At 43.3% G+C, this 72,089-nt stretch overlaps 1 protein-coding gene across 1 annotated transcript; it reads left to right on the forward strand.

Moving 5' to 3' along the window:
- The first annotated feature begins 15,622 nt into the window (after window positions 1-15,622).
- Window positions 15,623-59,075, forward strand: SPRY3 (sprouty RTK signaling antagonist 3). The gene is made up of 2 exons (XM_073543423.1): window positions 15,623-16,569; window positions 51,754-59,075. The coding sequence occupies exon 2, from the start codon at window positions 51,852-51,854 to the stop codon at window positions 52,731-52,733; it is 882 nt and encodes a 293-aa protein (XP_073399524.1). The 5' UTR covers window positions 15,623-16,569; window positions 51,754-51,851; the 3' UTR covers window positions 52,734-59,075.
- Window positions 59,076-72,089: the final 13,014 nt, after the last annotated feature.

Consider the following 72,089-nt stretch of genomic DNA (forward strand, 5'->3'; position numbering starts at 1 on the left):
CAGCGATTGTTGTAATTCTATTTATATACAGTGATTTAAAGTAACTCTAAAAAATTAGTGTTAGTAATTAGGTAGATCAACATTCAAGAGAAGATAACAATAAACTTGGACAAAAACAAAGAAAGTCTTTTTCTATATCTAAAGCTAATGTTTTTTGCACAAAGCTGGTGCACCACGTACCTTCTGTCTCTGCAAATCTGGTCCTAGCAGGAATCACTGGGTTTCCCCACCAGGCAGCAAGTCTCTGCCCGACGTAGTCTATCAGAGCCCAAGGAGCCTACCACACACCAACCAGCTCTCAACCAGTCTGTAACACTAATCCCAGCCGACCCCAGTACCATGGAGGATAGCTGAAAGTGACGACCCGGCTCACATGCACTGTCTCTCCGCATTTCGCAGGTGTGCTGCAGTCTTTTCACGGATCTTCTTAACTTGACCATCAATGGAAGTATCTTGGGATTTGAATGGAGTGGAATAAGCCTTGGCTCTTGATGGGCGACGTCTGATCTCTTGAGCTTTACTGGCTTAGAGCATGAATCCTGGTTTTGACTAGTGCAGGTGGAACTCTGAGTACTACTTAGTGGAATCTGGGCCTTGTCAGGTGATAACTGACACCTTGATGGCTGTCATGATCTAGTCTGCCCTTTTCCCTGGCTGATCATGTCAAGGGTTAGCTTTGCCTGGCCTCATTTTGGGTTCATGCTTGCTATTTCTTCCTGCTGCATCCTGCAGGCCATGTCAGTTATATTTTCTCATAATATTAGTGTGCGCTTGGAACACTCATAAAGAAGAGGGAAATCTAAATTAGGTGGTAATAGAAAAAAAAAAACCCTCTTATAAGTGCTCTTTATGTAGCTGGATAGTAGCGAGAAAATAGCAATTAGAAATAGACAATTGTAAGAGCTCAGAAGAAGTGCTTAAGGGAAAAAATATGTATATATAGATGCTGGTGGCAATCTTAGTTCCAACATGAACAATCATTAAATACTAAAAGGCATGAGTGAGGGTAAAAACTTGAAATCACTGAACAGGTTATATACTGCAGGGTACTTCTCCCTGATAGCAGCTTAAAAAAAAAAAGTCAATGTCAAATTGCAGCCTGTGAACGGCTGTGCAGAGTAGCTGCAATAGTAAATGCACAAGTCAGAGAGCGGTACCTGTAAAGATAATGCGATGCAAAGTCCTCACTCCAGTAAGCGGTGCAGGTTAAAATAGCGCTTTTTGCTGCAGCGCTTGGAAAAAGAGGGGGGGGGGTTGTACACAGGGGTATAGATGAGTTACAGGGGCTGCCCCGGCCGGTGGCAGCCTCCTGTCAGTGTACCTCCAGCTGTGGAGCAGACGCGAGCGGCCTCTCGTGCTCCCGGTGTCTGTGAGCTGCTCCAGGTATACAGGACCTTCGTGATGTGAGTCAGCACATGACCACGTCGGTTTCACTTGCTGGTGGTTGCGGCGGGGACCAATGGACTTTCCAACATGTTTCAAAGACTGTCTTCTTCCTCAGGGATTTGTATTACCAGTTATATTTTCTGCCTACGGCGTGAGTATCTGACTCTGATAGTACCCTGATTTGTCCTGCTGCGCTTTCTGACCTTGCCCGTGTCTGTTCCTCCCTCTCTTTCCGTCCCATCTTAGTGTTTCCTGATTGCTTTTGGATTTCCCAGTGTTTGACTCGGCTTTGACTCTGACTTGATGTTGCCTCTGGTCCCTGGTACTTCTGCCTTTTGTCTGGTATTGACCCTTTGGCTCTCCACTGACTCTGTGCTTGCTTTTACTCTTGGTACAGCGTGATGGTCTAAGTTTTGACTCGGCTTGTTTGACTATTCTGGTGCCACCTGGTGGTGGTTTCATTGCAGCACTGCAGGTCTGTTCTTGCAGACTTGTTACTATCCTTCCACTTTATTGCCATCTAGTGGAGTTTGCAGTTACCTCCATAGCTGCAGCGTGACAATGTCAGATTTTCCACACAGGCCTGTCATGTTTGCCTCAGTGATATCCCTGGAGCATGTCTGCTCCGCTCTCTTCTCTGGTGCCAAATCTGCCTGCGGTTTGGTGTACAGGGATTTTATATCAAGGAAGCCCTTCCTGTGGGTCACTTGATTAGGTCCAGCACACAATGTTACTCCCCCTGCAAAGGTTTCAGGACAATTTGGGTCCGCTGGATTTCACCTGGCCCGGCCGTTTCTCCTCATTAATGGCACATCCTGCAAGGGCTCTTCAGGGATATCACTGTTTCTTATTACAATATCACTGCTTCCTATTACAGAAAATGAACATATTTCCTCTCTGGAGCCACTACCTTTAAGTCATAAGGGTGTGCAGGGAGTGTCTACCATCAGCGTTCACAGCACGGCTCACTAAACTGTGAGTGGTGACTGTAAGCATGCCCTGGCACATTGATTGAATGCCAGCTCTGCATCGCATAGTTGTAGAACAAGCTGTCAATGAAAGTGGAAGGTGTGCTTACCGTCACAGCTCACAGTATAGTAAGCGGTGCCTTGAGTGGTGACTGTAACCGCTCCGTGCACCCCTATGACTGAAGGCCAGCAGTTTGTGGGGGAAATACATTCATTTTCTCCCAATAGCCACACTTTCAGTAAGACGGCTGGGCTGCATTGTAATTTTATTTCTCTGCATATTAACCCTATATCTTCAGGTAAATAGCATTTTCCAATGTGACAGGTTCCCACTTAATTCATCTCTAGCAGCAGACATGTTGCCTTTGATTACAGGAAGCGAGCAAAGATCTTTGTAATGTAATTTGTTTTGTGCTTAAACTGTTGTATTTTGCTAACACAAAAAACCTCTTTTGCTGAAAAGTTTGAAAATTGCTTTTTTTGTACATGTTTGGGTTCAGTAGCGAAAACAAAATCCATAACTTCATTGCTTCATACGTGGTTGATATTTTGACCGATTTAGATGTACCGGATAGTATCCATGGCAGCAGACCTCAGAAATTATTTCTGACCACTGCTACTATTCAAGTTGTGTCTTATCGTACAATTCATCCAAACTGGTGACCCATTGACACTTGCTGACCATGGCCGTTAGAGGACCACTGATTGAGTACACAAGATTTCATGTATAGGCAAGTTGATCATTGGCACATAAATTTTCTAACTACGGTATCCCTAATTCCAAATGATTTACTCATATAAATGGGTCTTATGCTTGCTCCTGCTGTTAGCCTGGGTCCACATAGTCCAGCCTATGATACTCTTCTTTTCTCAAATATAAGTGAGACTTTGGTCTTGGGTCTAGAAACGATGGAAGCATTACAGATACATATAGAAACATCAGCACAGAGACACTGGTGGAAGACTATAAGAGAAGCTTTACAGGGGAATGGATATATTGGCGTGTCACAAGAAATAAACATGATAATGGAAATTAGACCTGCCAATGGTGTCCCAACTATTTATAAAAATAAACCAGAAGGGAAGCTGTCACTGAACTTAGGAAATCCCAAAAGAAAGAGGTGGTGAAGAGTCAGCAAAACCAAGACAAGACACAATTGGAGTATGTCCATAACAAATGAATACAGTCAGTAGTTCATAAGCAAATGGAAGGTTAGTAACAGGGTGATAGCAGGGTAAAATAAGCACAAATTGGATGTTTCAATAATTGATGGCAGATGCATGATAAAAGGAAAAGGGAAAATGAAAATTTGTAGTCAATACGGAATGACAGCTGATAATACTGCAAATTATATATGTGAAAAAGAGATCAAGAGGACAGGTGGTTAGAGGACAGAGGAATGAGACTTCATCCTGTGTTACACTTCAAACATAGAGAAAATGCAAGCGAGAACATGTATTGAGTGTGGGATGCCTAACGACTGTTCCGAGAATGTGATAGAATCTCATGATGGAATAGCAGACATGGTTGTGCATACAGAATTTAGTGGCAGGTGTCTGTACTCTTAGACCATGAACAGATTTGGGATTGTATGAGGGAGAGAAATAAAGTTTACAAATGTGAACAAGGACAAGTTTGTAATATCTCAACATGAACTCGTAGTAAAGAAGAACGAGACTGTACAGGACCTCCTTTCGCATGTAATGTGTCTTTATAGGGTTAAGTTTGTACATGGTTGAGACCTTTTCCTATGGTCAAAGCAATTGGTTACATCAGGGCAATTCAGGGAGATCATGGTAGATAGAGCAGGTATTAAGGTGTTGTTAGTTATTCCAAGTCACGACTATGAATATACCGAAACGAAGTCAAGGGAGATGGGTGAAGTGCAGACCTAGTAAGTTTCTAAGATGGTAGTCAAGGCTTCCACCTTAAAGAAAAAGTTGTAGACCACATTGGCCAAGACATTTTTAACATAAGGTGACACTATTGTTTGAACATTCTAGAACATAACTTGAACAGTGTTTAACATATGACAGTCAAAACTCTGGCTGGTCCATCATACAGTTGTGACCAAAGTATTGACACCCCTGCAATTCTGTCAGATAATACTCAGTTTCTTCCTGAAAATGATTGCAAACACAAATTCTTTGGTATTATTATCTTCATTTAATTTGTCTTAAATGAAAAAACACAAAAGAGAATGAAGCAAAAAGCAAAACATTGATCATTTCACACAAAACTCCAAAAATGGGCCAGACAAAAGTATTGGCACCCTCAGTCTAATACTTGGTTGCACAACCTTTAGCCAAAATAGCTGCGACCAACCGCTTCCGGTAACCATCAATGAGTTTCTTACAATGCTCTGCTGGAATTTTAGACCATTCTTCTCTGGCAAACTGCTCCAGGTCCCTGATACTTGAAGGGTGCCTTCTCCAAACTGCCATTTTTAGATCTCTCCACAGGTGTTCTATGGGATTCAGGTCTGGACTCATTGCTGGCCACCTTAGAAGTCTCCAGTGCTTTCTCTCAAACCATTTTCTAGTGCTTTTTGAAGTGTGTTTTGGGTCATTGTCCTGCTGGAAGACCCATGACCTCTGAGGGAGACCCAGCTTTCTCACACTGGGCCCTACATTATGCTGCAAAATTTGTTGGTAGTCTTCTGACTTCATAATGCCATGCACACGGTCAAGCAGTCCAGTGCCAGAGGCAGCAAAGCAACCCCAAAACATCAGGGAACCTCCGCCATTTTTGACTGTAGGGACCGTGCCAATACTTTTGTCCACCCTCTTTTTTATGTTTGGTGTGGAATTATATCCAATTTGGCTTTAGGACAATTCTTTTTGTGATTTTTCATTTAAGACAAATTAAATGAAGATAATAATAACAAAGAATTTGTGTTTGCAATCATTTTCAGGAAGAAACTGAGTATTATCTGACAGAATTGCAGGGGTGTCAATACTTTTGGCCACAACTGTAGCTCCACAATTACCGAAGCTGAATGTTACCTTCATACAGACCTCTATTAATGACGCTACCAAGCCACACTAACAGGTCTTTAAGAAGCCAAGCCCCTCCAGGGCTGACATCTTAAACAGCTAATTCTGGACCTAACTTTAGTTTCATCTTGGTTTGAGTTTAGCACCAACAAAATGGCCTTGGCTCTGTCTCTAGCCTGACCACGTATATGGAGCCCTGCACGCTTTCATTTCCTGCAGCTAAAACTAGTCCAACTCACTACACTAAGTAAACTCATGGTCAAAATTGTTGGTACCCCTCAGTTAATGACAGAAAAACCCATAATGGTGACAGAAATAACTTGAATCTGACAAAAGTAATAATAAATCAAAAATCTATGAAAATAAACAAATGAAAGTCAGACATTGCTTTTCAACCATACTTCCAGAGAATTTAAAAAATAAATTAAAATTCATGAAATAGGTCTGGACAGAAATGATGGTACCCTTAACTTAATATTTTGTTGCACAAAATTTTCAGACAATCACTGCAACCAAACGATTCCTTTAGCTGTCAATGAGATTTCTGCACCTCTTGACAGGTACTTTGACCCACTCCTCAAGAGCAAACGGCTCCAGTTGTCTTGTGTTTGAAGGTTGCCTTTTCCAGACGGCATGTTTCAGCTCTATCCAATGATGCTCTATAGGATTTACAGTTGTGCTCTAAAGTTTACATACCCCGGCGGAATTTTTGCATTCTTGGCCTTTTTTCAGATAATATGAATGATAACACCAAAACTTTTTCTCCACTCATGGTTAGTGGTTGGGTGAAGCCATTTATTGTCAAACTACTGCGTTTTCTCTTTTTAAATCATAATGACAACCCAAAACATCCAAATGACCCAGGCCAAAAGTTTACAAACCCCATTTCTTAATACCGTGTATTGCCCCCTTTAACATCAATGACAGCTTGAAGTCTTTTGTGGTAGTTGTGGATGAGGTTCTTTATTTTTTCAGATGGTAAAGCTAACCACTCTTCTTGGCAAAAAGCCTCCAGTTCCTGTAAATTCCTGGGCTGTCTAGCATGAACTGCGCACTTGTGATCTCCCCAGAGTGGCTCAATGATATTGAGGTCAGGAAACTTAGATGGCCACTCCAGAACCTTCACTTTTCTCTGCTGTAGCCAATGACAGGTTGACTTGGCTTTGTGTTTTGGATCATTGTCATGTTGGAATGTCCAAGTACATTTCATGTGCAGATTCAGGGCTGATAATTGCAAATTTGCCTCCAGTATTTGCTATTAATGTGCTGCATTCATCTTTCCTTCAACTTTGACCAAGTTTCCTGTGCATTGTAACTCACACATCCCCAAAACATCAGCGATCCACCTCTGTGCTTTACAGTAGGAATGGTGTTTCTTTTATCATAGGCCTTGCTGACCTCTCTCCAAATGTAACGTTTATGGTTGTGGCAAAAAAAGTTCAATTTTGGTCTCATCACTCCAAATTACCTTGCTCCAGAAGTTTTGAGGCTTGTCTCTGTGCTGTTTTGCGCATTGTAAGTGCAATACTTTGTGGCATTTGTGCAGTAATGGCTTTCTTCTGATGACTCGATCATGCAACCCATTTTTATTCAAGTGTCTCTTTATTGTGCATCTTAAAACAGCCACATTGCTAGTTTTCAGAGAGTCCAGTATTTCAGCCGATGTTATTTGTGGGTTTTTCTTTGCATCTCAAACAATTTTCCTGGCTGTTGTGGATGAAATTTTCCTGCATAGCACACACCAGTCTTAGTGAACGGCTTGCTGAGATACAATGTGCCAAATTCATTAAGAGACACATGCATCTTATGAATTTTACACATCTCCTCTGTAGCATTCACCTCCATGTGCCTCCAAAGAAATGTTACTCCAGTCTAAAGGCCCCGTTACACATAACGATGTCCCAGCGATCCCACCAACGAGCCGACATGATGGGATCGCTGTGACATCGTTAGGCTGATCGCTGGTGAGCTGTCACAAGACAGCCCCTCAAGCGATCAGGACCAGCGACGCTGGACGCTGGTTTCTAATGTAAACATCGGGTATCTAGTAGCCGGGGCTCCTGGATACCCGCTGTTTACCTTGGAAACCGGCGTACACGCTAGTTTCCAACGGGTATCCATCGGGTATCTAAGAGCTGCGCGACTCCTGGATACCCCCTGTTTACCTTGGAAACCAGCGTGTACGCCGGTTTTCTAAGGTAAACAGAGGGTGTCCAGGGGCCGCGGCTCCTGGATACCCAATGTTTACATTAGAAACCAGCATCCAGCATCGCTGATCGCTGGTCTCTCGCTGCCACACGCAGCAATGCATGCTGGCCAGCGGGAGACCAGCGATCGAAAAATGGCCCAGGCCGATGGAGCACGATCAGCGATACCCGGCAGGGGGGGGGCGGTCGCTGTTCCCCGTCACACACAGCGATCTCGCTAGCGAGATCACTGTGTGATGGAGCCTTAACATTTCCGGTGTAAAAATTGCCATCACTTTTGCAAAATTTGATGGGCGTGCAAAGCTAAATCCTGTCTTGTAACTGCTCAACCCATTTTTGGCAGAGGCGCTTTACACTGGAGTGAAAATACCAAAAATCGCACAAGTTTGCACAACTCCAAGTTCTCCAGTATTTTGGGATAAAAACTTTACTGAATGCACAGTCATGGTCATGTTGGCACCCTTGAAATTGTTCCAGAAAATGAAGTATTTTTCCCATAAAATTATTGGCACTTCAAATTGATATTTGGTTGCACATCCTTTGGATCTTTGCAATAAATAACTGCAATCATCACTTCCTATAACCATCAACAAGCTTCTAACATCTTTCAACTGGAGGCCTAGTGCCAAAGGCTGCAAAACGACCACAAAACATCTTTGAACCTCCACCATATTTGATTGTAGGTGCATTTTTTTGTAAGCCTTATTCCATTTTCGGTTAACAGTAGAATGATGTGCATTACCAAAAAGAACTTGGTCTCAGCTGTCCACAAGATGCTTTCCCAGAAGCATTTTGGCTCACTAATGTACAGTTTGGCAAACTGCAGTCTAGCTTTTTATGTCTGTATGTCAGCAGTTGAGTCCTCCTGGGTCTCCTGTCATAGTGTTTCATTTCATTCAAATGTCGATGGATAGTTCGCGCTGACACTAATGCACCCTGAGCCTGCAGCACAGCTTGAATTTCTTTGAAGCTTGATTAGGGCTACTTATTCACCATCCGGACTATCCTGTATTGCAATCTTACATCAATTTTTCTCTGCTATCCACATCCAGGAAGATTAACTATAGTTCCAAGGGTTGAAAACTTCTTGACTGTGTTGTGCACCGTGGACAAAGCAACATCAAGATCTGTGGAGATGGACTTGGAACCTGGAGATTGTTGATATTTTTCAGCAATTTTAGTTCCCAAGACCTCCGACAGTTTTCTTCTCCTTTTTATGTTCTCCATGCTTAGTGTGCCACACACAGATACACAATGCAAAAATTGAGTCAACTTTTCTTTTTTATCTGGTTTCAGGTATGATTTTCACATTGCCCACAGGTGTTACTTGTCACAGGTGAGTTTGAGCGAGCATCACATACTTGAAAAAAAGTTGCTTACCAACAGTTTTGGAAAAGTGGCAACAATTTTGTTCTGCCCATTTTTTGGAGTTTTGTGTGAAATTATGTCCAATTTACCTTTTTTTTCACAGTTTTAAACATGTGTATAGCAAAAAATATGTAATTGCAATAATTTTCTGGGATAAATACTTTATTTTCTGGAACAATTTCTTGGTTGCCAACACTTTTGGCCATTACTCTGTGTATTTGTATGCTGCCATTGAAATAAAGTAGATACAAATTCCCCTATTCACAGGAAGTAGCACAACTCAAAGAACATATAGCACAAAATATCCCACAATTCAATTAAGAAGAGGAGATCTCCTCTTCTTAATTGAATTGTGGGATATTTTGTGCCATTTAAATAAAGTGTATATGCTTAGACGAACTGTGTAGATACAATGTTATGCCACTGTCTAAACACCTTGCATTCAAAGTTGTCTTTGGCTGGGGAACTTCAGCGGTGTCTCCATACCTTGAATAAAAAATAATGATACTCTCCTGAATTTCTGTTTGCATGAGATGCCAAGTGGTAGTAGGGTTAAGGCCTGTTTCATACTTCCATTTTTGACCATCAGTCAAAAACCGCCGTTTTTGCAAAAAAACGGATCCGCCATTTTTTTTGGCGGATCCGTTTTTCTCCCCATTGATTTGCATTACCGGCGGATCTTGACGGATGGCCATCCGTTGAATCCATTTTTTTGCGGATCCGTCAATTTTTTGTGCGCATGCCCGGAGGAATGAAGTCAGCCGGAAATGTAACCCTGAAATCATTTCTGGCGGACAGAAAAAAATTCTCTCTCTCTCTCTCTCTCTCTCCCTCCTTCCCAGGCAGCAGTTCCTTTAAAATTCCTTTAAAATTCTTCATTCATCGGATCCGTCAAAAAAAACGGTCCGGTGACATCCGTTTCACATCAGTTACCAACGGATCCGCTTTCCGCCATTTTGGCGGATTTTAACTGACACAAAAAAACTGAAGTGTGAAACAGGCCTAAGGTAACATAGTAACATAGTAACATAGTAATTAAGGTTGAAGGGAGACTTTAAGTCCATCTAGTTCAACCCATATCCTATCCTAACTTGCCCTAGCATGTTGATCCAGAGGAAGGCAAAAAAAACCCATGTGGCAAACAGTAAGCTTCACATTGGGGAAAAAAAATTCCATCCCGACTCCACATACGGCAATCAGACTAGCTCCCTGGATCAACGCAACACTAAGGAAACTAGTGTATATACCCTGTAATATTATACTTTTCAAGAAAGGCATCCAGTCCCCTCTTAAATTTTAGTAGGGAATCACTCATTACAACAGGGTCCAAGGACTTGTAATTGAGGATGGCTATAAGGTGCAATGATACACTGCGCTGCTGTAGGTATAATGCAAGGAGCTTTATTGGTGCCTACGCGTTTCCTGAGCTGTCCCAGCTCGCTTCATCAGGTGGTAGGCTATGTGCAGTGTTTGGCATTAGAGGGGGAGGTGTGCAGGTAACTTGCTGTTGAACTTGGAGAGTGTCCCTGTGCTTGTCTGCTAAGAAACCACTGGGGCCATCGATTGAGTGGGAACTGAGTGGATTGATTTGTTCCCTGAGAAGATGTCTGGAGTGACAGGTGAACCTCTCAATGGTGGGACTCAGAGTTCCCAAGTGCAAAAGGAGTATGGTATGGCATAGCAAGATCTGATCATGGCCATAGAGAAGCAGGAGTTGAGAAGGCTGAGAAATGTGTATTTTGTTTTGCTAGACTGTGTGAAACCTTCAGCCCTGATGAATGAGATTCTGGTCTGTGTGCTAGTCTCAGTCTTAAAGGAGTTTCCCAAGTTACTTGTAAAGCTGCCCACAACCACCAATAGCAGCAAAATAAGTTAAAAATGTATACTCACCCATTTAATCCACATTATTCCACAGAACACTGAAGCCAGTGATTGGAGACAGTTGTCAAGTGGGATATATAGGATGTCAACAGTGCATCCTATTAAAACGGTAGAACAGCACTGCGATTCAGAAATACTGAAACTGTTATGACTAAATGTATGAGTGTCCATTTTTTACAAATTTTTTTCTGTGCTGGTGGCTGTGGGCAGCTTTTTTATCTCACTTAAAATACCTGATTAAGATGAATTTAGACAGGGACTCATTGTGGTTTGTGTAAGACCTTCAGCCCAGTGGGAGGCCATTGTGAGGTCTATGTGGAGAGTGTAAAAAATACAGTCCTGAAAGTAAAGGGCCCGTTACACTAAGTGATATCGCTAGCAATATCGCTATAACGTCACTGGTTTTTGAGGATGGCTATAAGGTGCAATGATACACTGCGCTGCTGTAGGTATAATTCAAGGAGCTTTATTGGTGCCTACGCGTTTCCTGAGCTGTCCCAGCTCACTTCATCAGGGCATCTGGTTGCCCTGATGAAGCGAGCTGGGACAGCTCAGGAAACGCGTAGGCACCAATAAAGCTCCTTGCATTATACCTACAGCAGCGCAGTGTATCATTGCACCTTATAGCCATCCTCAATTACAAGTCCTTGGACCCTGTGCAGACTGCAGCAGCTGTTTCATGCGTTTGTAGGTGTTGTGACCAAAGTTTCACAACCCTAACAGGTGAGTCTCTCCTTGCCTCACCATTACAATTGTGGTATAAAGGTTTTACACAGTGGATGCGCCCTGTTTTGTTTTTCTTAGTCACTGGTTTTTGTGACGCAGCAGCGATATTGCAAGCGATATCGCTATGTGTGATACTTACCTCCGACCGGCTCCACCGCTGATTATCGCTGATAGCAGGAGAACATCCTGGGCCGTTTCTCGTCGGCCACTTCCTGCTGTGGCGACGAGCGACGAGTGGACGCGGGCGGGAGGACATCAGGATCGCCTCGTCTGACAGGTAAGTTGCGACCCCCGACCTCTGCTATGTCGCTGGTGAGATCTGCCTGTTTGGCAGCTCACTAGCGACCACTTAGCGATGCACCAGCGATCCTGACCGCGTCATATCGTGGTCGGGATCGCTGGTGCATCGCTAAGTGTAACGGTACCCTAAGTGAACTGTACACTGTGAAAGACTGCTCTGCATCCTGAGAAGTATCCTGAATGTGGTCCAGTCCTGCAGTCAAATGGACTGGCTGAGGATTGTGGAACAAGATCAAGAGGTCCCTATATAAAAAGTGGGATTAGATACGAAACCTTCCACATGTGCACAGCAAAGGTACAGGTATAGAGCTGCATGTTACACGAGGGAACCAATCTGTGACAACATTGACCTATGGGACCTCTTAGGTAATTTATCTGAAGAGTTGTTACAGGTGTGCAACTGTTGTGCTGTGACTGAAAATTAAATGGTTCTTTTAGGAACAGTAGTATGAAAGAACTTGTATTATGACTATGTGGCCACTTCTGTGATGCAGAGACCTAGGAACGTGCATACTTGCAACCTAAGCGTCAAAAGAAGTTTGGAGCAATTCAGTAGTAGGTAGTGACTTTGTTGGTCATGGATATTTCTGGGAAAACCTTGATATTAATGCTTACATTTGGCTGGTTATGACTAGGAAATAGCCTTTCATGAGCCCATAGCAGCTCATAGCAGCTCTGAAGGAAAAAGCTGTCAGCCTCTTTGGATGCCTCATCACTTTTCTGTATACCAGTTGTACTTTTAAAATTAAAATTATCAGTATACTGTATGGGCCCCCCACTGTGAAAAATCTCAGTAAAGATGTACTCTAATGGGAAAAATATCAGTAAAAGTCTATACTAATGTGCAAAATCTTAGAAATGGTATGTAATTACATGTGAAATCAAAGTAAAGATCTATATTAATGTTAAAAATCCCAGATAAAGGTCTATCTAATGTAAAAAATCCCAGTAAAGGTCTCTCCTAATGTGAAACATCTCAATAAAGACCTATCCTAAAGTGGAAAAATCCCAGTAAAGATTTGTAATAATGTGATAAATCTCAGTAAACACCTATCCTATAGTGGAAAAATCCCGTAAAAGGTTAGTAATAATGAAGTATAGATCTGTAATAATGTGAAAAATTCCAGTAAAGGTCTATCCTTATGTAAAAAATCCCAACAAAGGTCTGTAATAATCTGGAAAATCCCAGTAAAAACCTATCCTAATGTAAATCTGTCTTAATAGGAAACATTTCAGTAAAGGTTTATCCTAATATGAAATACCTCAGTAAAGGTCGGTTGTAATGTAAAAAATCCCTGTCAAAGTATATCCTAATGTAAAAAATTGAAATAAATGTCTGTCCTAATGTGAAAAAGCCCAATATAGGTCTGAAATGTAAAAAATCTCAGTAAAGACAAATTCTAAAGTAAGAAACCCCAGTAAAGGTCTGTCCTAATGTTAAATAAATCCAAGTAAAGGTCTTTCCTAATATGAAAAATTCCAGGAAAGGTTTGTAATAATGTAGAAAGTTCCAGGACAGGTCTGTCCTAATGTGAAATATCCCAAGAAAAGGTCCATGATAATGTCTAAAATCCCAGGAAAGGTTTGTAATAATGTGGGAAATCCCAGGAAAGGTCTGTCATAATGTGGAAAATATCAGTAAAGGTCTGACCTAATGTGAAAAATCACAGTAAAAGTCTGTCCTAATGAGAAAAATCCCAGGAAAGATCTGTTCTAATGTGAAAAATCCCTAAAAAAGGTCATTAATAATGTGGAAAATTCCAGGAAAGGTCTATCCTAATGTGGAAAATCTCAGTAAAGGTCTGTCCTAATGTGAAAAATCAAAGTAAAAGTCTCTTCTAATATGAAAAATCCCAGGAAAGGTCTGTAATAATGTGGAAAATCCCAGTAAAGACCTATTCTAATGTAAATTTGCCGTAAAGTGAAACATCTCAGCATGGGTTTATACTAATGTGAAAAACTCCAGTAATTGTCTGCTGCCTCCATTTATAAATATACTGTGTGTATACTACAGCCCTGGCAAAAATTAAGAGACCATGGCACAGTTTTATAAAAATCAGCTTCTCGACATGTCTGACAGCCATTCCATTACAAAATACACCTCATTCTACTTAATGTGCTTCTGATTAGGTGATTACCTGAACCAAATCTTATTTAATGAAGGAAAGTATAAAAAACTCTGCTGTGGTGTTCACAATCCTCTTGCAATAGGACAAGCTGAATGGCAAAACAAGTGCTAGTAATATCCCAAAAGTAATAGGAATGAAAAAATAACTTTTAACCATGCCAAAGGAGTTGAAAAGAAAAGTATTGAGTGAGAAAAAGAAGGGCTCAATTCTGGCTTTATTAGTAGAGGGATACAGTGAGCATCATGTTGCCTCCATCCTTAAAAATTCTAAGATGGCAATCCATTACAACATGGTCAATCAGCAGACATTAGGGACAACAAAGCTACAGACCGGCAGAGGGCAAAAACGACTCTCCACTGACCGGGATGACCGTCATCTTATTCGAATGTCACTCAGCAACCACAGGATGACATGAAGTGACCTACAAAAGGAATGGCAAATGGCAGCTGGGGTGAAGTGCATGGCAAGAACAGTTTGTAACAGGCTCCAAGAGGCAGGGCTTGAGTCATGTAAAGCTAGAAAAAAGCCTTTCATCAATGAGAAGCAAAGGAGAGCCAGGTTGAAGCTTGCCAAAGACCATAAGGATTGGACCATAGAGGACTGGAGTAAGGTAATCTTTTCTGATTACTCTAATTTTCAGCTTTGCCCAACACCTGGTAGTCTAATGGTTAGATGGAGACCTGGAGAGGTGTACAAGCAGCAATGTCTTGCACCCACTGTGAAATTTAGTGGAGGATCGGTGATGATCTGGGGATGCTTCAGCAAGGTTGGAATTGGGCAGATTAATCTTTGCGAAGGACGAATGAATCAAGCCGCATACAGGGTTATCCTGGAAAAACAGTTGATTCCTTCTGCTCAGGCAATGTTCCCCAACTCTGAGGACTGTTTTTTCCTGCAGAAAAATACGCCATGCCACACAGCAAGGTCAATCAATGTGTGGATGAAGGACCATCACATCAAATCCCTGTCATGGCCAGCCCAATCTCCAGACCTGAACCCCATTGAAAACCTCTGGAATGTAATCAAGAGGAAGATAGATAGTCAAAAGCCATCAAACAAAGAAGAACTGCTAATTTTTTGTACCAGGAGAGGCATAAGGTCACCAAAAAGCAATGTGAAAGACTGGTGAAAAGCATGCCAAAACACATGAAAGCTCTGATTAAAAATCATGGTTACTCCACAAAATATTGATTTCTGAACTCTTCCTGAGTTAAACATTAGTATTGTTGTTTCTAAATGATTATTAACTTGCTTTCTTAGCATTATTTGAGGTCTGCAAGCCCTGCATTTTTTTTGTTATTGTGACCATTTATCATTTTCCGAAAATAAATACAAAATTTAGTGCTTGGAAATTCGGAGACATGTTCTCAGTAATTTATAGAATAAAAGAGCAATTTACATTTTACTAAAAAATATACCTATAAAGAGAAAAATCAGACAAACTGAAAATTTTGCAGTGGTCTCTTAATTTTTGCCAGAGCTGTGTATATATATATATATATATATATATATATATATATATATATGTTTAGTATCAAGACAAATTACAAATCCAGAAATACTCGAATATGAAAAATCTATTTTGAGCATCAGCCAGATGAAATGCTGCTTTAAAATCATTTTTGCATTATTTTTCCTTGTTTAATTCTGTTGCAGTCAGAGCCATGGGACCGGATACAGAGAAGCCTATGGGGAGATCTAATGGACCGATTCAATTTCCAAAGGATGACGCCACTTAAGCATTAGGACTACAGCAAAGGGAAGGAGAGAGAGAGAATGTAGAGAGAGGAGAGAACGTGTGAGAGAGAACCTGACACAGCCAGCAGAAAGAGATGAAGAAATAAAAATACTGTCATCTGTTCCGTTAGATTCAATAATCCCAAAAGATGGGTTGCATGAGATTTTTTTTTTTTTGGGGGGGGGAGTTGGAGAGAAAAGCCAGAGACGCTGGGTTAGAAATTGACCATTAATTTTTCTATAGAGAACAGGACATTTCCTATAAGAAGATAGGATTGTACAATGAGAGGGAGAAACAGAGACTCCACACATCCAGAACGCAGACTGACAAAGCCCTGCAGACTCCACCTCTCTCCACCCCCTTAACTCATTCACAAGATAACTGAGAATATCCGCATTCACAAAACAGAGTGTCACAGATCAGCACCACCTCATACAATCATCCAGTGCTGAGCAGAGATGTCCACCAAGAGGGAGCCAAGAAGACGTCTCTAGTGCCGTCTCGTGAGAAAAACCCTATATATTTATTGACCTACAGCTGTTTGCAGAAGACATCCTTTAAACCAAAGCCGTAGCTGCGGATTTAAGCGAAAGACTCGTTGATGCAGCTCCAATCCTTAGGCTTTGCCAACATTTGCGTCTAGCATTTCTGTTGCATCCGCATAAAATGTGCACGTCGGTGCGAATGCTGGCACTGCGTTTTGGAGACACACCTTCGTTTCGATAGACCACGATCAAGGAGGAATATTCATTCAGACTTTTCCAATAACTAGGATGCATACAAAGGGAAAGACGGAGAATCAGTAACTACCTTGATCTGGGTGGGGACTATATATACTCAAACCATCATGGACCTAAAGTCTCACATAGGTGAGTTGACGACAGAATACATACTATCTATTTCTTTATTTATTATCAATATTGGACAAATTCTTAAAAATTTAATTAAAAAAAATTGTGGTGTGTAACACGTAACGTCGTCTCCATCTCAGGAAATAAAAATAATTATTGATTTAAGGGAATGCAGTAGACATTAATTCTTCCTGAGAAAGGATGTCTTTAAAACACATTATTCAGTCTGAGCATTGTGAAGAGAATAGGGAAAAAAATGCTGCATTGTATAGATTTGTCATTTCTTTACGGGAAAAAAAGAAAAATTGGGAATGTTAGGAAGATTGGTGAATTTTGTATTAATTGACTTTAGGAATGAAGTTAAACAAAAAGCGCAGACAAGTAACAGTTCTACTTAGTATTTTTCTCCAAATTATTTAGACATGATAACATTTTACTTGTCTACATTCTAATATGGGAGGGGGGAGAAAAAAATGCCCAATCATCATCATCATAGCAGATAAAACAGATGAAAGGGGAAAATAAATAAGAAAATAAATAAAAATAAAGTATGTATACAATAGAAAATAACTGATGATCATTCATCTCAAACCGCCCCACCGGATTAGACATTAATTTGCCTTATAACTACATAGTGTAGGGTCGCATAGTCAGTGTGTTTTCAGAATGGAGGCAATTTGCAATTCTATGGAAAGCCACATAAAGGATGGGATATGCCGATGTACTGTATATAGAATGCCATCTTGCAGATCACTATAACATTCGTAGGTAAGATACAAATAGAAAATGTGTATTATAATCAAGGGAATGGAAGAATTATCAACACCAAGATTATAGATGATGGACTATTCACTATTCTAAGATCAAATGAATATTAATATTTTAAAAAGAGATTTTTTTTATTTAGATCCATCCTCAAGCCTCATATGAATACGAAGGGAGTTGTCAGGTGAAAATATTAGAGTCTGGAGTGCAGTAGAAGAAAGTGCTTCATTAGAAATGTCCAGGTTCTAGTAACCTTGGCTAAAGATATATCATGGCGAACTGTCACGTTTCTCGCCATTTACATCACAATATAAAATATCCTGTTTAAGTTGTATACTTGGTGCCTCTTATGGAAAGGTGTGGACTTTGCTCTGATCTTTAGGATTATAATCTTGCCAGAAGCTGGGTGTTGGTCATAGGGATCTTGTCAAGGACGATCATCTCTGATGTTATATTTTTTTTAAATAGTTTTTGTTTTTTAGAGATATTTTTATATATCTCAGAAAAGGGTCACAATCGAATGGTTTATGGTTAATGATGACATCTTGACTTCATTACGTCAAGGTGTCCTGAATTTGTCTATGCACATGGCTTGGGCCCATGAACCTGTCTCGAGCCTAAGAGCCTATGAACATGCCTTAGGCCTATGATTCTGAACATACCATTGGGAGGGGTAATCATAGGCATCATATTATTTGCTCCTAGAAGATATAATGTAATGTTTCTTCCTATTCCTATTCTAACTATTCTAATCATTGCATTGGGAGAGACGTGACATGATCGGATTTGGATTTTCCTTTACGTGGCCATTTGTTTTTATTTGCAACCCAATCATTATGTAATTTTTTTGTTAATTTTGGCTGACAAATCCATGCGCACCATTGCAGATAATCCTATATACACCTTCCGATACCGTCAGAATTATGATGTTACTTTTTATTGGAAAGTTGGATAGAGGATGGATTGCTATCTATAGACATTGAAGGTTGTAATTTTTCTTTTTGATTTTGGATTTCCACGTTTGAGGTAACGATGGACTAAATCACTGAATTGCCCTTGTCACAATGGAGTAAATACCCATGTCTATTAGACTTTTTCTATGATACAGATTCATATTGTAACATCACATTCAAGTCAATAATCATCATCAAGTCACAATGCAGGTAACATTCTATGTCCAAGCCCAATATTGCAGATGGTAGCCTTCCAATCACTACAGAATAAATATGTGAATATACAGTACAGCAATAGGTCTATTATATTCTTCATGAATAGGCTATTCAATCCGTTGTTATCCCATGACTAGTGTTGAGCATTCCGATACCGCAAGTATCGGGTATCGGCCGATACTTGCTGTATCGGAATTCCGATACCGACTTCCGATATTTTTTCAATATCGGAATTCGGCATCGGAATCGGAAGTTCAGTTGATTGACGGCCTGACGTCATCATGATGCGCGGTGTGTGCGCATCATGATGCGCCGTCATTTCGGGCCTTCCGGGGGTCTCTGCCGGCCTGCCGGGGGGCTGTGCCGGCCTGCCGGGGGGCTGTGTGGACTGCCCGGGGTCTGTACCGGCCTGCCGGGGGGCTGTGCCGGCCTGCCGGTGGTCTGTGCACCCTGTGGGGGTCTGTACCGGCCTGCCGGGGGGCTGTGCCGGCCTGCCGGGGGGCTGTGCTGATGTCCGGGGGTCTGTGCAAGCATCGTCCGATGGGACTACAAGTCCCATCGGGCGATGCCTGCTACCATGACAGTGATTGACACATTAGCCAATGATGGGACAGTAGTAGTCCCATCATCCGGCTAATGTGTTAAATGTTAAAAAAAAAAAAAAAAAAAAAAATACTACATACATACTACATGCATGCTACATACATACTACATGCTACATACATACTACATATATACTACATACATACTACATACATACTACATGCTACATACATACTACATATATACTACATACATACTACATACATACTACATACATACTACATATATACTACATGCATGCTACATACATACTACATGCTACATACATACCACATACATACTACATACATGCTACATGCTACATACATACTACATATATACTACATGCATGCTACATACATACTGCATGCTACATACATACCACATACATACTACATACATACTACATGCTACATACATACCACATACATGCTACATATATACTACATGCATGCTACATACATACTACATATATACTACATGCATGCTACATACATACTACATATATACTACATGCATGCTACATACATACTGCATGCTACATGCATGCTACATACATACTACATACATACTACATGCTACATACATACCACATATATACTACATACATACAATACATTCATACAATACATACATAGACATACAGTACATATAACATAGAGTAACATACTTACCAATACTTGTCACATTGTTCCCCGAAGCCATTGTCTTTTCCGGGATAAATATTAACATAACAAACCACAAAAATACTCACCCACGATCCGAAGCAGTCCACGAGTGTGTCCCACGACGATCTTGGGTAGAGAACTGCAGCATCAGATGATGCTGCCGTTCTCTACGGGCTGCAGGAATCCAATGACGGAAGGTAGGTATCCTTCCGCACTGTATTCCTCCGCCACTTAAAAAAAAAAAAGTCCCTAGTCTCACTTTATGCCATTGCTGTGTGGGAATTTCCCACACAGCAATGGCATAAAGTGAGACTAGGGACTTTTTTTTTTTTAAGTGGCGGAGGAATACAGTGCGGAAGGATACCTACCTTCCGTCATTGGATTCCTGCAGCCCGTAGAGAACGGCAGCATCATCTGATGCTGCAGTTCTCTACCCAAGATCGTCGTGGGACACACTCGTGGACTGCTTCGGATCGTGGGTGAGTATTTTTGTAGTTTGTTATGTTAATATTTATCCCGGAAAAGACAATGGCTTCGGGGAACAATGTGACAAGTATTGGTAAGTATGTTACTCTATGTTATATGTACTGTATGTCTATGTATGTATTGTATGAATGTATTGTATGTATGTAGTATATATGTGGTATGTATGTAGCATGTAGTATGTATGTAGCATGCATGTAGTATATATGTAGTATGTATGTAGCATGTAGTATGTATGTAGCATGCATGTAGTATATATGTGGTATGTATGTAGCATGCATGTAGCATGCATGTAGTATGTATGTAGTATGTATGTAGTATATATGTAGTATGTATGTAGCATGTATGTAGTATGTATGTAGCATGCATGTAGCATGCAGTATGTATGTAGCATGCATGTAGTATATATGTAGTATGTATGTAGCATGTAGTATGTATGTAGCATGCATGTAGTATATATGTGTTATGTATGTAGCATGTAGCATGCATGTAGCATGCATGTAGTATGTATGTAGTATATATGTGGTATGTATGTAGCATGCAGTATGTATGTAGCATGCATGTAGTATATATGTAGTATGTATGTTGCATGTAGTATTTATGTAGTATGAATGTAGCATGTATGTAGTATGTAGTATGAATGTAGCATGTATGTAGTATGCATGTTGTATGTATGTAGCATGTAATTTTTTTTTTTTTTTTTACATTTAACACATTAGCCGGATGATGGGACTACTACTGTCCCATCATTGGCTAATGTGTCAATCACTGTCATGGTAGCAGGCATCGCCCGATGGGACTTGTAGTCCCATCGGAGGATGCCTGCACAGACCCCCAGAGCCTGCACAGCCCCCCGGCAGGCCGGCACAGCCCCCCGGAGCCTGCACAGCCCCCCGGCAGGCCGGCACAGCCCCCCGGCAGGCCGGCACAGCCCCCCGGAGCCTGCACAGCCCCCCGGCAGGCCGGCACAGACCACCGGAGCCTGCACAGACCCCCTGGCAGGCCGGCACAGCCCCCCGAAAGGCCCGTACAGACCCCAGAGAGGCTGTACAAGGGCAGGAAAGGGTTTTTCTTATTCCGATACCGGAAGTCCCATAGACTTGAATGGGACTTCCGGTATCGGAATCGGCGATACCGATACTTTTTTTAAAGATCGGCCGATACCATCCGATACGATACTTTGAAGTATCGGACGGTATCGCTCAACTCTACCCATGACCATGAATGCTTGTTATCAATCTTTATCCCTTGTCCTTTCCTGGAGGGTAACACTTTCCACATGACGATAGAATCCAGTCTATTGCTGGTTTTCCAGTCTGGGGATATTACATAGTAATGGCATATGTATGCCTCCATGGTAAGGCCTACACCTAATTGTGGTGCAACCATTGCTGTCTTCTATACCTGACATAGACTGCTTGGTGTTGACCTGTTTCTTTGCCGAGCAGGGGATCAAACTTGGCTTTTTACCAATACACTGAACCAATGAAAATCTTCATTCAGGGACATTTCAGCAAGTCTGTAGTACTAGTTCCCATATTAGGTTATGGAAACTACTTTATGCTGATATGATTGTGGTGTCAGCAGTGTGATCCCTTACTGAAATATGCAAAAAAAACCTTCTTCATAGATGAGGCGGACAGGATCTCTAGTGCCACCTATTGTAGGTAGCAATCCTAAAAGTCAATATTGACTCCTTTAAGGGCCTTGCCATATGACTTAGAATAAAAGCCAAACCAGAATCTCAATTTGCAGACATGGTGTTTCAGACTATTGCCCCTCGTTAGTGCAAAGTATGAGCTCTGAGTTGGCTAAGTGAGAGGCTTAAGACTGGCATCTAAGGGCCTTGCCATATGACATAGGATAAAAGCCAAACTAGAATCTTAATTTGCAAACACGGTGTTTAAGACTACTGCCCCTCGTCAGTGCAAAGTATGAGATCTGAGTTAGCTAGGTGAGAAGCTTTGGACTGGGATCTAAAGGCCTTGCCATATGACTTAGGGACAAGAAGCCAAATCAGAAATGTAATTTGCACACGTGTTTCAAAGGGTTTGTCCCTCATCAGTGCAAAGCAGAAGAGCATTGCATGGCTTTTAAGTCTCCTTATGCCACCACTCCCCACAAGGAGAAATTTTATCTCTTTTTGATGGAAAAAAATGTGCACAATGTAGGCTGTGCTTATGAAGGGTCTTTCATTATATCATACAACTCTTTAATGGCATAGTTAGGTTCAAGAGCATTAATGTTTTCAATGTTACTTGGCTAGACCATTCTTCCTGAACATGGATTTTCGTGGAGCCTCAGGGGGTTCCTTAGAACCTAATGAATGTTTCCTCTAGAGGCAGCAACAGCAAGATATCACCATTATAGTAGAGACAGGGTAGGCACTGGAGATTGCCCAGGATGGAGACATTTTTATCAGGTATTCCTAAGAGGGTCAAGCCTTCCCAGATGCATCATTGCATAGACACGCAAGATGTATGGTGCAACGTTAAAACGCAGTTATCTCATGGTCAGTGACGTCATGCAATCCTTCCAGCCAATGTGTGGGCAAGCCATTGTAATTGTGTGAGGCAATGGATTATGCATACGCAAACACATAATTTTACTCAACACTTCAAGCTACTCTTCATGCATGAGATGCTGGATTTAATGGAGAAAGATCAGATGAGTTATTGGATTAATTAATAATTAGGTAAAAGGAAATTGGTGGAGCGGTCAGTGGAAAAAAAACCCTTATATCTTAAAGAACCTAATCCAATATCCTTGTGTACTCCCCTACCATTGCTCTTGGCTCAACATATCCAACATGATTTTGAGATACTCTGTCAGCAGATGTTTATGCTACACGTGTCTCTGTTTCGCCAACCAGTGGTTGTGATGTGAATGCCAATGGTTTGGGTAGGTTGCAGCAATATGATGCTGAGTTTATTTCAAGAAAATTTTTAGTCCTTATTCAAATTCAAGAAACTTTAAGGATGAACAGGTCTGCCTGACATTCAATCCTATAACACAATCCTTATGATAGATGTTATGATATTCTGCTACTTGAATCTTCAAACCGTTTTTTTTCAATTACTATTTTCTTTCCAGCTTTGCAAATTTTACCACGTCAGTGAGAACCTTGTTATGTGAAATTGTATGCTCATCATAAGGCATCATCTTCAAATCTGGACATACTGTATATAGTCGTGTATAAGCCGAGTTTTTCAGCACTTTTTTGTGTGCTGAAAATGCCCCCCTCGGCTTATACATGCGTCATTGTGCAGAAAGCCAGAGGGGGAGGGAGAGCAGCGGTGCAGTGGGCCACAGAGGCAGGAGCCGGCGGCTGTGGCTAAAGCCTGTGCCGCTGCTAAAGAGAGATGAATATTCATTTCTCTTATAGCATGCACAGTGACAGCTGTAGCCGCCGGCTTCCAAAAGACATCCTACTCACCCTCCAGCATGCCCTCACAGCATCTCATTGGTGCCGGCTTCCAGCAGCTCTTACTGTGCTGAGCGGTCACGTAGCACCGCTCATTAAGGTAATGAATATGCATGCGTCTCCACTCCCATAGGCATGGAGAGAATATAATAATAATAATAATAATAATAATAATAATCTTTATTTATATAGCGCCAACATATTCCGCAGCGCTTTACAGTTTAACAGTTTCAAAACACAAGTCATAAGTAACAACGCTAACAATACAATAATTAAAGCAAAATAAGACGAAATAAGATGACCCTGCTCGTGAGAGCTTACAATCTACAATGAGGTGAGGGAGATACAGAGTACATGTGTGTATTTACAATGGTGTATTTACAATGAAGGTCCAGCCATCTTGCGGGAGTGAAGGATGGATGGAGATAGTGAATGGGCTACACACGCACACTTACACAGAGAATGACTTTGATTAGTGAATGTGATAGGCCGCTCTGAACAGGAGTGTTTTGAGGGAGCGCCTAAAACTATGCAAATTGTGGATAGTCCTGATTTCTTGGGGTAGAGCATTCCAGAGGATAGGAGCAGCACGGGAGAAGTCTTGGAGTCGGGAGTGGGAGGTACGGATTAGTGCAGAGGTTAGTCGAAAGTCGTTTGCAGAGCGCAGCGATCGGCTAGGCCGATAGACAGAAATGAGAGAAGAGATGTAAGGGGGTGCCGCACTGTGGAGAGCTTTGTGGGTGAGAACAAGTACTTTGAATTGGATCCTATAATGAATGGGCAGCCATTGTAAGGACTGGCGAAGAGCGGACGCGTCCGAGTACCGATTACCCAGATGGACGATCCTGGCCGCTGCATTAAGTATGGACTGGAGAGGGGATAGTCGAGTGACGGGGAGGCCAATTAATAGAGCGTTGCAGTAATCCAGGCGAGAGTGGATCAATGCAACAGTGAGGGTTTTTGTTGTTTCCATAGTGAGAAAAGGGCGGATTCTAGAGATGTTCTTTAGGTGTAAGCGGCAAGAGCGGGCAAGGGATTGTATATGGGATGTGAAGGAGAGATTGGTGTCAAACATAACACCAAGACAGCGCGCCTGCTGCCGGGGTGTTATTGTGGTACCACCCACGGAAAGGGAAATGTCAGATTTAGGGAGGTTAGTAGACGGCGGGAGCAGAAGAAGTTCAGTTTTGGAGAGGTTGAGTTTCAGATAGAGAGCGGACATGATATTGGAGACTGCGGACAGACAGTCACTGGCGTTCTGTAGTATAGCGGGGGTAAGGTCGGGGGAAGACGTGTATAGTTGTGTGTCATCAGCATAAAGATGGTACTGAAAGCCAAATCTGCTGATGGTCTGTCCAATTGGGGCCGTGTAGAGAGAGAAAAGAAGGGGGCCAAGGACTGAGCCCTGAATATTCATTACCTTAGTGAGTGGTGCCACGTGATCGCTCAGCACAGAAAGAGCTGCAGGAAGCCGGAACGAGGTGCTGCGAGGGCATGCAGGAGGGTGAGTAGGATGATTTTTTTTGTAATAGGAAGCATGCATACAAGGATGGGAGGGAGGGAGCCATGCATAGCAGGACAGCTATGGGGGAGTCACGCATACAAGGACAGCTACGGGGGGAGTCACGCAAACAGGACAGCTATGGGGGGAGCCACGCATACCAGGACAGCTACTGGGGGAGCCACCCATACCAGGACTGTGACAGGGGGAGCCATGCATACCAGGACAGGACGGGGGAGCCACGCATACCAGGACAGCTATGGGAGAAGCCACGCATACCAGGACAGCTATGGGAGAAGCCACGCATACCAGGACAAGACAGGGGAGCCACACATACCAGGACAGTGACGGGGGGAGCCATGCATACCAGGACAGGACGGGAGGAGCCACGCATACCAGGACAGGGATGAGGGGACAATGCATACCCAGCTTATACTCGAGTCAATAAGCTTACCCAGTTTTCCGTGGCAAAATTAGGTGCCTCGGTTTATACTCGGGTCTGCTTATTCTCGAGTATATACGGTATCTGCTGATATACTGTAGGAAGTAGCAATAGAAGGGAGATGAGTACCTGCGACCTTCCTAAGGTTCTCTCGCTGCGTTTTTGGTGTATTTTCTGCGCGCATTTTGGTTGCGGAAAAAACCCAGTGTTTTACAGTACCAGCAAAGTGAAGAAGATTTCTGACCTCTCATGCACACGTTGCTTATTGTTTAATTGCAGATTTGAAACATCAAAGCGAGGTTTTTTTTTTCAAATCTACAGCATGTCGATTCTTTCAGCGTTTTTGTGGCTTTTTTTACGCATTCAAATGAATGAGAAAACAGTGCATGTAAAAACGCATAAAAAACATGCAGAATTTGCATAATGTTTTTCCTGCTGAAAATCAACCTTTTTTGCACTAAAATCAGTGTGCACGTTGAGTTTTTCCAGTGGATTTTTTCTGCAGCAAAAACCAGAGTTTTGGCAGGAAAATTGTGCTTTTTTTTACGCTTTTTTGCTTGCATTTTTTATGTTTTTTGTTTTTTTTAAATTTTCATTCATCTGAATGAGTGAAAAACGCTGAAAAAACACTGAAAGAAATGACACGCTGCAAATTTGAAAAAACACTTTAAAGTTTAAAATCTGAAAGGAAAAAATAAGCAGTGTGTGCACGAGATTTCAGAAATCTCTTTCACTTTGCTGATACTTTAAAATGCAGCATTTTTTGCAACAAGCCCTAATAATTTATTTACCATATTAAGCCAATCTGCAAAATAAAGCAACCTCATAGGATTTTAAGCCACAATGAAAATAACCATATAGATAAATTCTGTATTTAGTTGCCAAAATAACCTGAATTGTTTTATATCATTTCAGTAATATTTGCACAAGTACATAATAAAAGGGTTGGTGCTTTTAGGAGAATCTTAAGAAATTATTGGAAACATGATTTTGATGAACCTTACCTAACATTGATCAACTGCTTCAAAAGCCATGCCGTGCCTCTTTGTTGTGACAGCCATATTCTATCATAGACATAGATGCAAGAGCATGTGACCAGAATTGTCAATCTGCATCCGCCACACTGCTCAATGGCTCAATGAAGGATGCAGATTGAGCTTTCTGGTTTTGCTAAAACGGCCAATCCTTTCATTGGCTTATACAGTTTGTGGTTGTAGTTAATTACAAGGTCATCACACCAGGATCAGACTGGGACACCAGAGGATTAGGGGATCTTTTTTGGGCTCAAGCTCTGACACATGGCCCTCAAACGTCCAGTAGCAGACAATCAGTTGGCTCTGATTTTGGAGCCAGTCACTGGCCACTGGGGTCACATTTGCTTAGAACTTTAAAACTTCTCTAACTTTAACTCAAGAAACTACATATTTCATTTACAATCTAATATTTAAAATCAGGAATGATACATGTCAAGCCTTCTTGCTCAATCCAACTCAAAAGTTTCACCTTAAAGTTTGAATTGTGCCTTATTGATAGGAAAGAAGGGGGGTAGCCTGGCAGAGGTCATGCCATAAAAATGTCACCTTCAGTACTAATTAGAATTTTTAAATGGATTGTAATGTGGGCCTCCTCCTTAATTCCAACTGTACCTTTAGCCCAATCCCACCTCTACCCTCCCTTATCTTCCCCTCTTTTGAAGTCCACTCTGTCTGCTTCTACTCTCCCTCCAAACTCCAAGTGGCCATTATAATCCGACCTCCGGGCCTGATCACTGCCTTTATTGACCAGTTCTCCACCTGGCTTCTTCACTTTCTCTCTGCTGACATTCCCACCATCATCATGGGTGACTTGAACATCCCCATTGACACCCACCAGTCAGCAGCCTCAAAACTCCTGTCGCTCACTTCATCTTTTGCTCTTACTCAGTGGTTCTCCTCAGCCACCCACACAGACAGACATACATTAGACCTAGTCTTCACCCGTCTTTGCTCCCCATCTAACTTCACAACTTCTCCTTTCCCTTTATCTGACCACCATCTACTCTGTTTCTCATCACTGTCCTCCTCACCTGTCACCCATGTCCACCAACTTGCACACCCCCGCAGAAACCTCACACATCTAAACACTCGCACACTCTCTGACTCTATTCTACCACTGTCCTCCATAGATTCACTCCAAGACACAGACACTGCCAATAGTTTCTACAATGCCACTCTTGCATCAGCCATCAACTCGGTTGCCCCTGTCATAAATAGCAGAGTGCGACAAATCAATAGACAACTGTGGCGCCCTACGTCTTTACCACCACAAAAGGGTTAAGTATGTACTGTTTTGTATCTGTTTTGTGAGCAATGGGAGTTATGCTTTCTCTGCTAGAGACCACAACACACACAATTCACCTCACTTCCTTACTTGTCTGAAGCTTAGAGCCTTGCAGACATGCCCTAACTGGGAGGGGGAGGAGTCGAAAGTTGTTGTTCAGTGAAGAAGGAGGAAGAACGCTCTTGGGAGCCATGATGACATGTGGTCCCTCCAGGAGTAAAGCTAATAAGAACCATCAGGGAATCAGCCCCTAGGCCATCCATGCTTTCAGAGGAGGGTGGTAAGCTGCTAGACTGTGTGAACTTATACAACCAACAGTGCAGTGTTTTCCCTGGGATTACAGCAGCAAACTAGGATCAGTGAGGATTGTACAAGAAGGATCGTGAGCTTCACAAAGGATCCAAGCTGCAAGTTGCCAGCGGAAAAATACACAGTGAGCAGAGGCTATACTAGAAGTTTCAAACTTTGGGAAGACTTGGTCCCTGAAGGGATTAAAATAACAGGAAGCTTACACTGAGTCACAGCAGAGGAAGGATAACTCCCATTTTCCTGAGCAGATTGTAACCTGGTGAGAGTTGTAATATCTCCTCTGAACTGCACCTGAACTACAGCAGATGATAAAGTGACTTTTCTTGTCTCCTGCCTTATTACTCCGTGCCTTCTCCTTCCATCACAATCTCTGGGGGTCGGCCCTGGATGGAGAGGGTTTAACATCTGCACTGCCATCATCATCTACTCCCCCAGGCATCATCTGCAGTGCCGGCTATACTACAGTTGTCACGAATCACTACATAAACTTTATCCTTAATCAATACTCCCCTTTTACATGACTGCCTGGGGCCATGGACCGGGTCACCGCCATTGTGACACATCCCTTTAAGAGTATCCCATGGCCCCTGGGGCGCGTCACAACCCTGGGACAATAGCATCACTAAAATGCTTCGGCAAGTATCCAGAACTGCAGAGCGGTGTTGGAAAAAAACGCACTCGCAAGACGACTTCACCTCATTCAAACAAACAACATTCAAATTCAAATCAGCTCTCACGTCTGCTAAACAGGCATACTTTACATCCCTTGTATCTTCCTTATCCCACAACCCCAAACAGTTGTTCAGCACTTTTAACTCCCTCCTCTGCCCACCACTGCCCCCTCCAACTTGCCTAATCTTTGCCGAGGACTTTGCCATGCACTTCAAAAATAAGATAGACCAAACAAGGCAAGTCTTTATTGTCCGACCACCACAAACCCCTTTGTATACCAGACCAATGCCCTAACCCCATAACTTCCCTCTCCAAAATCTCTGAAGGAAAGCTTGCTCATCTTCTCTCCAAATTGCACCTCACCACTTGTGCGCTTGACCGCATCCTATCCCACCTCCTCCCCAACCTCTCCACTACTCTTATCCTATCTGTAACCCATCTCTTCAACCTATCACTAACTTCGGGTACTTTCCCTTCTGCTTTCAAACATGCCACAATCACACCTATCCTCAAAAAACCATCCCTTGACCCGAGCGCTATGTACAGCTATCGCCCCATATCTTTGCTCCCATTTGCTTCTAACCTCCTTGAGCAGCACATCCAAACTGAACTTTCCTCTCACTTTGCATCTAACTTGCTCTTCGACAGCCTACAATCTGGCTTCCGTCCCCATCATTCCACTGAGACTGCCCTTACCAAACTTACTAACGACTTACTTACAGCCAACGCTAACAGACAATTCTCTGTACTCCTCCTTCTAGACCTCTCCTCTGCCTTCGACACAGTTGACCACTGTCTCCTACTACAGATCCTCTCCTCCTTTGGTGTCAAAGACCTTGCCCTATCCTGGATCTCCTCATACCTTACCATCTGCACATTTAGCATTTCCTACTCCCACACTACCACCTCATCTCACCCTCTCTCTGTCGGTGTCCCTCAAGGTTCTGTCCAGGACCCCTTCTCTACTCAATCTATACCCTTGGCCTGGGACAACTCAAAAAGTCCTATGGCTTTCAGTACCATGTATATGCTGATGACACTCAGATCTACCTCTCTGGCCCAGATGTCACCTCTCTGCTGTCCAGAATCCCAGAGTGTTTTTCAGCCATATCCTCCTTCTTTTCCTCACGCTTCCTCAAGCTCAGTGTGGACAAATCTGAACTAGTTATCTTTGCTCCATCTCGCTTACCTTCCATACCTGATATATCTATCACAATAAACAAAATCACACTTTCCCCTGTCCTGGAAATCCGCTGCTTTGGAGTAACCCTTAACTCTGCCCTGTCCTTGAAACCAGACATTCAAGCTCTCGCCACCTCCTGTCACCTCCAGCTCAAAAATATTTCCAGAATCTGTCCTTTCCTCAACCCTCACTCTACCAAAATGCTTGTGCATGCCCTAATCATCTCCTGCCTTGACTACTGCAACATCCTCCTCTGTGGCCTACCTTGTAACACTCTCGCACCCCTCCAGTCCGTCCTTAACTCTGCTGCCCAACTAATTAAACTCTCTCCTCGCTACACTCCTGCTTCCCCTCTTTGCAGATACCTTCACTGGCTCCCAATTTCCCAGCATATCCAGTTTAAACTACTAACACTGACCTACAAAGCCATCCATAACCTTTCTCCTCCATATATTTCAAAACTAATATCTCAAAACCTTCCTTCATGTAATCTCTGGTCCTCCCAAGACCTCCTTATCTCCTCCAAACTTATTCGCTCCTCACCCAATCACCTCCAAGACTTCTCCTGAACATGCCCCAACCTCTGGAATTCTGTGCCCCAACATGTCTGGTTATCCACCACATTTGGATCCTTCAGATGGATCCTGAAAACCCATTTGTTCAAAAAAGCTTACAACCTTTAATGACCACGCAGTCACCTCAACACCATTGGAGCTACAGCAACCCCCAACCTACTGTCTCCTTCTCCATAATCCTGTAGAATATAAGCCTGCAAGGGCAGGGTCCTCTTCCCTTTGTACCAGTCTGTCATTGTCAGTTTGTTTACTGTAAGTGATATTTGTATTTTGATGTAACCCTGTCTCATGTACAGCACCAGGGAATTAATGGTGCTATATAAATAAATAATAATAATGAAAAATATTTATTAGGAATTGAATTTGGAGCTGGTCAATAGGATCAACTGTCAAAAACAAACATTATGATAAAATTAAAAGTGGGCATGCACAGGTTCTGAAGCATGAGCTTTCAGTATTATATCCATGTTTAACTCTGCCTAAAGCTGTGATAGATTAAATATTTTCCATAAATATATTTTGTTATATGCCACACTTTTATACTCTTTCTTAATGGGGTTCTCCAATAATGTAATAAAATGGCCTCCATCACATAACTCAAAATGCACCTCAACCTAGTCAAATGTCAGGACAGATTGCTGTCTGAAGAAACACAATGCCCGGCACCTGGGTGCCAACTGAGAGAGTAGTAGTATTGTAAAGAGACATATCTCCATGAACGAAGGAGAAGGGCTGTTACATGAAAATAAATAAATCTTCTTGCTGACTGGGCAAAAAGGATTTTTTCCAGCTTGAGTCTTGCCTACCCAATCAGTGAGCAAGAGAAAGATTTATTTCTCTGCTTATCACACCTCTGCTCTGGCACCTCACAGATTTATATGTACTTACAATACTACTCCTCTGACAGTTCATACACAAGTCTCGAGCTGTGTTTCTTCTGACTATCATGTCACTACAGCAAGCTGCAGTTTGAATTATGTGATGAGATGCTATTTTATCACATTCTTGGAGAACCCCTATAACGACATTATTTCCCACATGTAGACTGATATGCCATAAAGTTGACAGCAAAATTTTAAATAGTAACTAAATTTTACACACCACTATATTAGCAGATTTTCCTTCATTCCTGTAAACAAAATTACGTGTAAGTGGCTTCCAAACAGTATCTTTTACCCAGTCTATTTGTCTGACTTCAGTTGCATTGATATCAGAACGTACTCATTTGGAGTACAGATGATGGCAATGAAAGGATCACCCCTGCCACTAACACTGGGGATAAGCTGCTGCAGAAGATTGTTCTAGTAAGCATAACACTCAGAGGAAGAGACAAGTGCTGACTCATCACTGCCATCGTTTGTACTTGAAATTAGTATTTTCCGACATCAATGCAGATGAAGGTAGGCAAATAAACTGGGGAAAAGCAGGGAGTTTCGAAGTTACTTACATGCATTTCTCTCAGGAATGAAAGGATATCCACTGATACTTTACAAAGTATCATAACTTTCCATGCAGGACAGCATTGTTATATAAAAAAACAAATGAACAAAAACAATAGTTAAGGCTAGTTTCAAAATGCAACATGCTGCGTTTGGCGCAGGTCGCTGCACCGTCAAAAACACGCATGCGCAGGCATCCGCTTTCATCGGCATGGCCTGCATACCCAATGCTAAAGATAGGGTGTGCAGGCCACAGCAGCCTGCATGCTGACAGAGGCGGGGCTGAATGGAGGAGGCGCGGCAGGGGGCAGAGCTTCACGGAGGAAGCCTGCAGCCCTCCTCACCTCGGCAATACACTAGTGTGAAACTAGCCTAAGATAGGCCTCTTTCACAAATCAGTTTTTTGCCATCAGTCGCAATCTGTCGTTGTTAGAAAAAAACGGATCCAGCGACTGATGACGCTGGATCTGTTTTTTTCCGCATAGACCTGTATTAGTGATGGATTGCAATGGATGGCCTCACGTTTCGTCCATCGTTCACTGGATCCGTCGGAAATTTTGTGTCCATCGGGCGGAGACGACGGACAAAGTAACGTTTTGTCTCCGGCAAAAAGTCAGACAGCGACGGACCCGTTTTTTAAACTGAGCATGCTCCAATTATTATTACCAGGTAGGGCAGTCGGATCCGGCAAAAAACGGATCAGTCACATCAGTTTTTCACAATCTTCGACGGTTCTATTTTTTTTTTTCCAAAACTGCTGGATTGCGACTGATGGCAAAAAACTGATGTGTGAAAGAGGCCATTTTCTTTAATGTTGTTTTTAATTTCAATTCAAAATCTAATTACTAAAGCCAGCAGAAGTTTGGTATTTTATGACATCCTCTATTAGGTTGTACCTACCCTTTAGACAAAAAAAGTGTTAGATCGCAAATCTAGTATGTACAAAAATAAAAGTACAAGACCCACAGATTATATACATGAACACAGAGCTGTCCATCCAAATAAATGAAAAAAAAGTATATACTCGAATATAAGCCAACCTGATTATAAGCCGAGACACCTAATTTTGCCACAAAAAAGTGGGTAAACTTATTGACTTGAGTATAAGCCGGTTATGTGTAGGTATGTGTGCTGACTAGGGGGTGGTCCTTTTTCGCCGCCGCGAACAGACTTGAGACAGAGACTGATGTACGTTCAACAGGTTCTCTTTATTGGCTGTCCTCTCGATGACCGCAGCACCACACAGCAGCTGCACGACAACTTCCACGCACAGGTCTGGGTACCATTCACTTTCTTCCTTTTCCTAATTGATGTCCCTCGCGGCTCTTTCGCTGTGGCTGCCCTAGGCCTACCACCACAGCGCTTCACCTGTCCGAGTCCGTCCGTCTGGTACCCCCGGGCTTTCTCTGTCCTGCGGCTCTCCTGTCAGGGCCACCCCCCCGACCGTTTTTCTCCTCAGTCCCTTCCGGAGCTTCCTCTTCTGTCCGTCTCTCCCTTCTGTCTCCTCTTCTCCTGAGCTCCTCCTCCTGGACTGGCTTGCTTCTGGAACTCTCTGCAACTGTTTATTCCCCTCCATGGGAATTCCCCTCTAGAGCTCCTGTAACTCTGCCCCCCATGACTCTGCAGTTTTGTAGCCTTAAGATAATGTTGAGCCCTTTCCTCACTGCTCCCTGCTTCCATCTTGTGGCCAAACTACAGTACTACACTGTCTTCTTTTCCTGCTGTTCTTGGTCTCCTTCTAGTGGCCATACCCAGTACTTTACCATCTTCTACTGTCTCTAGCTGTCTCCCACATACATACACAGCAGTCCACGTCAAGCACTTTTACGGAACATTGTACATTCATCTTCTTACTGCAGACAGGTCCATAGGTCAGTCCACTTCCCTACATAGGCATTGTCTCCTCATCCCTATCCTGGTATGCATGGCTCCTCCGTCCCTGTCATTGTATGCATGGCTCCCCCTTCGCTGTCCTGGTATGCATGGCTCCTTATCTCCTAGCCTTGTATGTATGGCTATTTAGCCCCTAAATTGTATGCATGATTCCTGTTTAAAAAAAATTCTATTTACCTGAGTGCATGCCCTCGCTGGCACTGCATCTCGTTCTGGTGCCGACATCAAATTCAGGCTGAGCGATCAAGTGTTTCCACTCATTAAGGTAAAGAATATGGACGAGGAAGGTGGATGGCTGAGAGTGACAGGACAGCAAGGGGCAGGGAGCACGCAAGGGAGTCAGTTAGCAGAACGGCAGACACAGAGCAAGAGACTGTGGGGGCGTGAGAGAGCCAGAGTGACAAACAGTAACCAGAGAGGAGACCAGCAGCAGAGGGGATATTTACAGTGGCCTTAGGGAAGGAGGCGCCGAGCTTACAGACAGGAGACTGCCGCTTCACTCCAATCCAGGGTCACGACCTGCCCACGGTCGTCTACGGCCGTTGCCGCTGTGTTCCAGCCCGTTGTGGCCCGTCCGCTGCCTCTCGCGGCTGCTGCCGCTTCACTCCAACCTGCGGTTGCGGCCTGCCTGCTGCCGCCCGTGGACGCCACCGCCCCACTTCAGCCCGCCCGTAGCTGCCATCACCCCACTGCAGTTGGCAGTTGGGGCCTGCTCCTCACCAACAGAGAGACTCTTAGCACAGCCCCAAGCCGTGCACGTGGCCTACCAAACACCACTCCTGGTAACTGCGACACACCCCTGCTTGGGGACTGGAGTCTCCCTGAACCCACTAACGAGCAGAACCCCGCTGTCTTTACAGGGGGATACCTCATCAAAGGACTCACTCAGAGCCTGTTGTGCCCCAACCCCTCCTGAGCGCTGGGGCGCCCGAAGACTACGCCAGATCTTCAGCAGCTGGGCCCAGAAGCTGCAACGCCAAAGTAGCTTCATCAGAGATGCTGAGGGACATCAGGATGGATAAGTGACACTATAGGAAATAAGGACCCGTAGTCGGCCATACCGCGGCCCTATAGTAACCGGCCTTTGCCGGGTTAGTCGTGTTCTCTTTAATAGTGTTTGGTTGTACTAAGTCCCTGCGAGGTCAATTGCTGTTACTTTGTTTTGGTTGCTTAGTATAGCCCTAGCGGCTTCAATTTATAAAAGTTACTTCCCAAAGTACAACTCAGTCTCGTTTCTCGTCACTGCATCCTGCGTACCTGCTATTACCTACACTGGCACCAGAACGAACGAGATGCAGTGCCAGTGAGGGCGCTCAGGTAAGTGAGTAGGATGTGTGCTTGGAAGTCAGCTGCTGTGGCTGGCACTGTGCGCTATTACAGCAGCAGCACAGGCTTTAGCCACAGCCGCCGGCTCCTGCCTCTGTGATCAGCTGGTCTGCTGCTCCCCCTCTCCCGCCATCTTTCTGGGACAATTTACTTGTGTATAAGCCGAGGGGGATGTTTTCAGCACAAAAATATGTGCTGATAAACTCGAGTATATACGGTAGGCGGTGCATAGGAAGGACAACTCAACCCAAGCTCAAAATAAGGGTCAATATAAATAGTGTACATATATAAAAGGTACAAAACAGGAGGACACAATAGTGCAAAGCATTATGTATAAGTCAAAGAGCCAGTAAAACACAACAGCATCAAAGGCGTGCTGACACATAAATAGTGAATAATACAGCCCTAAATGCAAAAAAAGGGCAACAAACCCAAATACTTTAAGAGACGATGAAATACAATTTGTCAAGTGCCTAAAAAAGTGTAGAAAACATGAGCCAATAATATGACATCTGAAACCAGATTTGGGGTGAAATAGGGGGCCCTAGAAATTCAATGTGTGTGAGCAATAAATCTACCTTACATATATCTCCATCCTTGCGTGATTTCTCATTACAATTCATTTAAAAACCTTGTTAGTACAGCAGGCTGAGGTTGAGAACTTTATGACATGAGCACTGCCCAGCAAACTCATCCTTGCTATCCATAAATCACAACTTAGGCCAAGTTCACATTTGCGCAACGGGGCTCTGTGGACAGCTGCGTACTTCCTCCCTGAAGCTCCACTTACTTCCGCACTTCTTCCGTTTAGGTCCGCTTACTTCCTGTGTACCTATCTTCAGCATTGGGTACGCGGTTGTATGCGGATGCGTCCTTTTGATGCGACTGCCGACCGCACGAGAATGCAAGAAGTTGCGTTCCCGTGTGGTCGGCGTGCCCATTTATAACTTAAGGGGGTTCTGAGCATGTTGATTTGTGGGTCAGCTTCAATAAAGGGATTGTTAGAATGAAACAGCACCTTTACTAAGGGAGACATATTTTAATAAATCAGTAAACACACTATAAACATTTTTTACAATCAATCCATATATATATATTTTTTTATCTACAAAAATCTTCCTTAATTTGAAGAATACTAGTGCAGTATCATGAAAATCTCTCCATAGTAATTTTAGGTAATCGCTAATTGCTGATAGTGCATTTGTGCCATATAAGGTTTCTTTTTAAATGGAGAGAAATATATCCCGGCCATTAAAATATTCTATAATGAAAGACAAGAATATTTGACTTATGCATTAGATGGTGTGGTGTAAATGGCATACAGTACAGTACAGCACATCACTTACTCCACTTGTGTCTCCTGGAAGCCTCTCCGGGGAGTAATGCCTGGAAAAGCAATTAGAGCCACAGTAATAAGGAATAAAGTGGTTTTCTCCAAGCAGACTGCAGTATAGATAAGGTCATGTATTTCCCCTGTAGTCAGACTTAAGTTAAAACTTTCACTGAGTCATTTTTAATACACATTATAATCAGGGTTTGTATTAAGGAAATATTATTGACATTTACCAGCCACCATGAACGTCCTGTAAAAGATAATGTTTAGTTCTTTGACATCCAAAATATCTTATTAGTTTGATTTCGAAATTTATTTTTAAAGAGTTTGAATCATTTTTCATTTTTTTCGTATAAATGGGTAAAATATAACTCTTTGACAAACTCTGTGCACTTACCATCCTATTGGTATATGGAAATCACCACTGCTTAGTGCAGTGGTGTAGGTCGCCAGCACCCGGGGAAAGGCAAGTTTTGTTCCAGGAATAACATCCCCTTAGTGCCTCCTTAAATCAAATAATATCCCAAGAAAATAATTACCCTTGAGTGCCCCCTTCAAAAAGTAATAATGCCTTTTTAGTACAGATGAGCAGATCGTTTGAAATTCGAATTAGTCAGCTTTGTCGAATTTTACCCCCAAAATTTGTTTTGCGGAAATAAATTTTCCGCAAATCTCAATCCTGAAAAGCCTCTAATTGCCTGGAAAAGTGTATAACGCTTAAAGGTTTCTTTGTACTGTATTGTATTATGAGCTCTTTAATGCAAACACAATCTTACCAATATCCAAGTGACCTCAACCTATCTGGCTAAGGGAAAAATGGTGGTAACCAACAGTAGTATTTGGGTGGCATGTACGGTTCTATGTAATTTTTATTTTTATTAAAAACATATCTTATGAACTAAATAGTTGTGTTCACATTTATGGATCGAGAAAAAAATTATTTTGTGTTTAAAAAAAACCATAATGGCTTGCCTATCTCGCAATGCAGGTGTCATGATCCAGGCCAGGGTTAGTTTCTTGTTATTCTCTCCCCGGTCTGGCTGTGCGGGGGTTACCTTCTCTGCCTCGTTTTGGGTTCTGTGTTGCTATTTCAGTCTATTCCAGTCTGCTGTGGCCTGCAGACCAATGTCAGTGATAGTTCATGCTCCCAGGCTAGAAAAGCTGAACCCTTGATACTGTGTTTTGCCCTCTGCTTGTTTACTCTGATCCCATGACTTCCCTTTCCTGCCACCATGCTTGTCTTAGTGTTCACTCCCTGTGCTTGTACCTCTTGTTATGTGACCCGTATTGTCTTCTGACCTATTTGACTGTCTCACGTCTCTGTTTTCTCTGCTCCCGTCTGGCTCTGACATCTGGCTTGTTTCTGACCACGTGTATTGCTGTGACCTCTGGTACTTCGTTCCCTCTCTGTTTCTGACTCGGCTGGTCTGACCACTCTTTCACCACCAGGTGCTGCCTGTGCTGCTGCTCAGTGGTGATATGCTGTGTGTCCAACCTCTCTTCCCTCTTCAGCACCCCATGGTAGAGGTTGCGCTGTACTGCACTGCAGCAGCATTACATTATCACTGACCCATACATTTAAAGGGGATTTTGCATTTTTTTCTCTGGTCACGGATTCGCTTCATAACTTGGCAGACCAGGTGTCCAGTTTGACACAGATTATGTGGGATTTATTGGTGGAAAATTGGGACCTAGCCACGTCTCCTACTCAATTACAAAAAGAGTTGACGGAGACTGTTAAGACCGTGCAGGGAACCACCCCTCATGCTGTTAGTTGACCTGGTTATTCTGTAGATGTTGCTTTGCACTCTCCCGAACCCTCGGTTAAGTTTCCTGACACCATTTCTGGTGAGAAAGATACATTTTGTACGTTCAGGGAAAGTTGTAAAATATTGCTTTCTCTTAGACCTCTATTGTCTGGGAAGGAGACTCAGAGGGTGGGGATTATTATCTCCTTACTCAGGGAAGGTACCCAATTGTGGGCTTTCTCGCTGCTGCTCACTGCCCCTGAACGGATGTCGGTGGATAGGTTCTTTGAGGCCCTAGGACTTATCTATGATGAACTGGACCGTGTCAGGTTGACAGAGGACACTATCATGGGTCTGGTTCAGGGAAAGCACTCAGCCAAGTGGTACAGCTCCAAGTTCTGCTGATGGTCCACTGAGGTGTCCTGGGATGACTCTGCACTGAGATGTCAGTTCAGGAGAGGACTGTTGGATCACCTGAAGGACGCTCTGGCTCTCAACCATCCAGCTCATTGGAAGAGGCTATGACTCAGGCTATCCATATGGATTGGAGGCTGCGGGAGAGAGGTGTTACGCAGAAAGAAGTTCCGTTACCCCCTGGTAATCCTACTGTTTTGCCACAGTCTGAAACTATGGAAGTAGTTGGCCACCAACCTCAAGGAGGAGGAGAGGAGATGGCGACGTGAAGGAAAGCTGTGTTTTTACTGCAGAGATCCCGGACATTGCAAAATGGACTGTACCTCTGGACGATCAACTAACAAGCGACTGATTCGAGGTCACCCAGACTCTCAGGTACCTTTTTCCTCATTTTCAAAGGTATTGTTGGAAGTGGAACTTAGTTGTGAGAATTGTTCACGCCTACTTCTGGTTTTGTGGACTGCGGATCGTCCATGAACTTTATTGACTCTAACTTGGTGACCAAGTGTAAGTTAGGGACAGTTAGGCTGGAGACTCCTCTTTATGTTGTCATTGACAAAACACCACTGGCTAAGAATGTCATCAAATTTGTTTCAGATAAGTTTCTCCTTAAAGTGGGTTTCTTGCATCAGGAATGTATTTCTTGTTTTGTTCTGGACAATCTGCCTGTGGGACTGATGTTGGGGTTCCCCTGGTTACAGTTACATAATCCTATGATAGACTGGGAATCTTGGGACATTGTTAAATGGGGTCCTAATTGTAGTAGAAGTTGCCTTACTGCTGTACTTGTGTCATCCGTCAGTCTGAAGGGTATTCTGGAGTACCTGAAAAACTTTGAGGATGTGTTCTTTGTTACCCAAAGCCCATCTTTACAATCTCTCTGGCCCTGAGCGGGCCGCTATGAAGGTGTATATCTCTGACAGCCTTTTTAAAGGGCACACACGGCAATCTGTTTCTCCCACGGTGGCGGGCTTCTTTTTTGATAAGATAAAGGATGGTGGTTTACGCTCATGCCTCGATTTTCGAGAATTGAATAAAATCACTGTAAGGAACATTTATCCCTTCCACTTATACCTGATTTGTACAATCGATTGTCGGGGACAAGGTGGTTCTCTAAGATGGACCTCAGGGGAGCATATATTCTCATCCGTATGCAGGAGGGTGATGAGTGGAAAACTGTATTTCTCACCTTTGAGGGATTGTTTGAGAATTTGGTTATGCCCTTTGGCCTGACTAACGTGCCAGCAGTATTCCAGAATTTCATTAATCATGTTTTCTCAGATATTAGTGGGCAATTCATGGTAGTTTATCTGGATGATATCCTCATATATTCTTTTGATACACAGAGTCACATGGGTCTCCTCTGTACGGTCCCCCAGAGGCTCAGGGAGAACTAATTCTTTGCTAAACTGGAGAAGAGTTCATGTTTTGCTCTAGGATTGTCCTTTCTAGGGGTCATTTTGTCTGCTGAGGGGTTTCGTATGGACCCTAGAAAGGTACAGGCCATTGTGGATTCGGTGCAACCCAGAGATCTCAAGGGGTCTTCAGCGTTTTCTGGGTTTCGATAATTGCTACAGAAAATTCATCAAGGGGTTTTCCCAGGTGGTCAAACCCCTCACTGATTTAACTCGTAAGGGGACTGATCTCAAAAACTTGTCAGCTCCAGCTGTGGCAGCATTTTCTTCTTTAAAAACCTGTTTCATGTCCGCCCCGGTGCTGGTTCAACCTGATTTGTCTAAACTGTTTATCGTGGAGGTGGACGCCTCAGAGGTGGGAGTGGGGGCAGTGTTGTCCCAGGGGCCTACCACGTTAACTAACTTGAGACCCTGTGCCTTCTTTTCAAAAAAATTTTCCCCTGCTGAAAGGAATTGTGATATGGGTAACCGGGAGTTATTGGCCATTAAACTGGCGTTTGAAGAACGGAGGCATTTTTGGAGGGGGCTGTCCATCGTATCACTGTCATTATGGATCACAAGAACCCGTCTTACATTTAGTCCTGCCAAACGTTTAACCCTGAGACAGGCGAGGTTGTCACTTTTTTTTACCCAATTTGTTTTCAATCACTTTCCGGCCGGGGTCCGAGAATGTGAAGGCTGATGCCTTATCTCACAGCCTGGATCCAATATCACCTCCTGAATCTCCTTCCTCCATTCTTCAGCGCGGAGTGGTGGTTGCTGCGGTTTCCCTCGGCATTGGAGCAGGAGATTCATGAGGCCCAATCTCTTGCTCCTCTGTCAGTACCTAATAATAAGTTCTTTGTGCCTGTCTAGAATCGGTTAAGGGTGCTTCGGGAGTTCCATGACTCAGCTCTGAGTGGGCTTCCTGAAATCCCGGCCACACATAAAGCCATCGCTAGGCTGTTTTGGGGGCCCTTGTTGGTTTCTGACGTCACTGGGTTTGTGTTCTCCTGTGAAACTTGTGCCCGGGCAAAAACCTCCCATAACCAGCCGGCTGGGTAATTGGTGCCACTGCCAATTCCAGATAGACTGCGGACTCATCTGTCCATTGATTTTATCACCGATCTTCCCCTCTCTAATGGTAAAACCGTGATCTGGGTAGTTGTTGATAGGTTCAGTAAACAGATGCATTTTGTACCACTGGCAAATCTTCCTAATGCTGTGACTCTATCATAGTTATTCATTGAGCATGTGGTATGATTGCATGGTGTGCCTGTCAGTGTGGTGTCTGATAGAGGGGTGCAACTTGTGTCCAAATTCTGGAGGGCTTTTTGTAAAATGCTGTGTATTGGTCTGGCCTTTTTGTCGGCTTATCATCCAGAGACCAACGGTCAGACTGAAAGTACCAATCAGTCTTTGGAGCAGATATTGCGGTGTCTTGCCGTGTCTAGACACAATGATTGGTGCTCTTCTGTACCCATAGCAGAATTCACTTTCAATAATCGTGTCAATCAGTCCACTGGTACTTCCCCATTCTTCTGTAACTATGGGTTTCACCCTTACTTTGATGAGTTTTCCCAGCTGGATTCAGGATGTCCAGGGGCTGATTCGGTCTTTCAGCGGTTTTTGAAGGTCTAGAGGGAGGTTCAGAGGAACATTGGGGAGGCTCAGGGCAAGTATAAATTTTTTGCGGATAAACGGCGTTCAGTGGGGCCTGCTTTCCAGGTTGGGGATAAGGTATGATTATCCAAAAAGAATATAAGGTAGAGGATTCCTTCTGCCAACTTTACTGGTCCTTATAAAATTTTAGAGATGGTTAATGATGTGGCCATTTGCTTGCGCCTGCCTTTGTCATTGCGGATCCCCAATGTGTTCCATTAGGTGCTTCTGAAGCCATTGGTGTCTTTCTCAGGTGTGTCTCCGTCGCACCCACCTCCTGGCCAGACTGAGTATGAGGTGGAACGAGTTGTGGATTCTCGTATGCTCCGCCGTTCTCTTCAGTATTTGGTCCATTGGAAGGATTACGGTCCTGAGGAACGGTCGTGGGTGCCGGCGCGTTCGGCCCATGCAGATCGGTTGGTCCAGGCCTTTCATGCTCGTTATCCAGATAAACCTGATGGTCCGGTGGCCCCCCATTGAGAGAGGGGTACTCTCATGATCCAGTTTGTTTCTTGTTTTTCTCTCCCCAGTCTGGTTGTGTGGGGGTTACCTTCTCTGCCTTGCTTTGAGTTCTCTGTTGCTATTTCAGTCTGCTGTGGCCTGCAGACCAATGTCAGTGATAGTTCATGCTCCCAAACTAGAGCAGCTGACCCCTTGATACCATGTTTTGGCCACTGCTCGTTTACTCTGATCCTGTCACTTCCCTTTCCTGCCACCCTGCTTGTCTTAGTGTTCGCTCCCTGTGGTAGGGCCACTTGGTATATGACTTGCCTTCTGACCGGTTTCTCTCACATCTCTGCTCCCGCCTGGCTCTGACTTCTGGCTTGTTTCTGTCCACGTGTATTGCTGTGACCTCTGGTACTTTGTTCCCTCTTTGTTTCTGACTCAGCTCATCTGACCACTCTTTCACCACCAGGTGATGCTTGTGCTACTGCTCAGTGGTGCTACACTGTGTGTGCAACCTCTCTTCCCTCACCAGCACCCCCTGATAGAGGTTGCGCTGTACTGCACTGCAGCAGCATTACACCAGGAAGAACACTTTCTGTGACATACAAGCCTTGGTTTCAAGATTTTTCTTTAGTATAAAATTCAGAGTGAGGGGTGCTAAAATGCCCTCCTTGTTTCCAGTGTATGAAGAATGAAGCAAAAGTTGTTATTAAGGTGCTGCTACTGCAGTATATCACAGATCAATCAATTCACAGTCACACTAACTCTATAGGTTCAGGAATTCCCCATATTACTTCAATCCATGTATTATTATTCACAGTATTATTAATCATATTATTTGAGCCTCTTTCTGTTGCAATGTGGAATGAGCTCTGACTTCCTATTTTTAGACTATAAAATCCTAAAATTGCACTGCTTTTTATGATAGTCCCGTTTGATTTGTTGAACTAAATCATGTCATAGGATAGTGGGGAATTATTTGAAACCCCACGTCAGTGCGTCTGCTGTCAGCAGCCCGCTTTCTGGCTGCTGTGGTCTTCATCAATGTGTAAAATGGCAACATGCATTTTTTTCAATTCTTGTGAATTGAATTGCTAAGGGTTTAAATTTTCGGAAACCTGGAAATTTCTGAAAATTTGACTCAAAGTCAATGTACAGAGCTTTTATCCACTCATCTCTACTCTTGTGCTTCCTCCGAAAGTATTAATGCCACCTCTGTATCACCCTTCCCAACCTCCCCCCCAAATTTCAGTCAATGATTCCATTTCTCCCCTGCACACAGAGCATCCAGGTGCAATGCAGCAATGTCATTGTACCGCCTGTGCTGGTTGTGCTGCCCAAGCTGGAACGCTGATGTCATCTAGGCCGCAGGCTCCCTGCTCTACCATAGTATCCAACTATATCAGCACCATATTGTTGCTGACTCAGTTCAAAGTGGCTCTCACCTGGAAATCCAGGGTACTCATCTTGCTATCCTGTGCATGTGCACTGCCATGGATCTTTGCACAAATAGACGCCCATATTATTTTCCTTTTTTCTTTTTCTCTTTTACACTTATGGTGACCTAAAAAATTTTGTGTTCAGGGAATAGTTCACAGACAAACAATGCAATGAAATCTGTTATAGTTTTTAAGGAAAATTACTTTAAAAGAGACCTATCACCAGTCTGTGATTGCCCTTTTTATTTAAGAAAACGATGGACTACCAGAGACTAATGATTTTACTAAAGTGCACCTATTACTAAAAATGCTGTCTGATGTCCCTAAGGGACTTTCTAGCAAAGGTTGAGTTCAAACTTCCAGGTTGTTGGATCCCACTCTGCAAGCTAGGATTCTTTGTCACCCTTCACATTGAAACCACAAGATCTAGTGTATTATTATTATATGATCTCCCGCCTTGAACTAAATCAACGCTGCCCCATCCTTTACTGAACAATTACCGATTGGTAGCATAAATAGAGCGGTTACTGACCAGTAAATGTGTAGTAAAGGAAGTAGCAGGTGGTTTAGTTCAAATAGTGAGATCTCACGATAACAGTATGGAGTCTTGGAGGGTTGTGGGATCCCACGCTGCATGCCGATATACCAAAACCTGGAAGTTTGGACCAACTTTTGGTAGAAAGTCTGTTCCTTCAAGGGGCCTTTAGTACAATTGGCAGCATTTTTGGTAATAGTTAGCATTTAGTAAAATGACCAGTATGAGGCTGCCCATTGTTTTCCTAAATGTAACCAGTAGTCACAAACTAATGATAGATTCTCTTTATCTGTTTCCCATCCAATGATTCCAGCAATTTAAGATGGATTACAGAGGGATCCCCTTCTCTCTGTCAAACATCACCCACCAACCATGTCACAATCACAGTATGCCGATAGGTTGCTATTGCAGCTGGCAGCTTTACATTGGCCCCTAGGTCAGCCATCTAAGTACACCTGCCAGAGGTATAGGACGCTAGCTATCATTATTATTTATTTATATAGCACTATTGATTTCATGGTTCTGTACATGAGGGGTTACCTACAAAAAACAAATATCACTTACAGTGATAGGCTGGTACAGAGTGAAAAGGATCCTTCCTTTGCAGGCTTACATTCTACAGGATGATGGGGAAGGAGGCAGTAGGTTGGGGGATTGCAATGATTTCGGTGGTATTGAGGTGGCAACGTGGTCATTGCATGTTCTAAACTTTATTGAAGAGATGGGTTTTAAGGTTCCATCTGAAGAACCCAAATGTGGTGGCTAATTGGACATGTTTGGGTAAAGAATTCCAGAGGATGGGGGATATTCGAGAGAAGTCTTGGACATTATTGGGTGAGGAATGAATAACTTTGGAGATAAAAAAATGGATAAATGTGGATTTAATCTGCGCTGCTGAATAATAAAGTATCCAGACCATGTAGCCATTAAATTGTGGATTTATTCTCAACGCGTTTCAAAGTACAAGACTTCTTCATCAGGAGAACCATTGTGGTTCTCCTGATGAAGAAGTCTTGTACTTTGAAACACGTTGAGGATAAATCCACAATTTAATGGCTACATGGTCTGGATCCTGAATTATTCAGCAGCGCAGATTAAATCCACATTTACCCATTTCTTTTCATCTCTGGTTCGTCACGAGTGGACCGTTGGATCTGCAGCAGCGGATATCTCTATATAATCTCTTTTGGCTCAAATTGGTGAGAACAATTTCATCATAGTAATCATTTTATCCTGGATAAGACCCTATTGCGCTATTATTCTCCAGCAGCACATATTGGATTTAACTGTGGAGTAGAGAAGGGGGCCTTGGGACAACTGGAGATTATGTGAGGGAAGATATTCAAAGATTAGTTCAGAGATGTATAGAGGAGAAAGGTTATGGATGGTTTGTAGGTCAGTGTTAGTAGTTTGAACTGGATACGCTGGGGCATTGGGAGCCAATGAAGGGATTTGCAAAGGGGAGAAGCAGGGGAGTAGCGAGGTGAGAGATGAATTCGGGCAGCAAACTTAAGAATTAACTGGAGAGGTGCAAGAGTGTTAGCAGGGAGGCCACAGAGGAGGATGTTGTAGTAGTTGAGGTGGGACATGATGAGGACATGCACAAGCATTTTAGTAGATTGAGGGTTGAGAAAAGGATGGATTCTGGAAATATTTTTGAGCTGGAGGCGGCAGGATGTGGCGAGAGCTTGGATGTGCTGCTTAAAAGACAGGGCAGATTCTAAGATTACTCTAAAGCAGCAAACTTCCAGTGCAGGGGAAAGTGTGGTCATTTACTGTGATGGATAGATCAGGTAGTAAAGATACGTGAGATAGAGGAAAGATGAGTTCAGATTTGTCCACACTGAGCTTGAGGAAGCAAAAAGACAAGAAGGAGGATATTGCTGATAGACACTCCGGGATTCTGGATAGCAGAGAGGTGATTTTTGGGACAGAATGGTAAATGTTAGTGTCATCAGCATACACATAGCCATAGTACTTTATGAATGTTCCTAGGCCAAGGGTATAGATTGAGTAGAGTAGGGGTCCTAGTACAGAATCTTGAGTGTCTCCAGCAGAGAGAGGGTGGGATGAGGAGGTAGTGTTGGAGTAGGAGAGGTCTTTGATGCCAAAGGAAGAGAGGATCTGTAGTAGGAGGCAGTGGTCTACTGTGTTGAAGGCAGAGAACAGGTCAAGAAGGAGGAGTATAGAGAAAAATAAGTCATTTTGTAAGCAAATAGGAGCAGCGGTTGGGTCGATGGATGGCTTTCTGAGGATAGTGGCATGTTTGAAAACAGAAGGAAAGGAGCCAGACGTTAGTGATAAGTTGAAGAGATGGGTTAGGAATGAGATAAGTATGGTGGTGAGATTGGGGATGAAGTGGGATGTGTTGGGGTCAAGTGCACACATGTTGAGGTGTGATTTGGAGAGGAGACAAGGGTTTATTTACATGTTTATATGGAGACTTTATTTTATGGTTTGCATTATGGACGAATTTCATGGTCCATCCGGTCTCACCTGATCTAACATCATCATAGATACTTGTCAGGCTATTAGTTCAGGTTAGGAAAACCCGAGTTGGGACAAGATTTCTGACCGGAAGGCCTCATCCACACATCAGTATTACTGATTAGTATTTTTTCAGTATTTTTATGCCAAAACCAGGAGTGTCTCCAAACACAGAATAGGTGTCACTATTTCCAGTTTTTCTCTGTTCCACTCCTGTTTATGGCATACAAACACTGGTTGAAAATACTGACCCAATACTGATGTGTGAATGAGGTCTAGGGGTGTGTGCACACACTGCAGATTCTGTTGCGGAATTTTCCTAGCGTAATTGTCTAGATCTGCAGGTAAAACTGCAAGTCAAAAGACCTGCGGTTTATTTGCAGATTTTCTGCGGTTTAACCTGCGGGTTGACCCCTGCCATGGATCAGGTGCCAAACCGCAGCGGAATCAGAACATAGAATTGAATTTGAAACAGCAGCAAATCGGCGCGGAAAATTCAGCACCGTGTGCACTGCGGATTTCATTTTCCATTGATTATAATGGTACTGTACACCGCAGCAGAAACTGCTGCAGATCCGCAGGACCAAATCCGCTGCGGATCTGCAGCAGAACCTGCAGCGTGTGCACACACCCTGACACAGACCAAATAATCCAGATGCAGAATGGTCTCATTTAGTGGCATTATACACTGCAATACCGAAATATTGTAGTGTATTTTATGATTAATCAAAAAAGTTCACGTTCTATAGTGGGACTAAAGAAAAAAAAGCAAAAAAAGTCAAAAATAATATTTCAATATTGAAAAAAAATGTTTTCCGTATGAAAAACTGCTTTTATCTCTAAAAAAACCCCACACAATAGATAGTGCCACAGCCATAATGAACCAAGCTATAAAATTACTACGGTATTATTTATTCACACAGTGAACCTTGAAAAAAATCACAAATCCATGCATAGCTTCATCAGACGGTAAATGAAAAAGTTCTTGAAATAAGGGAGTACAAAAACCTTGCAGCGCTGGGGTCCTGGGTTCAAATCCCAAGGACAACATCTGCAAGGAGTTTGTATGTTTCCTCCGGGTACTCTGGTTTCCTCCCATATTCCAAAGACATACTGATAGGGAATTTAGATTGTGAGCCCCATCGGGGACAGTGCCAATAATGTCTATAAAGCGCTGTGGAATTAATGCTCTATACAGTCATGGCCAAAAGTATTGACACCCCTGCAATTCTGTCAGATAATACTCAGTTTCTTCCTGAAAATGATTGCAAACACAAATTCTTTGGTATTATTATCTTCATTTAATTTGTCTTAAATGAAAAAACACAAAAAGAATTGTCCTAAAGCCAAATTGGATATAATTCCACACCAAACATAACAAAGAGGGTGGACAAAAGTATTGGCACTGTTTGAAAAATCATGTGATGCTTCTCTAATTTATGTAATTAACAGCACCTGTAACTTACCTGTGGCACCTAACAGGTGTTGGCAATAACTAAATCACACTTGCAGCCAGTTAACATGGATTAAAGTTGACTCAACCTCTGTCCTGTGTCCTTGTGTGTACCACATTGAGCATGGAGAAAAGAAAGAAGACCAAAGAACTGTCTGAGGACTTGAGAAACCAAATTGTGAGGAAGCATGAGCAATTTCAAGGCTACAAGTCCATTTCCAAAGACCTGAATGTTCCTGTGTCTACCGTGCACAGTGTCATCAAGAAGTTTAAAGCCCATGGCACTGTGGATAACCTCCCTAGATGTGGCCGGAAAAGAAAAATTGACAAGAGATTTCAACGCAAGATTGTGCGGATGTTGGATAAAGAACCTCCAGTAACATCCAAACAAGTTCAAGCTGCCCTGCAGTCCGAGGATACAACGGTGTCAACCCGTACAATCCGTCGGCGTCTGAATGAAAAGGGACTGTATGGTAGGAGACCCAGGAAGACTCCACTTCTTACCCCGAGACATAAAAAAGACAGGCTGGAGTTTGCCAAAACTTACCTGAAAAAGCCTAAAACATTTTGGAAGAATGTTCTCTGGTCAGATGAGACAAAAGTAGAGCTTTTAGGGCAAAAGCATCAACATAGAGTTTACAGGAGAAAAAAGAGGCATTCAAAGAAAAGTACACGGTCCCTACAGTCAAACATGGTGGAGGTTCCCTGATGTTTTGGGGTTGCTTTGCTGCCTCTGGCACTGGACTGCTTGACCATGTGCATGGCATAATGAAGTCTGAAGACTACCAACAAATTTTGCAGCATAATGTAGGGCCCAGTGTGAGAAAGCTGGGTCTCCCTCAGAGGTCATGGGTCTTCCAGCAGGACAATGACCCAAAACACACTTCAAAAAGCACTAGAAAATGGTTTGAGAGAAAGCACTGGAGACATCTAAGGTGGCCAGCAATGAGTCCAGACCTGAATCCCATAGAACACCTGTGGAGAGATCTAAAAATTGCAGTTTGGAGAAGGCACCCTTCAAATATCAGGGACCTCGAGTAGTTTGCCAAAGAAGAATGGTCTAAAATTCCAGCAGAGCATTGTAAGAAACTCATTGATGGTTACCGGAAGCGGTTGGTCGCAGTTATTTTGGCTAAAGGTTGTGCAACCAAGTATTAGGCTGAGGGTGCCAATACTTTTGTCCGGCCCATTTTTGGAGTTTTGTGTGAAATGATCAATGTTTTGCTTTTTGCTTCATTCTCTTTTGTGTTTTTTCATTTAAGACAAATTAAATGAAGATAATAATACCAAAGAATTTGTGTTTGCAATCATTTTCAGGAAGAAACTGAATATTATCTGACAGAATTGCAGGGGTGTCAATACTTTTGGCCATGACTGTATAAATGAGTAAAATAAAATATATAAATAAGGCGTTTGTGTAGACTGTATACAGTAAATAAAAACAACAACCAGAAAACAAATACAAATCATAGTGACCCACAGAAAAAGTTAAAATGTCATTCATAGTACATTATTAACACAATAATAACAATAAATGAAAACTTCATTAAGTTGGAGAATTGCTGATATTTTTCCATTCAACACTTTTTAATAAAGCTTCCTTGCTGGACAAAAAGTGTTTAAACCACACAATAAAAATGGAGTAACTAATGAAAGAGATTTTTTTGTGTGTGTGGTCTAAGATCTATACTAAGTACTACTACAACCCCGGCCTTGGCAGATAGGAGGCGCCGCACTAACACTACTGTTACTGCCGGACGTCTGCAGCCTGTGGGTGTTTAGCTTTAGATATCTGGGACTAGTTCTTCCTTTCCTATACACCTGTTTTTCTGCAGTGAGCTGGTAGGTAATTAGCTCTCTGCTGGGAGCCACGGGCTGGGCTCCCTTCTATATAAACCCCAGAAGACAGTCTCTAGTTGCCAGTTATTAGTGTCACTTAGACTTGGTGTCTGATATATTCCTCCTGTGTAATTTTGTGTAAAAGGAAAAAAAATGTGCAGCCAGCTCACTCGATACGATTCTCATAGTCCAAGAGCGTAGAAATCTGTTCCGACCAAAGTGTTGATGTCCAAGTGAAAAAAAGAATTGCTTCCAGCTCTCGATAAAATACTTGTCTCTATCAGGAAATTTTAAGACTTAGCTCCAAAAATATTGCCATGTATATTAGCTACGCGTTTCAGATGTATGCCAGCGTCCTTTATATGAACTCCGATAAAGGATGCTGTAGTACATCTGAAACACGTAGCTGTTATACATGGCGATTTTTTTGGAATCCACATGTAACTAAGTTTTTACATTTCCTAATAAAGACAAGCATTTTTATCAGGACCTAGAAACAACCTTTTTTTGCTTCTGATTTTGTGTATCCTGTTGTCTGTCCTTGGCTTGCCTTGGAGAATAATAGTGCAATAGGGTCTTATCCAGGATAAAATGATTACTATGATCAAATTGTTCTCACCAATTTGAGCCAAAAGAGATTATATAGAGATATCCGCTGCTGCAGATCCAACGGTCCACTCGTGACCAACCAGAGATGAAAAGAAATGGGTAAATGTGGATCTAATCTGCGCTGCTGAATAATTCAGGATCCAGACCATGTAGCCAATAAATTGTGGATTTATTCTCAACGTGTTTCAAAGTACAAGACTTCTTCATCTCGAGCACCACAATGGTTTTCCTGATGAAGAAGTCTTGTACTTTGAAACGCGTTGAGAATAAATCCACAATTTAATGGCTACATGGTCTGGATCCTGAATTATTCAGCAGCGCAGATTAAATCCACATTTATCCATTTTTTTATCTCCACAGTTATTCATTCCTCACCCAATAATGTCCACGACTTCTCTCGAATATCCCCCATCCTCTGGAATTCTTTACCCAAACATGTCCGATTAGCCACCACATTTGGATTCTTCAGATGGAACCTAAAAACCCATCTCTTCAATAAAGTTTAGAACATGCAATGACCACGCTGCCACCTCAACACTACCGAAATCATTGCAATCCCCCAACCTACTGCCTCCTTCCCTATCATCCTGTAGAATGTAAGCCTGCAAAGGAAGGATCCTTTTCACTCTGTACCAGCCTATCACTGTAAGTGATATTTGTTTTTTGTAGGTAACCCCTCATGTACAGAACTATGAAATCAATAGTGCTATATAAATAAATAATAATGATAGCTAGCATCCTATACCTCTGGCAGGTGTACTTAGATGAATACAGTGGAAATTAAGTCAACTCAATGATAGTTACAGAAACTGGTAGACCAATGGTCAAGGGACTTGTGTTTTTCCAATAGATGAGGTTCCTGAGAGTTAGACTGTACCTATCATACATATGGTTAAACCTGTGAAAGGGAAACTCTTCTAATGTACCAAGAAGCCATATATTGGTATAAATAATTGTTTTGTGCTTTTTTTTTAAGGCAATTATGATTTTGTAAAGGTGAACATGTCATAGTGTACTGCATTATTTAGCTATAGTTTAAATTAGAATGAATACAGGCAAAATAATAAGTGTATTCATTTTCTTCTTTTTCAGGATCTTCAGATGTACCTTGATGGACAATACAACACAAAACCATTAACATCCAAAGAGGGTCTTCTTATACATAACTACAAGAGATTTTTTTAAAGATCATGGAGAGTTCTACAGGGGACATCCAGCAGGTCCTTTCTATAGACCAAATCCGTTCCATCAGGGCCAACAACGATTATGTGGAGCGACCTACTGTCTCATTCATGCAAACCTGGTCAAATCCTTCACTTTCCCAACATGTTGCAAAGCAAGAGTGGCCTAATGATCACCTGGTATCTTACAACCACCAGGATCTTCATCGCAGCCAAAGTCATCAACACCAATCACAACATCTTACCCATGATTTAAGCTATTCCAGTACAATAAGCTCAGTTTCTCGAAGCACCACAGCTTCAGATCAAAGACTACTAACTGGGATAACTCCATCTCATTCAAGGCATTCCCTTATGAGGACACAACCCAAGGATGGAGACTTAAAGCAAGATCAATTTATCAAAGGATTAATGGAAAAGTCCGACAGGTATATGGGCCACCTCTTTATCTGTGAAGAATGTGGACGCTGCATATGTGATGAGTGTACGCAAGTACGAAAACTTCCTTCTTGTTGGATTTGTGACCAGCGCTGCTTGTGCTCTGCCGAAAATGTATTAGATTATGGAACTTGCCTTTGTTGTATCAAAGGCCTCTTCTACCACTGTTCCTCTAACGATGAGGACGAAGAGGACAATTGTGCTGATAATCCCTGTTCTTGCAACCAAGGCTCCTGTTGTGCTCGTTGGGCAGTCATGAGCTTCCTTTCTTTCTTCATGCCCTGTCTTTGCTGCTATCCTCCTATGAAAGGCTGCCTGACCCTCTGCCAAAAGGGCTTTGATAAAGTAAAAAGACCAGGCTGTCGTTGTGAAAATCACACCAACACAGTCTGCAGAAAAATATCCTCATCTAGTGGCACACCATTTCCAAGGCCCTTCGATAAACCGGTATGACCTAAAGAGGATCATTGTAGAATGAATCCTACTACACTATTACCCTGAATCCTTTCTGCGATCCTCTTCTCTGAAACACTTAGTGTCAGAGTCAATGAAAGCCTTACCGAGACCCCACTTGCAATCGAGGAATGTAAAAATGTTCTAACTGAATGTAATCCTAAAAGAGAGAAAACAAAAGAAGAACAAGAACTGTGCAACTCAAAAACTTAAAATGCTATGACCAGTTTTGGAGATACCTCTGCCACCTCATCAGATAATAAGATATAACATGGTAGTCCTAGAGGAAATTGAAGATTTGCTACTTAAAAACTGCTACAAAAAGACTAAAGTATTGACAGCTTAGTGAACTAATTGGGCTTATGGTGATATGTTCTTTGATCTTGTTGGCAGTGCCGAAAAACTCAACTAAGAACTCAAGGTTGATTTTGAAAGCCTGTAATAAACATGAAAATGTGTGCACTTTATTATAGCAGACATAGCAATTGCAAGAAGAACTGTAATTTGTAGAACAGTATAGACATTAGGGATAAATTGTCAACATGAATCAAACAGGGAAAACGAGATGAATCTTCAGAAGATGCCTGGTTGAAGTAGAATTAATGCCTGGTTATAAACCACACCTAGAACACCTACCTTCCAAACTAGGGAGCTACATTTCTGTTTTTTTTCTTTTTTTTTTTCTTTTTTGTTGTTTTTTTTTCCAGTTCAAGAAGGAATCTTTTCGCAAACATAACAACTAGGCAAAATGCATTTTATCATAAATGATAATATGATGTAAACCAAAGAGATATAATTTGCATGGATTGATTATGTTTCTTCACCACTCCTTATATTGGTATAGTTGTTCATATTTGTTGCCATTTCTTCTCAGGTGGCATTTAAAGCTAAGATCGAAATCTCCATTGCATAGAAACCTTCTGGCAGTGTTTTGCAGGTCTTCTTCAGCAGTGGATTTTTCTGCATATGACAACTTTAGATGGAAATTGATATTATATTTCATCAGTTTCTACTGAGTTGGGAATTAAAAAAAAAAATAAATGCTATACCGGTCCCTTCTAAAAGGTACCAATGATGTACTAATTACCAGAATATCAACTTGTTCATGCTGAAGCCTCATTCACTGTATATTGCACTTTGCAAAAATTCCGCAAAAAAACAACAAAAAGTATATATACATATAAAGGTGCTTATATCTACTGATTGTTCCATGTATTTTGGACTGTTACATGCAAATTTCTCAAAGTGACCAAGGTTTAAATAAAATATATAAATATATATCTATTGGAAAATCAGGGAGCCAGGAGCTAGGTAGCCAATAAATTCATAAGTATAACGACGACACCTACATTTTGGAAGATCTCTTCTATACATCTGACTTTTAGAAAATAGTCTCAACGAGTGCAATTATGATCTCATCATTCTCATGAAGACCTTCTTCTTTTTTGCCCAGGCAGCCTTTTGTGGTTTGGAATTCCTAAGCTCACGCCCATTGAAAAATAAGATTGAAATAATCCAACACAAGCCCATTGGTATTTGTCCATTAAAGGCTGAAGAGTGCAGATTTTGGTTCAGATTTGGTTTTCTACTTTAGTGGTGCTCATCTCCCATAAGGTCAAACAGGCTGATTCTATGAAATATCCAATTAAATGGTACCAGTAAAAACAAAATCATAGTAACAAACAGATAAGTTAGCATTATACCGACCATACTACATTGGCTATCGTTGATATCTATTTTGTTGGTATGGATGGCTACTTTGCTTATATCCCATAGTTCATCTTACCTGCTGCTACACACAATGGAGGCATCTGTGATATTATAGACATTTTTTGTATCATAGATATTATTGATTTCTTTCTTGGTCCATCAGCAGTCAATTGAAATAAACATGGATCGCCATTGGATATCTTGGTAATTTAAAGGGGTTTTCCACTCTTTTATTTCAGTTAACAGAGGGAAGCCTTTCTTATAAAGAGATATACAAAAAAAAATCCCACCAGACACAGCCCTTCCTGTGCTGCCGATATCCTCTGGATTGGAAGTGATGGCATCATGACTACAGGTGACCTGAAGGCTAAAGCCACTGATTACCTGTAGAGTCACATGACGGCAGTTGGGACGTCATTGCTTCCTGTCTTGGAGTTGGGAACAGATACTGGTGATAATATTTCTATTTTTTGTTTGGATGGCTTCTGTCACCAGGTTTTCCCAAAATAAAGTAATGCCACCACCTTTAAGCCCTCTGTTACAGCGTATATATGTCCCCAACCCCTCTTCAAGCTACAAAAAAAGACTTTGTTAAACTCACAGATCACGCTGTCTAGTCAGATGTTCGTCTCTGGTCTTGATTCATCGTCTTCTCTATTGTTACGATCACCGTCCTCCTTCACGTGGATGGTGCATCTGACGTCATCCACACAGTTTCCCCATCATGCTCCTGTGCAGACGCACGTCTCTTTGCTCTGATGAGGGCAGAGCAAAGCACTGCAGTGCACATGCGACGGCCTTACCTATGGTTCATTTCCTGGCTCATGCGCGCTACATTACTGTGTTCTGCTCTCGGCAAGGCCAAGAGAAGTACGCCTGCACAGGAGCGCGATGGAGGGACACTGTGTGGATGACGTAAGGCACATCATCTACATGAAGCAGGGAAGGAAGATGAGAAGAGGTGCCAGATCAAGGCCAGAGATGCTCATCGGACCTGACCGCGCCGTCTGTGGGTATAATAAAAAGTCGTTTTTGTACTATGTAGAGGAGATTGGAGACATACGTACAGTATACTAGAATGCTATAAAAGAGGACATAAAGGTAGTCGCCATACTTTATATGGGGAACATCTGGTTCATTTAAAACTTTAAAAACAGAGGAAAACACCTTTAATTTTGATGCAGTAAAACTGCAGGGTGGACCAATACCTGTATCTGTAACATGTATACTAAACAAAAGTCATATAAAAGCGATTTGACCGGAAGGCTGCATTGTCATGATAGGTGACAAAACTTGTTTTGCCTCAATGTTTGTAAGCTTTAAGGAAGAGCATTTACTCTACCTGCAAAAATCAGATACATAGGGCTTTCCGCAGAAAGTCACACGAAGGTCATTCAATGATTCCAATCTAACAAATAATTCGTAAGAAGAAAAGATGTATGTAAAATGTCTAAGAAAATATATATTTTTGATCTTTTTTATAAACATGAAATATTAGCATTAAAATTATTTATGAGAATCAGTGTATGCTTTATTGAATAACTGGACCTCGTTAAAGTAGGTCTTGGTTGCATGCCTGGTACCCAAGTAATCAATTTGTTAAGCATGAAGGAGAAGCGATACAAATACCATATACATTAAATAAAAAAAATGACAAAATTACTGGGAAGGCAATGTTATAACGTAAGCTCAACCAACCCGCACAAGATGTGGTTCATTTTTGTAGAAAAGAAATATTTTGGAATATATTCTAACATTTTTATCTTGTTTCCTGGGGAGAGCTCATATATATGTTCTGTTCTCTGCTTTTGTGAGAGAATAAAATTATATATAATATATATACAGTATATAGTATATGTTAACAATGAATTATTACAGTGGCAAGGATGTCATGCATGGATTATTGGCGCTTACTGAATTTTCCCAAATTAAAGTCTAGTTCCTTATTTACTCATTTAGTATGTCACATTTTTCATTTTGTTTTGTTTTGCATTTTTATTTTAATTATTAGACATAATACAAAGTAATTTACTGTAATTTATACCTAAAAGAAAAAGTTAATGGGTTTTCCATCCCATCCTCAGAAATAGTGGTTGCAGAGGTAACAGTTATATTTGGGCCACTTGGTAGTACAGATTTTGGCTTGGTCTTGTTACACCTCCAGTATGAATATTAATCTGCCACTGTAGCAATAAAGTGTTGTCTGGACACTTGATCCCAGTAGCCAATGACTGGCTGCATATTTATTAAAGGGAATGTGCTATCAGAAAATGACCTATTTAAATAATTTTTTTTATTTTTAATCTACTTTTTATTTTTTATTTCAATTTATCATATCACTATATTAAAAATATAATAATAAAAAAACTGAGATCTTGCCATTTTCATACTGGCCACTTGACCTAATATTAGATTCCTTCTTCCTGCTCTTCACATATGCAATACACTGACTCAAACGCTATTTTTTTCTAGTAGCATAAAACTAAACTAGGCATGCTCTAATCTGGGCAAGGATCTTTGTGAAAGGAGGGTAAGGCCTCAGACATCTGATTATTTCACGTACAAGAAAAAACAGACCTTTTTTCTGATCAGGCTCTGATCAGAGTTTGACCAGAGGATGATCAGAGGTTGACTAGAGGTTGATCAGAGTTTGACCAGAGTTTTACCAGAGGTTGACCAGAGGATGATTAGAGGTTGATCAGAGTTTGACCAGTGGTCGATCAGAGGTTGACTAGAGGTTAACCAGATGTTGATCAGAGTTTGACCAGAGGTTGATCAGAAGTTGACCAGAGATTGACCAGAGATTGAACAGAGGTTGACAAGAGTGTGGTCTGAGAGACTTCAAAGTGTGGTCTGAGTGACATCTAATTTTCTCAGACATGGAGAAATAAGAAAACGTTTCTCAACCTTCTCCATTCTGAAAGTCCATGAAAATTGGACCACACTTTTATGTCATCTGAGTAATATCCAATTTTTTTCACGGGTCCATTAACTTGCTTTGGCTCTGATATTTTCCACAAACCACTCGGTCTGATGAAATCGGTCCGTGAAAAACATGGATAGCGTTCGTACGCAAAAATCGGACGTCTGAATGAGGCCTAGGGAAGAGAGCTCTGAATAGTGGATCCTGTGTTATCAACTGTATATTGAGGTGTTGCATGTTATACTAATCATGCCTGTAATGATGAGACTGCTGAAAAGTATTTCTTACAGAACAGGAAGTGTATAGTATAAGATCTAATCGGCAGTTTAAAAATTGCAAGATCTTAGCTTTTTTATTCAGATATATGTAATATTGTAATGTAAAATGTGAAAAATAATAAAAAAAAGCATAAAAACTCAGTAGGTCATTTTCTGAGGATACAGTACCTCCCCTTACGTGTACTGATGTTATCACTATTGCTACTGTGGCCACATATTGAGATATCACAACAAATTTACTAGGCTTCATTTCCATCAAAGAAATGTCTTATATGACTGGTTCTCTACTGAGTAGAGATAATAAAATAAATTTTAATTGAAATTTTAGGAAATGCACTGGACCCAGTGAATTCTAACAATTTCTGATTCAAGCAAACCACCACACAAATGTGGCTTCCATATAATACCTTGCAGCTATCACATCTCATTACATGATACCGAACAGTAAGGAAGAGCTATTTTTGACGGTATAAAAGCTGAGGCAAGGAATGCAGCCTCCAATTTGTGATGACTCTGAGAGGACATCACAGCTCACAGCTTAGCAATATGGATAGTGGGAGAAAGCCATAAAATACTGAATGTACATTGCAAATAGTGAGAGGACAGAAGGTCTACCATATGTTTACCAATAACCATATGCAGTGTGCTGAGCTCAGTGTGACAAGTAATAAGGATGTATGGCCATTAAAGAACTTGAAAGGGGTTTAATACAGTCCGAGGTGACTTCAGAGTATTGCATACGTGTTTTCAGAGAAATTAGAGGCTTTGCTATATTTTCAATTTGTGGCGAGTCAGTTTGCAAAAAAATAAAAAATTTGGGTAAAACTCAGCTAAGCTGGAGAATTTGAATACCAAGACATTCACTTGTCTCTACTTTCCAATGGGAGGTAACCGAACGGAGGGTGAGTTGTCAGGAAACAGGTGGAGTCTAAACTGTGATGATATTGGCTGAGGTTGGACACTAACAACATGAGCTACTTTGATAAATGTAGTGTATTTGAAAAAAAAAACTAGTTTAAAAGCTGTACAGATTTAGAAAATCTGCCTCTTTTTTAACTTGTTTTAATCTTCTTTTTGGGATTTTTGACAAAAACAATTGTAAGGTGCAGTAATCATGTAGGAATTTGAAAATGGTATGGAAAAAAAACATAATTCAGTATCTGTAACTCAACAAGATCCAACACAATAATACTATTAATAATCAAGGAATAAAGTACACCAACATCGTATTATTATTATTGTTATTCGTCAGAAATAAAATTGTTCCCTACAAAAATTCCCATTTATGCCATTAATTTTAAGCATTTTGTTTTAGTTCTTTTCATGCAATAACTTATTATATTTAAAAAAAGCACTATCCTACTTACAGTTTTGTTGACTTTTCATGTGGACCTACTAATTCTAAAATAAATTATTTTGCAATGTGCTATATATACAGTATATTTTTTTTACTTATGGCTAAAAGGAAATGCTCATTTGGACACCGAAAGTTTAAAATGACCTTAGTGCCTTTATGAATCACTTACCCACCTGATGAGCACATCCTGCTACACTATCTGACTTTCTTTTTACTTGTTTTTTTAGAGAAAATTTATAAATTGAAAAATTTACATATTTTCTTTCCTGTTTTACTTTTCTCTTTTTTTGCTCCATATTAGTTATTAAAAAGCCCCCCTTATTGAAAACCTCAGGCTAAAGTGTCTGGGGACCTCCTGGCTGAGCTCCCACCGAGAGGGTGATCTAGCCCAATAGCGACATTCTTATAGCGAATACAGGAATATTTGGAGGAGCCGTTCATTCTTCTGTATTGGAGCATCAACAGCTATCCAATGTTTGTGGGTGGGGTGGGCCTTCCAGAGGACCTATCACTAGATCAATAGTAGCCAGTTTTTGACCTTATTGTATTCTTGCTGAGTATTCCAATAATTTTTTTGTTAAATCTGTCATGCGGTTCCCGGGATATGGGCATTTTTATTTCGTAAACATGGTTTACTAGTTTTTGTAAACTTCACAAGGGGGTGTTGTTAACAGGATCCTCAGGGGCATATCTACAGGGCTGTCAATAGGAATTTTGGGGCCCCATACTGGCAAATTTTTTGGGGCCCTCTTGAGACTCCTCCCAGGCTCCACCCCCAGTTCTGCCTCCACCCTAGCTCTGATTCTACCACGTGAACCTTCCACAGTCCCTCCACCCCTGTCAAAACTAGCCTCCCCCTGGGGGCTGCATCCAACAGGGTCCAGGGGGAGGCTAGTGGGGACTGGGGGCCGTGTCCAACAGGGCCTATGGGGAGGCTAGTGGGGATCGCGTAAAACAGGGCACGGGGGAGGCTAGTGGTGACTGGGGGCCTGCATCTCTGAGCAAGCTTCACAGACAAAAGTGCTGCTGTGTCACCCACAGCTGTGCACCTGATGCCTGGATTCTGCTGCACAAGGAGCCCATCCATGCGTGAAGCTGCCTGGGACGTGTAGGAAATCTCCATGTTATCTGCAGCCTCCAGCACTGCTGTGGATCAGATCATGCTTATAATAATCAAGTTATAAAGCATCCTGCAAGGTGAGCGCTGCCAGTCACTGCCTGCCCCTTACACTGGGCAGTGTGTATGGGGAGAGATGACTGGCTCACTGCTATATTACTGGGCTTTCCAGTCACCCCAGCAGTCAGTCAGGCAGGTAGGAGAGATGACTATTTCCACATTATATTACTGGGGACTGCAATGACCGAGTAGCCAGTCAGGCAGCAGGACCCCCTGTCTTTGTATGGGGAGAGATGATGACTGATTCCCCATTATATTATTGGGGTCTGCAATGACCCGTGCAGTCAGCCAGGCAGCAGGACCCCCATGGATGGGAAGAGATGAATGGTTCACCATTATATTACTGGCCACCCCGTGCAGACAGTTGTAATAAGATGAGCCAGGACAGAGTCAGCGGTTTCTGGTGCACTTTGGCTCCGAAACTATCGGGCCTGTCACCACTGTTGCTGAGGGAAGGTTCTTCTGGGAGGGGAGGACCTTTACACTGGACAGCAGGGGTGTTGGAGAGATAAATGGGACTGAGCATGGGAACGGGAGAGATTTGGCGAAAAAGCGACAGGAGAACAAGGAGAAGGATGAATCCTTCCCCACTGCTCCGACTGCTAACTCCACATCATTCATCCCCAAGCACTCTGACTTGCAAACTGATTGTGCCCCGACTGAGCTGTCTTTGGACCCTTCCTTGCTGGATGGCTCCTTCCCACTCTCAAGGACAGACAATCTGACTTGTTCCGCTCCTAGAGACTACATCAGAGGATAGCACGCTGCCGCAGCCAGCAAGAGTACATGCAGTTCGTGTTCGGCGCCATTTCAGAGGAATCCACAAAAGAGACTGTTTCTATGTTCCAGCGCACTCAAGCCAAGCGGGATCGGATACATCGGCACGGAGACTGTGCTCTTCCTCCGTAACAGAGCCAGAGACATTGTCCACGACTTACAACGCCGGCGGGAGATATTCCAGCCTTTCCCCAAGAACTGCAAGCGATAAGTTATCTTTTTCATACACCTTCTTCTCACATATTGTGTTTGTGTGCAAATCCTGTTGTTGCCATTACTGATCTCATCTCCCTATGTGGAGTATTCCTTGTATGTTAATAGCCTGTTCTAGTAAATCCTGTTAATCTCTGCCTCCAGCTCTTCACTGCATCCAACGAACCTTGCTTCCAGTACTTCTTACATTTTGGCGTAGTCAGCAGGATGCAGTCTAATAGCACGGAGGTGGCAGAACAGGCAGCTCGGCCCAGAACCAGTATCTCCCTGGGGGCCATTCTGAGTAACTTGCCTAAATTCACGGGGTTCAATACTATGTTGTGGAGTTGGACGGAGTGCATGAGGGGTATGATGAGAATGCACCCCATTACCCCCACGCTTGAGGCCGAGGTGGCCATTATGGCTTTGGATGGAGAGGCTCGAGACTCTGTGATGTTGCGTACCCCTCCGAGACCGTGATACATTTGCTAAAGTACTCCAAATCTTAGAGGCAACCCATGGGGACCCCACTGACGTAGGGGAGCTTAGGACTCGCCTGTTTAGCCACATGCACAGAAAGGGGGAGACGTTTGCGCAATATATGAATGCACTGCAAGAGTTACACACCGCCATTGCTAGAAACGACGGATTGGGGATAGGACTGACAGATGTTGTGTTGCATGACTTGTTGGTAAATGGCCTGCTGGATGCCCTGATCAAGCAGACTCTGAGAGAGCTGGTGTGGGCGGACCCTCATATCACTTTTGCTGACATAGGAAAAGAGGCCTGCTCCCGTTAACAGGAGAAGAGAGTGATGATCCCGGTAGGGAATGTCCAGAGTGGTGAAGCAGCAGTGAAGATAGTTGCTGAACCCCAATGGGTTGAAGAGAGGAGAAAAGAGCTGTTGAATATTCAAGGGGAATTGGCTCAGGTGAAGGCGAAAGTGGAAGTCGGCCAGTATGCAGCCGGGAAGTCAAGACAAAGCAAATGTCCGTAATGAGGCCAGAAGGTTCCGCCGTTAGAGGCCCTTTGCTTGCTATAACTGTGGAGAAGTAGGACAAATGGCTAGGGAATGTCCCCGATGGGCCAGGCCCCAGCAGCGCCACCCTTTAAACTAGAAGGCTCCGAACTTGGGGAACGTCGCAAAGAGCCAGAATGGAAAGGAAGAAGTGGAGAAAGTCCCACAAATCTGATGTCTACATGCCCGCTGGTCTGGGCTGAGTTCGATGGTCTACATCGAAAACCTACTACATGGGACGTTATCACCCCGCTGGGTCCCCAAGAAATCGTCAGAGAGTCCCGCGAAACCTACTTCATCTTCAAAAGAAGAGAACGTCGCAATGAAAGGTAGCAAACCTACAAAGGACTATGGAGGTGGTACGGTCTCACAGCAAGCCAGTAGACCCCGTCTGGGATCCCCATCGAGGAGGCAAGGGCCTATACAGTGTTGGCGATGTCGCGGGCTTGGCCATGTAGCAGCTAACTGCCCAATGACTACAGAACCAATGGACTGTAACGCTATGAGGCGTCTTTCGTTATATGTACAGTCAGTCTGTGTGGCGGAGACCCTCATGGGAAATGAACAACACGTGTATGGGGTGGAGGTCGACGGCTATAGTGTGAATGCCGTCTTGGATTCCAGCAGTCAAGTAATTTTGGTACATGCCAGTTTGGTGGACCCTAGGGCCATAACGAATTTAACTGTGGGCATTAGTTGCATCCATGGTGATACTAAGAACTACCCCACTGCCTGGGTTACCCTTGCCATGCCAGTAGGGACCAAAAGACATCAGGCGGCAGTCGTAAAGTCTATGGGACATAATGTAATCCTAGGGAGAGACTTTCCTTTATTTTGGGACTTGTGGAGCTTTAAAAATGGCATGAACACTCTAGGGGAGGATGGTGCTCTGGGACTAGCCCCAGGGCCATTGCGGCAAGATGACGGGAAACCCATCTCAGAGGAAGCACCAGAATCTGTAGACTCTTCTCTGGCTGTGTATGCAGGCGAGGCAGACGACCTAGAGGATATTTAGAAATGCCAGGTCTTGAGGTGGCCCGTGGTAAGTTCGGGACTGCTCTTCGCCAGAATCCTACTCTAGCAAGAGCATAGGAAAAAGTAAAGATCTCTGAGTGAAGACCATTGTACCCGGGGGCTCAAAACGAGTTCCCACACGTGGAGGTGCAACAGGGTATGCTGTTTCACATAGACAAGGTGCGAGGAGTGGTGGTAGAACAACTAGTGGTACCTAAGTCCTTTCACCAAGTAGTTTTGGACTTGGCACATAAACATCCCTTGGGAGGACACCTGGCAGGAGAAAAAACAAAACATCGTATTCTGCAACGTTTCTTTTGGCCAGGTCTAGTGGGAGACGTGACTCAGTACTTTCGGTCCTGTCCTACGTGTCAGTTGACCGCACCTACGTCACATTTTAGAAACCCCTTAGTGCCCTTGCCAATAATAGAGGTGCCCTTTGAGAGGATAGCAATGGATATAGTCGGTCTGTTAGTTAAATCTGCCAGGGGTCATCAGTACATTTTAGTAGAACTAGGTTATGCCACTCGCTATCCCGAAGCAGTGCCCTTGCGGAATGCCAATGCAAAATCGATAAAGAGATACTTACGGATCAAGGGACCCCCTTTATGTCTCGTATACTTAAGGACTTATGTAAACTGCTAAAAATCTCCCACTTGCGTACCTCAGTATATCACCCGTAGACTGACGGATTGGAGGAGCGCTTTAATAAAACCCTAAAGGGAATGTTGAAAAGGGTGGTGGATAAGGATGGGAGAGATTGGAATGCCCTCCTACCATATCTCCTGTTCGCTATACGTGAAGTACCCCAATCCTCCACAGGCTTTTCGCCTTTTGAGCTGGTTTATGGGCGGTGTCCCAGAGGCCTGTTTAATATTGCCAAGGAGACATGGGAACAAGAGGTGACTCCTTATCGCAGTGTAATTGAACACATAACACTTATGCAGGACAGAATTGAGGCAGTTATGCCAATAGTTAAAGAATGTTTAGAGCGCGCACAACATGCCCAAAGCACGGTATACAACCAAGCAGCTAAAACGCGAGTCTTTCAACCCCGAGACAGGGTGTTAGTGTTGGTACCTACCATAGAAAATAAATTTCTTGCGAAATGGCAGGGCCCATACGAAGTACTGGACAGAATAGGTGAAGTAAACTATAAGATACACCAACCAGACAATAGAAAACCCGAACAAATATACCACATAAACTTACTTAAGGCCTGGCAGGACAGGGAGAGTCTGGTGGCAGGAGCTGCCCTTGAGGATGGGCCCGAGGGGCACCACCATCTAAGGTAAATGACCCCCAGCTAGTTCCGCCAGAAGTGGGTATTGCAGACACGCTATCCGAAAGCCAAAAACAAGAGACCAGGGAGTTCATACAGAGGAATGCAGATGTTTTCTCAGAACTTCCTGGCCATACTCACCTAATTAAAAATGACATTGTTACTGATCGACAGGTGCGGGTACGGCTGAAACCATATCGAATTCCGGAGGCTCGGAGACAAGCCATTTCCCAGGAAGTTTAAAAAATGTTAGAGCTCGGAGTCATTGAGGAGTCCCGGAGTGATTGGGCTAGCCCTATCGTACTGGTACCCAAACCCGATGGGACTATCCGGTTTTGTAATGATTTTCAGAAATTAAATGAAGTATCGAAATTCGATGCCTACCCGATGCCAAGAGTCGATGAACTGATAGAGAGACTGGGTTCGGCCAGGTACATATCCACTATTGACTTAACAAAAGGTTATTGGCAGATTCCCCTCATGGAATCAGCCAAAGAGAAAACTGCCTTTGTTACGCCCCAGGGATTGTTCCAGTACCGAGATATGCCCTTTGGGTTGCATGGGGCCGCAGCCACCTTCCAACGTCTAATGGATAAATGGATATTGTTCTAAAACCCCATGTCCAGTATGTGTCCGCATACTTGGACTATATCATTATCTTTAGTGATGACTGGGACACGCATTTGTCAAAAGTACAAGCCGTTTTGGACTCTAAAAACAGCTGGGTTGTCTGCCAATCCCAAAAAATGTACGTTGAGATTGGAAGAGGCTTGCTATCTGGGATATAGCATAGGGAGAGGGGTTGTAAAGCCTCAGGCCAATAAAGTGGATGCTATTCAGAAATGGCCACAAGCGGTAACCAAAAAACTGGTTGTAGCTTTTTTAGGGATCGTTGGTTATTACAGGCGGTTCATCAACATTTTGCTACCATCGCAGCCCCTCTCACAGATCTTACTAAGGGGTCGACGTCTGTCACAATAAAGTGGAACGCAGAAGCAGAGGAGGCCTGTCAACGATTTAAAACGGTCCTCTGTGACCAACCAGTGTTGGTTGCGCCAGACTTTAAAAGGGAGTTTATTGTCCAAACGGACGCCTCTGGTGTGGGCCTTGGCGCAGTGTTGTCTCAAGAAGTGAATGGCGAGGAACACCCAGTGGCCTATCTAAGCAGAAAGCTTACAAGGGCAGAAAAAACTACAGTGTAGTTGAGCGGGATGCCCTGGCTGTAAAATGGACCTTGTACACCTTGCACTTTTATTTACTAGGTCACCAATTTAGGCTAGTGACGGACCATGCGCCTCTAACGTGGATGTCCCTGGCAAAAGAGGGCAATGCGCGGGTGACACGCTAGTTCTTAGCATTACAAGGGTTTACATTTTCCGTTGAGCACAGGACAGGCGCAGCGCACAGAAATGTAGATGCGTTGTCTAGAACGCACTTCTTGGTGACTTGTTGTGTCCGATTCCACGGGCTCGAACAGAGGAAGGAGGTGTGTGAAGTGCCAAGGGGACCTTTTAGTACTAGAAAACAGATATATTTCCCCCCGTTTCATTTCATATGTCTCCCTTTACTGATAGTGAAGCCAGTTTATTTCACTGTAATCTGGTCCTGGTTTCATTAGTGATCAGCGTGGAAAAGACTGGTGGTTCCCCGTCCACATGTTGTTAGGAACGGCGGAACGCACTAAATAAAAATAATAACAAAGTGCGTTCGCCGCTCGGGGTCCACTGTGCAGTAGGTGATATAACCGCTGCTAAGTGGTGGCAGGAGCAATATGGCGGTAATGCACACAGGGTTAAACGTCACCCAGGTGCGCAGGGCTATCTCTGTTAAGTTCCAGAGATGCCAAATAAACAAAAATACAAAGACTGAGCCTGTTGAGGTCACAGTACTCAGTATAAATACACACACGGTATCAGGTCACAGGAGTAGCCCAAAACGTCGGCACTACGTTCGTCTAGACCTACCGTGTGTGCGGCGTCGCAGCTGCGGACGCTAAGGAGAGCTGCTACTGCAGCGCAGCGTGGACACTGCCGCTAAACGACAAAGCTATGACTCAAGCGCAATGTCGGACGCTAGCAGCTGTGGATGTTGCAGCAGAGGAGCGCAGGCGCTGATTCTAATTCAGTCCCTGACCACATACATAATATCAGAGGGAAGGGGTTTTATAATGAGTCATTCACCAGAATCATACATCCGTCCTCATACACACAGCAGCAAGTAAGTCTATACTAGCGCTTGGCGGAACAGCCATGCGCGCCTTTTATAGCAGCCGGGACCTTCCGCAAGCCTCCAGATCTCTGAGATGGACCAATGAGATCTGAAGCGGGACCTGAGCACGTGACTCCCGATCTCCAATGGGAGATCGTCCCTTGAGCATACTCAGTAGGAGGACAGAAGGACTTAGCCTCAGGAGAGATTTGCTGCAAGGCCATCTCCTCTGCAATCTCCTCTGCAGTAGATAAACAGCAGGAGACTGCAGAATGTGAGGGTCTGGATCCTTGCGGAGTAAACGCAGAAATCCGACTCCTAACATTACCCCCCTCTTAGGGCCCCCTCCCCCCTGTGCCTTCTGATCCAGCAACTTGTGCCCATCAGAGGTATAGACCTCAGACTCGTCTGAAGGCCAGTCAGATGTCTCGGAAGGTGACAGAGAGACCCGGGACAAGTGGAAGGCATCAGGGGCAGCAAAGTCGCCAGGTTTGAGAAGGGACCCGTGGGAGACAATGGGAGCGGAAGTTAAAGTGGCACGCCACCATGTGTCGGCAGGTGTCTCCACCCTTCGTTTAGAGAGGCTATTCCGAGCACAAAAGGTGCAGGCCTGAATATATTTTTTAACATCCCGAGCCCTGTGCGGCCACCAGTAAGACCCTGCCAGGAGTTTTGTGGTCTGCATATAGCCACAGTGACCACCCCTCCTGGACGCGTGTGCCCACGCGATTACCTTTGGCCGAAGGCGAGGAGGAACAAGGGTCTTGCCCGGTGGCACAGAGTTTGGCCGTTGCGGGGCACTGTTGTACTGAGAATCAGCGTGTTGACAATGATAACCGCAACTGGAGTCTTGTGCCGGACACGCCTGGAGAACGGCACGAGACACCTCCATGGGCTCTGGGGGTGGAACCTCTGGCTCGGGTAGTTCCAGAGGCTCAAAAAAATTGGGAGCCGAGGTAACCCTCCATTTGGATTGAGCACGCTCCATACCACGCTCCGAAAAAAGGAGGTCAATGTGGGTGGAAATGGCAATCTGCTCTTCCAAACTTGTAGGAACCTCTCTGATAGAGAGAGCATCTTTAACATGCTCCACCAAACCTCTCCAAAACACAGGGATGAGGGCTTTATCGGACCACTCCAGCTCGGAAGCCAGTGTCCGAAAACGGACGGCATACTGACTAACCAAGAGTGAACTCTGAGTCAAAGAAAGAAGCTGAAGAGAGGTGTCGTGCATGACCCATGGACCGAGGAAGACCTGCTTAATAGCTGTTAGAAAGTGAGCAGCAGTCCGAACCTCTGGGTCACCACGCTCCCATAGTGGCGTAGCCCACTCCAAAGCCTTGGAGGGATACAATAAACCCCACCTTGGCCCTTTCCGTAGGGAATCGCGCAGCCAGTAGCCCCAGCTGAATAGAGCACTGGCTGATGAAATCCCTACAGGAGGCGCCATCGCCAGAAACTTATCGGGCAACGGGAGGCGGGTAACTGTCGGCGTGAGGGAGGACGTGGACATACGGGAAAACGTGTCTGTGATTGCCTTTACAGCAGCTTCGGTGGATTGTGCAGCTGAGAGAGCCCTCTCAAGAGTGGCCATGTGGCCCTCAAGCTGCCGAATACACTGTAAGAGTTGCTGATGTTCTGCCATCACTAGCCAGACCCTGGTGCTAGTATAATGTTAGGAACGGCGGAACGCACTAAATAAAAATAATAATAAAGTGCGTTTGCCGCTCGGGGTCCAACGTGCAGTAGGTGATATAACCGCTGCTAAGTGGTGGTAGGAGCAATATGGCGGTAATGCGCATAGGGTTAAACGTCACCCAGGTGCGCAGGGCTATCTCTGTTAAGTTCCAGAGATGCCAAATAAACAAAAATACAAAGACTGAGCCTGTTGAGGTCCCAGTATTCAGTATAAATACACACATGGTATCATGGTCACAGGAGTAGCCCGAGACGTCGGCACTACGTCCATCTAGACCTACCGTGTGTGCGGCGTCGCAGCTGCGGACGCTAAGGAGAGCTGCTACTGCAGCGCGGCGTGGACACTGCCGCTAAACGACAAAGCTATGACGCAAGCGTAATGTCGGACGCTAGCAGCTGTGGATGTTGCAGCAGAGGAGTGCAGGCACTGATTCTAACTCAGTCCCTGACCACATACGTAATATCAGAGGGAAGGGGTTTATAATGAGTCATTCACCAGAATCATACATCCGTCCTCATACACACAGCAGCAAGTAAGTCTATACTAGTGGGTCGCCCTCCCAGGGCTGTGGGGTACTCGGTACCGGGCCGGTGTCAGGGGGCAGTGTCACAGCAGCAGTGACCCGGTCCGTGGCCCTGGGCGCCCAAGTAATGGGGGAATGTAGTTATTGGAATGGAATAGTTCGTGACGCCACCTGTGGTGCTCGGCAAGGGAGGTGTTAAGCCGATGCTGCATGCAGATCAGCTGGAACTGATGGTAGGGTGCAGCAAGGATGTAAAAGCTCCCCACAGGTGAAGCTATTGTCCAAGGGCAGTGTAGAGGTGGATGGCGCGGTGATGTAGCAGTGCCGTAAGGGTAGGAAGCAGACAAGACACAGCGGGGTGCAATTTCTGTACCTTTACTTGATAACTGCAGTCCAGGGTCCTGATTACAGATGGTAACGGAGCAGGCTAGCCTGGAAGCAACTCAGGGATTCTCTCTCAGCAGACGGGCTGTACAGTCTCCTTCCTAGCACTTGATTGAATGAAGCACTCCAGTACTAAGTCACTCTGAAGTTCCTCCTGTCAGATGTTCCCAAGAACCTTACTTGCACGGCAGACAGCTGTAGCCTCTCTCGGGGACTCCTCGCTTGAGTCCTGGCTCTCTATCCAAGCTGCTGTTGTGCCTCAAGTCTTAGACGGGAGTAGGGCATTTACAGCCTCCTGCTCCTCTGGTATCTGTTATAGGACCGTTAGTATCCATACAGCCGTGGAGACCAGGCTGTTGTGAGCTCATTTTCGGGTTTGCCTCTGGCTTCTGGTGAGGGTTATGGAGCTGGCTGTGCTGACAGAGGAGTAGTGAGTTCTCTATCTGGACTCCCTCTGTTGGTGAAGGGAGGTAATGAAGCTGATCTAAATGGCAGAGACCGGCCACCTGAGGAAGAGGACTGCGATTGGACATCAGGAGTTTCTGATTGGATTTAAGGCAGCCAACTCCCTAGTTTCTTGCTGGTGATTTTTCCTGACTGTGGCTCCTGGTTTCCAGTTTGGTTCCTGCCTTCCTAAAGCTAAGTTTTCTCTGCTATTGTTCATATGAGTTTTTTGTCCGGTTTACTTAGTTTTTGTGTTCAGCCAGCCCTGGCTGGGACTGGGCTGAATCCCCATTTTTATCTCTGATCAGTTGATCTCTTTTGCTCTGTCTTCAGAATATACCTGAGTGCTGATATAGTGATTTGAAGTCTAGCGACTTCAGGGCCTTTTTCTTTCAGACATGTTGGACATTATTTTTGGCAGGGTTTTTTGCGTGATTGCAGACAGCAGCTTTTCTTTCCTGTCCTTTCTAGTTAGCGATGGCCCCATCGTTTGCTCAGCCTATGTTTCTACCTGTGTCTGTGTTTTCATCTTGTTTCACCAACAATACATGTTGGGGGCTGTCTATTGCTTTGGGGTCTGCTCTGGGGCAGTTTAGATTTTCCCTTTCTTTCTTTAGGCTTATTTAGTTCTCCGGCTGTGACAAGGCGTCTAGGACCACCGTAGGCACGCTCCACGGCTACTGCTAGTTGTTGTGGATAGGATCAGGGGTCTGCAATCCGCTAGTTACCAACCTCTCCGGCTTAGCTTGCTTTTTGTTTTTTCCTCCTCGGTGACTCATTCATAACACCAGGCTCCAGTACTTGCGCTCTCACTGCGAGGGAGCTCTTCTTTCCTAGCTCAACCTCCAGCAGCTCTCTGCACGTCTGCACACTTCACCCTCCGCAGACTAACTAACTACTCCTTCCTCCTGGCCCTCGGAGAGCACTCCTCCCCTTAATCCTGGTTCAGAGTTCCCCCTGCTGGCCTGGAGTGGAACTGTGTTGCATGTATGGATTGACTGCGAGAGAGACCCATCATTGCCTCCAAGCCTGGCATTACCCTCCCCTGGAGGAAGGCAAAGCCACTGTGGCGACCATACTCCTGGGGGCACCACACTAGCGCATGGCGGAACAGCCATGCACGCCTTTTATAGCAGCCGGGACCTTCCGCAAGCCTCCAGATCTCTGAGATGGACCAATGAGATCTGGAGCGGGACCTGAGCACATAACTCCTGATCTCCAATGGGAGATCGTCCCATGAGCATGCTCAGTAGGAGGACAGAAGGACTTAGCCTCAGAAGAGATTTGCTGCAAGGCCATCTCCTCTGCAATCTCCTCTGCAGTAGATAAACAGCAGGAGACTGCAGAATGTGAGGGTCTGGATCTCTGCGGCGTAAACGCAGAAATCCGACTCCTAACACATGTTCAATCCAGGTTTTGATTCCTGATGGGTCCAGCTGATATAATCAGGAGGAGCTGTCTCTCTCTCTCGTCTGCTGGGCTGGGAGCTGACCCAGTAAGAGTACACAGACTTCTTTGTTGTTAGGTTTATTTTGTAGTTAGCCTTCTATTGTTAGTTAGAGGCCAGACGGCCTTAGACATTTTATTCCATGTTTGGCATGTGTAACATTGAATGACCAATGTGCACAATAAAATACGCCATGCCCATATCCGTGTGGAACTCGCTAGACTGCTGTTGTGACTCCATAGCCACCCGCTTGTGCCAAAGCAAAGATCCCAGCTGAGCTTTATATATATATCCCCCACAATATAAAGATATATATATCTATATATATATAGACTGTATATATGTTTTCATGAATATTTGAGGCCATGGATCCATTATATGTCCATTTTGCAAGCCGGCAACTGTACAAATGCCATACGGATATCACACGGATGCTTAGATGTGAGAAAATCACATCCTTGAATTGCAAACGGATGGCATACGGATAACTGTTCAGAGAACATTTCTGCGATTCTCATCTGTAGAAAACGGACCGAATTTTTATTACGTTAAGTGTGACTCCAGCCTTAGACATAAAGGAGGGCCTCATACATATTCTGTTCAAACTGTAAGGTACTGGGACTACTAGACTAATAAAGCTTATGCATTAAGTGCAAGGGTTCCCAAAAATTCATAGGAGGGACTGCCATACACCCTCGAAGACATATAGATGAGCGCCTCAAGAAACATTTTCTCCCATTTTTAAGGTGTGGGATTCCTAGTCTGGTAAAGCCTATGCACCAAGTGCAAGGGCTGAAAAACATTTACCCGTGTGTGGTATATATATATATACAGTGGGGGAAAAAAGTATTTAGTCAGTCAGCAATAGTGCAAGTTCCACGACTTAAAAAGATGAGAGGCGTCTGTAATTTACATCATAGGTA

Source organism: Dendrobates tinctorius, unplaced genomic scaffold, assembly GCF_039654945.1.
Source record: "Dendrobates tinctorius isolate UK_male_01 unplaced genomic scaffold, ASM3965494v1 ptg000133l, whole genome shotgun sequence".
NCBI classification, from domain to species: domain Eukaryota; kingdom Metazoa; phylum Chordata; class Amphibia; order Anura; family Dendrobatidae; genus Dendrobates; species Dendrobates tinctorius.

What these genes read in the sequence shown, in the direction of transcription:
- SPRY3 (XM_073543423.1), top strand. Translation starts at nt 51,852, where the DNA reads ATGGAGAGTTCTACAGGGGACATCCAGCAGGTCCTTTCTATAGACCAA.